General features: G+C 38.9%; 2 protein-coding genes across 5 annotated transcripts; both read right to left on the reverse strand.

Annotated features, from left to right (window-relative positions):
* Nucleotides 1-557: 557 nt before the first annotated feature.
* Nucleotides 558-29,690, reverse strand: ZNF354C (zinc finger protein 354C). Its single transcript, XM_036849056.1, is given in 15 exon segments — nt 558-2,242; nt 2,245-2,539; nt 2,541-2,596; nt 2,599-2,721; nt 2,724-2,867; nt 2,870-2,996; nt 2,998-3,087; nt 3,089-3,138; nt 3,141-3,215; nt 3,218-3,469; nt 3,472-3,536; nt 6,665-6,764; nt 7,202-7,328; nt 28,239-28,326; nt 29,619-29,690. Coding segments are annotated over 14 exon segments (1,620 nt in total). The 5' UTR covers nt 28,272-28,326; nt 29,619-29,690; the 3' UTR covers nt 558-2,159.
* Nucleotides 29,691-41,257: 11,567 nt separating this feature from the next.
* ZNF879 (zinc finger protein 879) lies at nt 41,258-53,199 on the reverse strand. 4 transcript variants are annotated; one of them, XM_036849049.1, is made up of 5 exons: nt 53,072-53,199; nt 51,941-52,007; nt 48,981-49,107; nt 48,431-48,526; nt 41,258-44,322 (listed from the first exon to the last, which is right to left on the reverse strand). In XM_036849049.1, the coding sequence occupies exons 2-5, from the start codon at nt 51,971-51,973 to the stop codon at nt 42,875-42,877; spliced, it is 1,704 nt and encodes a 567-aa protein (XP_036704944.1). In that variant the 5' UTR covers nt 51,974-52,007; nt 53,072-53,199; the 3' UTR covers nt 41,258-42,874. The 4 variants fall into 4 exon arrangements, with proteins under 4 accessions (XP_036704944.1, XP_036704945.1, XP_036704946.1 ...); XM_036849050.1 differs by having other exon boundaries at nt 53,085-53,167; XM_036849051.1 differs by having other exon boundaries at nt 52,965-53,075.
* Nucleotides 53,200-54,368: the final 1,169 nt, after the last annotated feature.

The following is a 54,368-nucleotide window of genomic DNA, read 5'->3' on the forward strand; positions in this document are numbered from 1 at the left end:
ATGATGACATTCTTCAAATAAATACATAAAGAGCTTTTCTTTTTTTTCTCTATTTTTTCATTATAGGCTCATTTTATTTTACTTAGCATGTTATAACCAATTACTGTGATTATTCTTTTTGATGTTTAAATTGTCCTAAATTTGACCTGTGGGAGCTCCTTTAAATTGTCCCTGAGGTCTTTCTGACATTATCCCATTAGTCTCTCAGTGCTTTGTTTCATTAAAAAATATTCCAGGCATACCTTACATTTTCCATGTTCCAAATATGGAATCAGCCATTTCTCCAAGAAGCCCTAGTTCCTTTTAGTGGGAAATGGCATTTAGAAACCAAAATCTTCGTACTAAGTTTGGTCACTGCTATTGGGTAATCAAATATGTTTTATCTGAATATCTTGCAAATGGCTCTGTATGATGTTAAAAACTGGGGTTTAAAATCTTCATTTTCCTTATAAATACACTTAAATATATAAGAAAACACTTTTTTTTGGCCGTGCCATGCAGCTTGCGGGATCTTAGTTCCCTGACCAGGGATGGAACCAGGGCCATGGCAGTGAAAGCACTGACTCCTAACCACTGGACCACCAGGGAATTCCCATGAAACACTTTCTAATGAGCTAAGACAAGTCAAATGCTGAAGGCTTGAGTTTAATTCTAAAAACCTTTCTCAGGTAGAGAGTTCTAGATAATTTTACTAGAACAATTTTTTTGAATGATACCAATTGTGAAAGTAAAATATAAAATTGGAGGAAGTAGGCCCAGGGGAAAATGAAATCTTTCTAAAAAACATGGAAAATGTTTGGAAAACCAGTTTAAACTGATTAGAATGTTTAATAATAAAATATTCATGTATCACTTTACACAAAAGAAGTCCTAAAAGATGTGTAACAAAAATAAACAAAAAGGCAATCTTGTATGTGAAACCCCCAAATGCAGTTTCACTATCTGGACCTCAGCTGGGTTTCAGGATTTATGTACAGTTACTAAAAAAGCAGGTATAATGAGGGACATATAATAAAAAGGAAAAACATGATTGTAAGTCAATTATTAGGATTAAAGTCAGGGGGAACCTGTCAAACAAAAATAAAACTGATTAAATTAATGCAATTGTGCCTAACCAGTTTACAAAACAAATAGCTTTGGGACTTGGACTCTTGGGATTTGAGGTTGGAAATGAACCTAAAATTACCACAGAAAACTGAAGACCTAGATTCTAGTCTTAACGCTACTCAATAAGCTAAATTTCTTCATTAGTAAAATGAAAGGCTATAAATAAACTAAATTAAAATCTCTCCTGGCTCTAATGAGCTACCAGGTGTATAATCAGATTCTGGAAATATATCCCTTCTGCAACCTACAAGAGAGTATTTGCATGACAGTCTCTCCACTTGTTTCAGTTTACTCCAACTTCTAAAGACTATTCAGCAATCATATCAAATTAAGAAATAACAGGAAAAGGAAGAGACGTCACTGGGCAAAATTTTAATTTTCAAAACTAAATTCTAAATTAATAAAACCACATTTTTCAATCATCAAAGACTTTTGGGAAAAATATACATATAATCCAAAATTCTGTGTATGTGTGTATATATACACATGCATACATACACATTTATGTGTATATATGTATAAGTATAAATTGCTGGTGAGGCAGTTCATAAAAAGTGAGCTTGATTATTTCCATGTGAAAATCTAAAGAATTCTTTTCTATCTTTAGCTTCTCTTTATGAAAGAAAGCATGTCCTACGTCTGTCTGCCATTTTAGAAAATAAGGCTCCATACTTATTCACGTTATTAATAACTCAATGATTGCTTTTAAAAGAAAATTCATATTGAAGCTTATGTTAGAAAGGGAATAAAGTCTAATGAAGGAAATAAAACTTATATTCCATTATTTTCATTTTTTTTGAACTTAGGCCTTTTACATTTTCTATGAATTTAAAATTTTTATGTTTTTAGAAACCTTAGAATTTACTGGTTCTTATAAAATTTGACAAGTCAGTGCTCTTAATATTCGTTGATTAATTTTACCATTACTTAATGGTAACTATTTTCTCTAGAAGGAAGATAAAAAAAGACTTGATCTATCAGAAGTCTGTGCCCTATTTATTATTCTCCTGATTATTCTCCAATGAGGAATCTTAAAGTATTTGAGAGATGAATTAAACCTCACAAGGCTTATCTCCTCTAAGAAATTCTCTGATCCCATATTCCTTCCATTTATAGAATTTTTCTTTATTGTGAACTTTTTGTGTCTACAAAGGTTTGATCTGTAACTGTAGGCTTTCCCACATTCCATACATTTATAGAGTTTCTCTCCAGTATGGATTCTCTCATGTTCAGTTAGGAATGAATACTGGCTGAAAGCTTTTCCACACTGATTACACTGATAGGGTTTCTCTCCAGTATGAATTCTCTGATGCCTATAAAGGTTAGATCTGCAACCAAGGGCTTTCCCACATTCTCCACATGTGTAAAGTTTTTCCCCAGTATGAATTTTCTGATGTTCATTAAAGGATGAATACTGGTTGAAGGCTTTCCCAACATTCATTACATTGATATGGTTTTTGTCCAGTATGAATCCGCTGATGTTCAATAGGGTTGAGATGCGAGTGAAGTTTCTCCCACATTCCAAGCATTTACACAGTTGTTCTCCAGTATGAAGCCTCTGATGTTCAGCCAGGGATGTAAACTGGCTGTAACTTTTCCCACATTCACTACATTATAGGGTTTCTCACCGGTATGGATTCTTTGATGTCTATGAAGTTTTGCTCTACAATTGAAGGCCTTCTCACATTCTCCACATTTATAGAGTTTCTCTCCAGTATGAATTCTCTGATGTACAGTGAGGGTTGAACACTGGCTAAAGGCTTACCACATTCCTTGCATTGATAGGGTTTCTCTCCAGTATGCACTCTCAGATGTTTGATTAGAGTTGAACTACTGCTAAATGCTTTCTCACATTCATTACATTTGTAAGGTTTCTCTCCAGTATGAATTCCTCTGATGGGCAAGAAGGGATGATCTGTGGCTGAAGGTTTTCTCACACTCATTACATTTGTAAGGTTTCTCACCAGTATGAATTCTCTGGCTGTTCAATAAGATGTAGACTCTGGTTGAAGCTTTTTCCACATTCATTTAAATATGAGCTTTTTCTCCTGGGTAAATCTGGAAACATCTCATTAGATCAAAATTCTGTTTAAAATCTTCCCCAAAGTATAATATATATTGGGTATCCTTTCTATAGGAGCACTTTGTTGTCTAACAAGAACTGTATTTATAAATAAGCCTTTCCCTAATTCAAGACTTGTCTGGTTTCCAGCTTCACTGATAGTATTTTTGTGTGAGGCCATCATTTGCCTGAGAGGTTTCTTCTGTTGCTCTTGCTGTCTCCTGCCCTCAAATTCAAAAGCTTCTCCAAAAGTGACATCCAAGTGACCAAACTTAATGGATTTTTTCTTTATTATTCCTGAGATGTTTCTTCTATAGAAATGTCCTCTTCGGGAGGCAGTGCTTCTATTTCAGGCCATGTCTTGAACCTGTAATAAATCAGAAGAATCAATGGCTCCTCTGTTGGAAGAGATAAACATGCATCAGTGGACAAAAAAATTGGCAATGATACATATAAAAGAGGTTTGATACCATCTGATCTCAATATAAACTGAATCTGGAGAAAAACAAAATGGAATGGAAGGAGAAGAAATAGGTTAAGGAATAATGTGGGAGAATATAGTGGACAAATTAACAGTGACAGTGAAGACACTGCCACTTGAGAGAAGTAAAGGTAGGAATCTTTTGAGACTAATGAAAGTCTACAAGAGATGTGAAGTTCTGAAGTATGCCCAAGCCCAAGCTCAGATCTGATTCTAAGTGAAAAGATTTAGCTTGAGCTGTTCTAAGAAACTCTGAGTTAACACTTAACTTACTTTAATCAATCCATGATTGAAAATAGATTATAAAATTAGATCACTGTAATTAGGTAAATGTATGTACTTAAATAAACTATACAACTTAAGTAAAATATAGGTTATTATGTTAATAAAATGCATCCAGCTTTAGTATTAAAATATATTTTATTGAAATTAAATAGGAACAAGAAATATAGGCTATAAATCTGTATACAAATATAGATTTTTCTTAATGATCCATGGGAAACCTAACAGTTTGGATTTTCAAGGATCAACCAAGGTACTTTCTCTTTTTATCCTTTCCCACAATATGACCTTCCCTGCCCATCTAGAAACTTACCCTACTACTCTAATCTCATTTACTTACAGAAACTCAATTATTTAAGCCTAAATAATCCACCTCTTTCTTAGAATTTCAAAACACATTTTCAAAATATTTAATTACTTAACTTATATATATAAAGTCTGTGAAAATAATTCAAGTATTTGTTCAAGGAGAGCAGTGGATATGTCTTATGATGATTTGTTAATTCCTTATTGTGTACAAGACAAGTACACAATTAGAATGTCTTAGATAAAAAAAAAAAATGAACGAGCACAGGGAGTGAGGTGCAAAAGTTATTCTGAAGGGCAGGTGACCTTGAAAATGAAGAGATTCTCTCTTCTCTTACTGGACTCCTGAGACTCAATCAGTCATATATTGAACAAATACTGAATAATCAGCAATGATAATATGAAATAATAAATGACCAAACAGTAATAGTTCATTTCTCCATGATGTGAGAAGCCTCAACTGCATAATTCAGGTTTGAGGTTCAGAGAATGAGGATACAAATATCAACAATATTAGTAAAGAATGGTTGTATGAAGGAAGATGGACAATAGAGATGGGTTGGATTTCAATAGAAAAAGAAAAGAGGACCCTGTGAGTCAGAAAGAAGGCCTGTCAAAGTCATCTGTGGGGAAAGTAAACCTATTTAGGGGAGGCTTATTGACGAAAGAAGGAAATCCAGGTTGGAATTAGTTAAAATTTTGGTTAAGCACAGTGAGGCCAAATATAGAGTTACTGAATAACTAGTAGAAGCAATTTAGAAAAATCTAGATAACAGAAGGTGTATAAGTTCTTAGACAGATAATAATAAGACAAAAGTGGTCATATTTGGTAAACTGAGCAGCTTGGATCAGAGGAAGGACAGAATTGAATCTGAAAAATAATGTAGCTGCAATGATCTGGCTGGACTGAGTACTTTGAGCCTCACTGGCACTGAGTTAATCACAGAGGCAACTCAATTCAATTAAAATTGAATTTGAAAAAATTTTTAAATATTACTAAAGCCAATATATTAGATGCTAGAGGTACAAAATTCAAAGACCTGGCCTCTCCCTTAAATATGCACAACCTTATTAGAAAAATAACTAATACTAATAAATATAAACACAACAACTATAATTCATCATGATAGATACCATAATGAATGTGCTCAAAGTATGTAGAAAGTGATATATGAACACAAATGATGGAAAAATTAATGCTGACTGGGAAGTAGGAAAGATAAGGAAAACTTACAGATAAGAGAGTCATTTTAGGTAGACAGATGGATCTTGAAGGATAAGTAGTCTTCCAGTGGATAAGATGGAAGAGGTGACTCAAGCTGAAGGAATAACACACAAATGATAATGAGTACGCAGATATGGCCAGAACACTGAGCTGAAGTGGAAGTGGCCATTGATGAGACCATAAAGAATCACAGATTAAAGGTTAAACCACAAAGACGGAAGCAAAATATTGGCAAATCTATGTCATATGGTGAATAGAAATGACATTGGTGATCTATTTAGGTTTCTTTCATCAGATTTCAGCTTTCTAGCTCTGTGACCAAAGTACTTTAAGATCTCTGATACTCTGTTTCTTCAGATATAAAAAGAAGTATATAAATTTGATCATCTTTAAGTGATCCTCCAATCCTGACAACCTACAGTTTTATGATAAAGACCAACTAAATTAGACTAGGCTAGAAGACTGGTCAGCAGACTATGGATCTCTGGACCAAATTCAGCTGCCACCTGTTTTTGTAAAGTCCTATTAGAATACAGCCACACCTATTCGTCTAAGTACTGTCTCTGGCTGCTTTTGCACTACAACCACAGAGTTAAATGGTTGCAACAGAGACCTTATGGCCCCCAAAGCCAAAATATTTACTATCTGGCCCTTTATAGGAAAAGTTTGCTGACCCCTGGACTAGAAAGGCTACAGTGGTTATGTTAATGACAGCTGATTGAATATAATGTGGGAGATGACAACCCAGTCTCCAAGAAAACAGAAGGGAAATGTTAAGAAATCAGAGACAAGGAATGTTGACAATACTTTGAAATATGTGGGTGGTAAAAGAAATGAAAAAAATTATAAAAAATTCAAAATATGGCAGAAGGTGTAAAGTATTTAATAATCTATCAGACATGAACATGTGTTAATGCAGATGGAAAGAAAACCACGAAGACCAAGAGGCCAAAGATGGTAGAAGAAAGTGAGTGAGGCTGCAAAAAAAGGGAAAAGGAAAGAGAATGCAGGGAGTGGTATGAGAAGGAAGATGTCAAGACAAGGACCTTCTTGATGCAAAGAAAACCATTACAACCAAGGAGCCTTGTCAAGGGGTCCTGAGCATTTCAATAAGGCTCAGAATTTCCAGGAAAGTTTTCAGAGCACTCCTCATGACCTGCTCATGTATAAAGACACTCGTGCCCACCCCCCGGTCACTTACTCACCTAGGCAGGTATCTTGAGGGATTTCTCTTTCCACCATACAGGGATCTTCTCCATGTTGCAGCTGGCAGATCAACTTTGGCATTGAAAATGGAATCCCTGCTCATGAGTAAGGAAATGGAGTTTGAACAAATGGCATGAAAAGCAACCCCAGAACTCACTAACTGGAGCCTACAGGGCAGAGAAGGCAGCATAAGCACTCCTGAGGGGGACTGAGGCCTTCAGGGGGATGGAGGAAACAATATAGGGCCCTGGCTATGAATCCCTCTAAGATGGGAGTCCTATATGTTTTTCAGAATCTAAACTGGGCTCTAGTCATTGGAGTAGGAGGGAACTGATCAGGAGGTGGGGTGGGAGGAAGGCAGAGGGTGAACAGTAGCATGAAGGGCATCACAACAAACAGGTACACTTTCAATTCTACAGAGATTTGTCCTTTCCCAGGGGCACACAGGATAGAAACCTGCAGACTCTGAACCCCAGAGGGAGCTCTAAAGTGCTCCCACGGCAGACTCTCCATGACAGGCAAGGCTCCTTACCCAGCGAGACCAGGGTGCTGTAGTTCTCCAGCATCACCTCCCGGTACAAGGTTCTCTGGGCAGAGTCCAGGTGCAACCACTCGTTCCGGCTGAAGAGCACAGCTATATCCCTAAACGTCACTGACTCCTGTAATGGCAAACCCATTCTTGTTTACCCAGGAACATCTTCTCCTCTGGAAGACTTGGTAAGAAGGTGACACTGGGATGTGTAGCAACCATTCTGAAAATGTCTCAGGATTCTAAATATTTCAAAGCAACTATTTACGTTATTTTTGGAACCACCTATCAACGATTAAACAAATATTTATTGAGTACCCACTTGGAGCAAAGACACATGGCATGTGCTGTGATATGGAAAAAAGGACAAATTTCCTGCCAAGAGGGAATTTATATCCCACCCTGGGATCTGTCAGAGTAACTGAACACATCCATTTACCTCCCTCCCACTCAAAATCCAAATAAATGAAAGGAAAAAATCAGAGAACATTTAGAGCAGTGCTGGAAAACTAGGGAAAATATCATTAGTAGAACAGAAATAAAAAGGAATTTCTGACACCTAAGCAAATACTAAAAATAATATTAGTTAATGTTTATTGAATACTTACATGTTAGGGACTATGATAGAAACTTTGTATACAGTAACCCATTTAAGTTTCACAGACATTCTATTAGGAAGATACTATAATTAAACCATTTTGCAGATAAAGAAACAGTTCAGAAAGGTTACAAAATCTTCCCAAGGTAATACTGTTAGAGTGATGGAGTTCCTAACTGAATTCAGATAGACAGATCTCTAAGATATATTGTCAGATGGGTTTCCATTGACTATGAAAATTAAAAGAACCAAAGTACCTGCAAGACTATAGAGGTGTAAAAGGGAACTGCTGAGAAGGTACGTTCTTCCAAGAGAATCCCAGTTAAACCCCAAAATGTAAGAAAGCAGAGTTGGACAGCCACCAATTCTTGTATGAAAGAGTCTAAGGGAGTAACAGTACCATGCTTAGTGGGTATTTTGTTGAGAATCTATCAAAATGTAAAAGGTATATTACTTTGACCTTGCATTTCTAAATACTTCTAGGATTCTACTACAAGGAATAATCACCACAACTGTATAGGGATATTTGTTTCAAGGATGTTAACTAAAACATTACTTTTAAGTTAATGGTTATGGCAGGCTGAATAATAAACCTGTAAACATTATACATATGACAAAGGGACTCTGAGGATCTGCTGAAGGGTTTTGAGAGGGGGCGATTATTCTGGATTATTATCCAGGGGGATCTATAACGGTCCTTATAAGAAGAACACAAAAGGAATCAGAGTCAGAAGAAGAGAAGGCTATATGATGATGGAAGCAGAGACTGAAGTGATATGCTTTGAAGATGGTTGAAAGGGCCATAAACCAAGGAACATAGGGGGCCACCAGAAGGTGAAAACAAGGCCAGGAAACAGATTTTCACCCAAGAGCCTCCAGAAAGAACCAGCCCTGCTGAGAACTGGACCTTAAGCCAGTGAAACTGATTTCACACTTCTGACCTCCACAACTGTAGGAGAATAAATTTATGTTGTTTTAAGCCATAGAGTTTGTGGTAATTTGTTACAGCAACAATGGGAAACTAATACAATGGTGAAAATTTGAAGACAACCTACGTTATCTATCAATAAGGGAATAGATAAGCAATTTATACTGCATCTAGTCCATGAAATGTTATATAGCCATTAAATAGAATGAGGTAGATTTGTATGCCTGACCTTGGAATTTGACAGTGATATATTACTGATTCATATGAAAAAGCAAGCTGCCAGTCTATATGTGTTGAAACATTCTTTATCTATATATGCATATGTGCATACAAAAATATCTGGAAGAATACAACAAGCTGTCCACCCAGATTATTCTTTGATGTTTTAGAAAGGAACAGAAAGGCAACCTTTCACTTATTATTCTATACCGTTCAATTAGGCTTACATTTTTTTACAGGGTGTATGTTTGTTTTGAAATTTTTTTAGATTCCACTTTAATTTACATGTTCACCTTTAGCTATACCTCTTTGCATTTTTTAGTGGTTGCTGAGAATTATAATATACATTCTTAGTTCTTTATAGTGTATTTAGAGCTAATATATGATTTCTCATAGAATGCAAGAACCTTGCAAATATATGGTTCTTCTTCATGCTACAGTTATTACAAAGATTTTTTCAGTTCAGGACTCATCAGACAGCTCTGAGACTACTCATGGAAGGCAAAGGGTACAATGCAGCAAAATAAAGACTGTGCAAGAAAGTCTTTATGGAAGTCAGAGATATTCCATGTGCAATCTCCCCTTATCTGCACGCACAGACTATGCTGTGTCTCTGGAGCTATATAAGAAATTTTGGTTTGGGGGAGCTCAAAGGAGAAACGCTCGGCAGGGGCCTTGTGTGTATCAAGCAAGGCTTGTCAAACCATATAGGCCAGCTGCAAACCAGCAGTGAAGAAGATGACCCTGGGGGTGGTCAGTGGCATTTAAAGACCACATCCACTTCCCTTATCTTGGCCAGGAATCAAAAACAGCCATCCAGGCATCCCTGGAGACAAAGATAGAGCTTTTCCAAAGATAAAGATAGAGATTTTCCAGTCCAGACATAAATGAATTCTATATCCACGGTAGTTATATGCACTTACATGATAAACTCCATAACACAGTATTATACTTTTGCTTTAAACAATTGTATCATCTTAAAAAAACTGAGAAGAAAAATTAGTTATACATTTTTATAATATAAATATATTTATATTTATCCAGACAAATATAAATATATATATTTATATTTATCTATTTCTAATACTCTTCATTTCCTTCTTAAGATTACATCTGGTATTATTTCCTTTTAACTTGAAGAACTTCTTTTAGAATATCTTGTAGTGCAGGCCTGCTAACAACGAATCAGCTTTGTTTTCTTTTACCTGAAAATGCCTTTATTTCATCTTCATTCTTGAAGAATATTTTCATTGGTTATAGAATTCTGGGTTGACAGTTTTTTTCTTTCAGCATATAAAAGGTCATTATTGTTTCTGGCCACTGTTGTTTCTCATGAGGAGCCATGGACATTCAAATATTGATTCTCCGTATGTAATGTGATTTTTTTTTCTGTCTGCTTTAAAATCTTTGGTTTTCAGTGATTTGTCTATGACTTCTCTGCCTAATATCATAGGCACTAGCCACATATGGATATTAAGTGCTTAAAATGTGGCTAGTCTGAATTGTGATGTGCTGTTATATATAAAAGACACACCAGAATATTTACTAGAAAATATTTATATATACACAAGTACATATATATACATATGATATTTCAATAATAATTTTGTACTCATTACATGTTGAAATAATAATATTTTGGGTATACTGGGTTAAGTAAAATATTAAAGTTTAATTTATCTGCTTCTGTTTATTTTTTAATGTGACTACTAGAAAGTTTTTTAAAAAATGTTTTAATTGAAGTATAGTTGATTTACAGTGTTGTGCCACTCTGTGCTGTACAGCAAAGTGACTCAGTTATACACATATAGACATTCTTTTTATATTATACACATATAGACATTCTTTTTTTATATTCTTTCCACTGTGGATATCACAGGATATTCAATATAGTTCCCTGCACTATACAGTAGGACCTTGTTGTTTCTCCATCCTATATATAATAGTTTACATCTGCTAATCCCAAACTCGCAGTCCTTCCCTCCCATACCCTCCTCCCCCTTGGCAACGACAAGTCTGTTCTCTATGTCTGTGAATCTGTTTGTTTTGTAGATAGGTTCATTTGTGCCATATTTTAGATTCCACATGTAAGTGATATCATGTGATATTTGTCTTTCTCTTTCTGACTTACTTCACTTAGTACGATAATCTCTAGTTGCACCCATGTTGCTGCAAATGGCATTATTTCGTTCTTTTTTAAGGCTGAGTAGTATTCCATTGTATATACATACCACATCTCCTTTATCCATTCATCCGTCAATTGACATGTTTCCATGTTTAGGCTATTGTGAAGAGTGCTGCTATGAACATAGGGGTGCATGTATCTTTTTGGATTATAGTTTTGTTTGGGTATATGCCCAGGAGTGGGACTGCTGGATCATATGGTAATTCTATTTCTAGTTTTCTGAGGAACCTCCACACTGTTTTTCACAGTGGCTGCACCAACTGACATCCCCACCAGCAGTGTAGGAGGGTTCCTTTTTCTCCACACCCTCTCCAGCATTTGTTATTTGTAGACTTTTTAATGTTGGCCATTCTGACTGGTGTGAGGTGGTACCTCATTGTAGTTTTGATTTGCATTTCTCTAATAACTAGTGACGTTGAGCATCTTTTCATGTGCCTACTGGCCATCTGTATGTCTCCTTTGGAGAAATGTCTATTAAGGTCTTCTGCTCATTTTTCAAGTGGGTTGTTTGTTTATTTTTGTTTTTATTTCTATTGCCTTGGGAGACTGACCTAAGAACACACTGGTACAATTTATGTCAGAGAATGTTTTTGCCTATGCTTTCTCCTAGGAGTTTTATGGTGTCACATCTTATGTTTATGTCTTTAAGCCATTTTAAGTTTATTTTTGTGCATGGTGTGAGAGTGTGTTCTAACTTCATTGATTTACATGCAGCTGTCTAACTTTCCCAGCACCACTTGCTGAAGAGACCGTCTTTTTTCCCATTTGTATTCTTGCTTTGTTGAAGATTAATTGACTGTGTGAGTTTATTTCTAGGTTCTCTATTCTGTTCCATTGATCCATATGTCTGTTTTTGTACCAATACCACACTGTTTTGATTACTGTAGCTCTGTAGTATTGTCTGAAGTCTGGGAGAGTTATGTCCCCTGCTTTTTTTTCCCCTCAGGATTGCTTTCGCAATTCTGGGTTTTATGGTTCCATATAAATTTTTGGATTATTTGTTCTAGTTCTGTGAAAAATGTCATGGGTATTTTGATAGGGATTGCATTAAATCTGTAGATTGCTTTTGGTAGTATGCCATTTTAACAATATTAATTCTTCTGATCCAAGAGCATGGGATATCTTTCCATTTCTTTGAATCCTCTTTAATTTCCTTTATTAATGTCTTATTGTTTTTAGCATACAGTATTTCACCTCCTTGGTCAGGTTTATTCCCAGGTATTTTATTTTTAGGGGTGCTACTTTAAAAGGTTTTTTTTTTTTTACATTCCCTTTCTGATATTTCATTTTCAGTGTACAGAAATGCAACCAAGGGACTTCCCTGGTGGTCCAGTGGTAAAGAATCTGCCTTCCAATGCAGGGGACGCAGGTTCGATCCACGGTCAGGGAACTAAGATCCCACATGCTGCGGGGCAACTAAGCCCGCGCACCACAACTACTGAGCCTGCTCCTCAACTAGAGAGCCTGCGTGTCTCAAACTACAGAGCCCACACACTCTGGAGTCCACACACCACAACTACAGAGCCCATGTGCCCTGGAGCCCACATGCCACAACCAGAGAGAGAAAACCTGCATGCCACAACACAAGAAGCCCATGCGCCGCAATGAAGAGCCCACACACAACAAAAGATCCCACATGCCACAATGAAGACCCGACACAGCCAAAAAAAAAAAAAGAAAAAAGAATGCAATGCAACTGATTTTTGAATGTTAATCTTGTATTCTGCTACTTTGCTGAATTCATTTATTAGATCTAGTAGTTTCTGTGTTGGGTCCTTAGGGTTTTTCTATATATAGTATCATGTCATCTGCATATGACAATTTACCTTTTCCCTTCCAATTTGGATATCTTTTATTTCTTTTCTTGTCCGATTGCTGTGGCTAGGACTTCCAATACTATGTTGAATAGAAGTGGTGAGAGTGTGCATCCTTGTCTTGTTCCAGATTTTAGTGGGAAGGCTTTTAGCTCTTCACCATTGAGTATTATATTGGCTGTGGGTTTGTCATAAATGGCTTTAAGTTCAATATGTTCCCTCTATTCCCACTTTTGTAAGAGTTTTTACCATGATGGATGTTGAATTTTGTCAAACGCTTTTTCTGCATCTATTGAGATGGTCTGTGGTTTTTTACTTTTCTTTTGTTAATGTGGTGTATTACATTGATTGATTTGCGAATGTAGAACCATCCTTGTGAAGCTGGGATGAATCCCACTTGGTCGTGGTGTATGATCTTTTTTATGTGTTGTTGGATTTGGTTTGCTAATATTTTGTTGAGTTTTTTGCATCTATATTCATCAAAGATATTGCCCTGTAATTTTCTTTTTTTGGTGGTGTCTTTGTCTGGTTTTGATATCAGGGTGATGATGGCTTCATAGAATGTCTTTGGGAGTATTCCCTCCTCTTCAATCTTTTGGAAGAGTTTGAGAAGAATCAGTTTAAGTTCTTCTTTGTATGTTTGGTAGAATTCGCCTGTGAAGCCTTCTGGTCCTGGACTTTTGTGTGTAGGGAGTTTTTTAAATTACAGATTCTATTTCACGTCTAGTGATTGGTCTGTTCAAATCAGCTATTTCTTCTCGATTCAATTTCAGTGGGCTGTATGTTTCTAGAAAGTTGTCCATTTCTTCTAGGTTGTCCAATTTGTTGGCATATAATTGTTCATAGTATTCTCTTATGGTTTTTTATATTTCTGCGGTATCAGTTGAGATTTCTCTTTTTTCATTTCTTATTTTGTTTATTTGGGTTCTCTCTCTTTTCTTCTTGGTGAGCCTGGCCAGAGGTTTTTCAATTTTGTTTATCCTTTCAAAGAACCAGCTCTTGGTTTTATTGATTTTTTTCTACTTTTAAAAAAATCTCTATTTTATTTATTTCCTCCCTGATCTTTATTATTTCCTTCCTTCTGCTGACTTTAGGTTTTGTTTGTTCTTCTTTTTCTAATTCTTTTAGGTGGTAGGTTTGGTTGTTTTACTAGAGATTTTTCTTGTTTTTTGATGATGGCCTGTATCACTGTGAATTTCCAGCTAAGAACCTGCTTTTGCTGCATCCCATAGGTTTTGTATGGTTGTGTTTTCATTTGCATTTGTTTCAAGGTATTTTTTAAATTTTCTTTTTGATTTCCTAGTTGATCCACTGGATTTTTAGTAGCATGTTGTTTAGTCTCTATGTAGTCGTTTTTTTTCTCATTTCTTTCTTGTGGTTGATTTCTAGTTTCATGCCATTGTGATCAGAGAAGATGCTTGAAATAATTTCTATACTCTTAAATTTGCTGAGGTTAGTTTTGTGCCCTAGTATGTGGTCAATCGTAGAGAATGTTCTGTGTGCGCTTGAAAAGAATGTGTACTCCGTTTTGTTTTGTTTTGTTTTGGATGTAACGTCCTGAAAATATCAATTAAGTCTAACTGTTCTATTGTATCATTTAGGATCTCTGTTGCCTTACTGATTCTGTCTGGAAGATCTGTCCATTGATGTGAGTGGGGTGTTAAAGTCTCGTACTATTATTGTATTCCCACTGATTTCTCCCTTTATGCCTGTAGGTATTTGTTTTATGTATTTGGGTGCTGCTATATTAAGTGCATATAAGTTGATGAGGTAATATCCTCTACTTGTATTGATCCTTTTATCATTATATAGTGTCCTTCTTTATCTTTCTTTAAAGTCTACTTTGTCTGATATGAGTATTGCAACTCCTGCTTTCTTGCCATTTCCGTTTGCCTGAAATATCTTTTTCCACCCCCTCACTTTCAATCTACGTGTGTCCTGGGACTTCCCTGGTGGCGCAGTGGTTAAGACTCCACACTCCCAATGCAGGGGGACTGGGTTCAATCCTTGGTCAGGGAACTAGATCCCACATGCATGCCGCAACTAAGAGTTTGCATGCCACAACTAAGGAGCCCGTGTGCTGCAACTAAGGAGCCTATGTGTCACAGCTAAGTAGCCAGTGAGCCGCAACTAAGGAGCCCTCGAGCCACAACTAAGGAGCCCACCTGCTGCAACTAAGGAGCTCACCTGCCGGAACTAAGACCCAGAACAACCAAATTAAAAAAAAAAAACTATGTGTGTCTTTTGCCCTAAAGTGGGTCTCCTGTAGGCAGCACACTGTAGGCTCTTGGTGTTTTTTATTCAGTCTAACACTCTGTGTCTTTTGATTGTGGAGTATTCAGTCCATTGACATTTAAGGTAATTATTGACACATATGTATTTATTGCCATTTCAAACCTTGTTTTCCAGTAGATTCTTTGTTTCTTCTTTGTTCCTTTCTGTTTTCTTTTTGTGATTTGATGATTTCCTTTTATTTTATGTTTGTGTTCTCTTCTTTTCAGTTTTTTGTGAGTCTATTGTATGTTTTGATTTGTGGGTTGTCCCATTTTTCAAGTATGTTAACCCCTTCCTATATCTGCTTGCTTTAGACTGATAGTCATACAGTCTCAAACATATTCAAAAAAAGAAAAAGAAAGAAAAGAATCTGCATTTTCTTACTCTCCTTCCCCACGTTTTATGATTTTGATGTCCCTTTTACATCTTCATGTTTATCCTTTTGCTGTTCCTTGTGTTTAAATCATTGCTTTCACAAATAGCTTTTTTTTTTTTTTGATCTGTATACTAGCTAATTTAAGTGACTTACTTTCCAATTGCGATTTCCTCCTTCCTATATCTTCTTGCTTCTTTTCTAGAGATGACCTTTCAGTATTTCTTTTAGGATAGGTTTAGTATTGCTGTATTCTTTTAGTTTTTGCTTGTCTGAGAACTTCTTTATTTCTCCTCCTATTGTAAATGATAATCTTGCTGGGCAGAGTATTCTAGGCTGGAAATTTTTCTCTTTCAAGCCTTTGAATACATTTTGTCACTTCCTGCTGGCCTGCATTTCTTCTGTAGAGAAATCAGCTGATAGCCTTATGGGGGTTCCCTTGTAATTAACTCTTTGTTTTCCTCTTCCTGCCTTTAGAATCCTTTCTTTAACTTTTGCCAATTTTATTATAATATGTCTTGGTGTAGGTCTGTTTGGGTTCATCTTATTTGGGACACTCTGTGCTTCCTGGATCTGGATATCTGTTTCCTTCTTTATGTTTGGGAGGTTTCAGCCATAATAGCTTCAAATACATTTTCAATCCCCTTTTCTCTTTCTTCTCCTTCTGGAATCCCTACTATGCGTAGATTGGCCTACTTTTTATTATCCCATATGTCTCATATTGTTTTCATTTTTTTTCATTTGGCTTTTGTCTGTTGTTTGATTGGGTAATTTCCATTATTCTATCTTCCAGGTCACTTATTCTTTCTTCTGCATTAATCATTCTTCTTCTTTGCCTTGAGCTCAGCTTTCATCTCAGCAAATGAATTTTCTAATTTTTCTTGGCTCCTCTTTATAGTTTCTAGTTCCTTTTCACAGTAATCTGCATTTCTGTCAATAGCCTTTCTTAATTACTTGAGTATTTTCATTGCCTCCTTTTTGAACTCTTTGTTAGACTGAAGAGGTCTGTTTCATGGTTTGTTCCTTCAGGGGAATCTCTTGGTCTTTAACTGAGAGTGGTTCCTCTGCTTCTTCCTTTTGCTTATATTTCTCTTACTCTGTGAGTTTAGGAGAAACAAATATCTACTGTAGTCTTGCAGGGCTATTTATATGTGGGAACTTCCCTGCATAGCATGTGTGGGTTTAATATTTTTTCAGTGTGAGGGCTGTTTTTGGTTTGGATGCTTGCCATCTCTTTCCTCAGCATGTGCTGGCCATTATCCCCTTGATAGGGGGTATGCAGGTGCATGGCCTGCACACACGATCCCAGGAAGGCAGGGGCAGCGGTTGGCTCCCGGTCACGGGTCCCTCAGCAGAGGCAGCTGGCTGCACATACTCCTGGGGAGGCAGGGGCAGTGGATGGCACTTGGCTGTGGGACTCTTGGCAGCTGCAGGAGGTTGCATGCACCCCTGGGGAGGTGGGGGCAGTGGTTGGCACCAGGTCACAGGACCCCTGGCATTGGTGGGCTGCACATACTCCCAGGAAGGTAGGGACAGTGACCTGCACCTGCTCATAGGACCCTTGGTGGTGGCAGCGGTCCATGCCCACCTCTGGAGTCTGAGATGGCAGCAGTGGCTTGTGCCTGCCCCTGTAGGTTGTGTAGGCGGTGCCCTGCTGCCTAAGAGCACTAGGAGAAAGAAGCTCCTATGGTGGGCCTCCCCCTCTCCTCATATGCCCCCCAACAATGGTGTCTTGCCTCTCTGGTGGGCCCAGGCTTCTTCCCGGACTCCCTTGGTTGTGGTGCACCACACCCTAGCCCCCTCAGGCTATCTTTGCTCAGCTAACCCTAGTCTTCTCCCCAGGGTCTGACCTCCAAAGCCCGAGTGTCAGCACACAGCCCCTGCCCACCCCAACAGACGAGCTTCTCAGGCTGGGGAGTGCTAGTCAACACCAATTGTCTGTGCAGGTCTGTCTCTCTGCTTTGCCCTCTGCAAACCTGCTGCTGTGCTCTCCTCTGAGGCTCCAAAGCTCCCCCTGTGTCCTGGCTGACCTCCCCACCAGTGAGGGGACTTCTCCATTTGTGGAAACCGTTCCTCTTTTACAGCTCTCTCCCAGTGGTGCAGGTCCTGTACCAATTTGCTTCTCTCTTTCTTTTTTTTTTTCTTTTGTCCTATCCAGTTATGTGGAGATTTTCTTGCCCTTTTGGAGGTCTAAGGTGTTCTGCCTGCATTCAGTAGATGTTCTGTGAGAGTCGTTCCACATGCAGATGTATTTTTGATATATCTGTGCGGAGAAGGTAAGGTCCACATCCTACTCCTCTGCCATCTGGATCCGCTCCCCAAAAAGTTTTAAATTACATATGTGGCTTGCATTCATGGTTCACATTATATTGCTATTGCACAGCATTGGTCAATGATGTGCCTAGCTGTGGTTTCCTTTGTATTTATTCTGCTTGAGGTTCAGTGAGTGTAGTCAATCTGTAAATATATGTTTTTGGTTTTTTTTAAACAAATTTGGGAAAATTTTGGCCATTATTTCCTTTCAATATATTTTCTGTCCCATTCTCTCTCTATCCTCTTCTTCTTGAATTCAACTACATGTATCTTAGACCTGTAACATTGTTTTACTGTAACTGAAGCTTTTTATCCCTATTCTTCAGTTAGGACATTTTCTGTTGATATACCTACAAGTTTACTAACATTTTCTTATGTTCGCTTCCAAAGGTTAAGCCTATTCAGTGATTCTTTTTATGTTTCAGATATTTTATTCTTCAGTTACAAAATTTCTATTACTTTTTCATAGTCTCTAGTTCTCTGCTTGGATTTCCTATTGACTTATTTATTGCACGCATATTTTCCTTTAAATCCCTGCACATAGTTATAACAGTGGTTTTAAAATCTGCTGGCTGCAGAGAAAGACAAATATCATATGATATTGCTTATATGTGGAGTCTAAAAAAAGGGTACAAAGTGAACTTATCTACAAAACAGAAATAGAGTTACAGACGTAGAAAAAAAACTTATGGTTACCAGGGGGCAAGGGGTGGGGGAGGGATAAATTTGAAGATTGGGATTGACATATACACACTACTATATATAAAATAGGTAACTAATAAGGACCTACTGTATAGCACAGGGAACTCTACTCAATACTCTGTAATGGCCTATATGGAAAGAATCTAAAAAGAGTGTATATATGTATATGTATAACTGATTCACTTTGCTATACAACTGAAACTAACAAAACATTGTAAATCAACTACACTTCAATAAAAATTTTAAAAATAAAAATAAAATAAATCTGCCCACTAATTCCAGCATCTGAGTCATCTTGGGTTTGGTCTCTGCTGATTGCCTTTCTCTTGAATATTGGTCACATTTTCCCATTTCTTCATATGTCTACCTTATCCTGGACATTGTATAGTTTATAATGTAGACTCTGGATTTTATTATGTTTCTTTAAGAAGTACTGATTTTTTTTTTAAGCAGGTAGTTAATTTGGCAGTGCTCAAATTTCAAACTCTGTCATCTCAGTAATAGGCAGCAGCAAAAATCTCTCTTCAGTTCTTTCTTGGGTTACTGTGAGTCTGTCCTGTGCATGGTGTGGTTCAGAGGTCAGCCAGAGATTTGGGCAGAGTTTATGCACAGAATACAGGGCTCCCCATCTCTGGCTCTCTCCTTTTTAAGGCCCCTCCACTTTCCATATGCTAAGGTTGCCCCAAACTCTACCTTGTGATTCTTCATGATAGTAAGACTACAGGTTTCTAATCAAGTTTTAACCATTCTGTTGGCACTGACTGTGGCCTGCCCCTAGGCAAAAGCTGTAAAAACTAGAATATTTACCCTGTGACAGTCTCTTCAGCCAAATGTAGACAGTTGTCCAGTATTTGTCTGCTTTTGGTTTCTCTTCAATGCCTTCAGGTGGTTGTTTCTCATATTTTGTCCAGAGTTTGGTTCTCATCCACAGATGAATTGGTCTGATAGGAGCTATTCTTCTATTGTCAGAAGCTGGAAGCCCATGTATTACTTTTTAAGTATAAAACAAAATATTCAGTGAGTCTAGGCAAGTTCATGAGATATTAAGAAATAACAAAATGATGGAATCCTAGAAATGCAGACCTGAAAGATATCAATCACCTAGACTTGTTGTTCTCATGAGTGTATGGTATCCTCCCCCTTCCCCAGGTTAAGTTTGGAGATGTGTGAGAGCCTTTTTGTTTCTCACAATGACTAAGGGAGGTGCTAGTGGCATTTAAGGAAGGGATCAAGGTTGCTAATCATTCAAATATGCTCAAGACAGTCCTGCACAATGAAAGATGGCTCCATCCAAAATGCTAAAAATGAGCCCATTTAGAAACACTGGTGGGACTTCCCTGGTGGCACAGTGGTTAAGAATCTGCCTGGGGGCTTCCCTGGTGGCGCAGTGGTTGAGAATCTGCCTGCCAATGCAGGGGATATGGGTTCGAGCCCTGGTCTGGGAAGATCCCACATGCCACGGAGCAGCTGGGCCCGTGAGCCACAACTACTGAGCCTGCGCGTCTGGAGCCTGTGCTCCGCAGCAAGAGAGGCCGCGATAGTGAGAGGCCCGCGCACCGCGATGAAGAGTGGCCCCCGCTTGCCACAACTAGAGAAAGCCCTCGCACAGAAACTAAGACCCAACACAGCAAAAATAAATAAATTAATTAATTAATTTAAAAAAATTTATTAAAAAAAAAAAGAATCTGCCTGCCAATGCAGGGGACAAGGGTTCGAGCCCTGGTCTGGGAAGATGCCACATGCTGCGGAGTAACTAAGCCTGTGCGCCACAACTACTGAGCCCAAGTGCCACAACTACTGAAGCCCTTGCGCCTAGAGCCCATGCTCCACAACAAGAGAAGCCCCCGCAACGAGAAGCCCGCGCACCGCAATGAAGAGTAGCCCCCACTCACCGTAACTAGAGAAAAGCCTGCGTGCAGCAATGAAGACCCAACGCAGCCAAAAATTAAGTAAGTAAGTAAGTAAGTAAGTAATTTTAAAAAAAAGAAACACTGGTAATCTAAGCTGTATTTTAAAGATGTAAAATAAAACTCTGGGTTTCAGCAGGTAGCTTCATAAGAAGTATATCTGTCAAGTTTCTTCGGTTTCAAGCAACAGAAATGGACTTTGGCTCATGTACAAAGAAAATGGACAGGGGAGCTACCAAAGCATTGATAGTTACAGAACTAGGCTTGGAAAATGAGCATAAACCACGGAGGCCAGGCAACATTCTGGACTACAGTCAGGATCACACTAGAAAACCAGACTTGTGAGAACACTATTGCTATTGAAAAGTGGATGGTACAGCCTTACCACCACTCCCACACCCAGTAGACAGACTCTACTTTTGCTGAGCTCCTCCTCCTCCTTCCTCTACAAACTCAATGTTAGTGCTGCCACCACAACCACCAGAGTGCACTCTACATTGTTCCTATTCCTTTACATTCCTAGCTTCTGACTCAAAGTCCAGGGTGAGTACAACTAAATGACCAAACTTGGATCACACACCTGTACTTGATGTATAAGGGAAGCTGGAAAATCAAGTATATGGTCATTTTAACCTCTCGAATGTGAAGTGGTCTCTCTTTCCTACTAAGACGGAAAAAGAGAAGAATTCTCCAAACACAGGAATATGGTTTAGATGTTATGCAGTCAAAAAATATCTGCTAGGGCTTCCCTGGTGGCGCAGTGGTTGAGAATCTGCCTGCCAATGCAGGGGACACGGGTTCGAGCCCTGGTCCGGGAAGATCCCACATGCCAAGGAGCAACTAAGCCCGTGAGCCACAACTACTGAGCCTGCGTGTCTGGAGCCTGTGCTCCACAATAAGAGAGGCCGTGAGCGATAGTGAGAGGACCGCGCACTGCGATGAAGAGTGGCCCCCGCTTGCCGCAACTAGAGAAGGACCTCGCACAGAAACAAAGACCCAACATGGCCAAAAATAAAATAAATTAATAAATTAATAAATTTTAAAAATATATATATCTGCTGTATGCTAACTCTCTATTTACTTACATTTCTAGTTCTGGGTCATGGCCTCCTTGAGAAGAGCTGCTTAGCTCTGCTGGGACTAGAACAGGTGACCTGGGTGTTTGGAACCACGGTCCGCCATGGGCTCAGAGATTCTGCCTCAGCCTAGCCTTTATTAGGCTTACGGACCATGCACTCTATAATCCAGAGATCACAGGAAAGGCCTTACAGAGAGAGGCCAGAGAACTATGTCAAATATGTTTGAATTGAAAGAATGAATGGGATGGTAGGAAAAGCAATCTTTCTATAGGACCCAATGAAAGGGCTTAATTATGAGCTGAATTATGTCCCTCCCACCCAATTCATATGTTTAAGTCCTAACCTCTAGTACCCTCAGAATATGGAGTTAAGGTCTTTAAAGAGGTAATTAAGTTAAAAGATGGTCTTTAGATTGGGCCCTAATTCAGTATGTCTGGTGTCCTTATAAGAGGAGATTAGGACACAGACAGGCACATGCACAGAGGTAAGACCATGTGAGGACACAGTGAGAATGCGGCCTTCTACAAGCCAAGCAGACACGCCTCAGAAGAAACCAAACCTGCCAACATCTTGATCTTAGACTTGTAGCCTCTAGGACTGTGAGAAAATAAATTTCTTTTGCTTAAGCCTGTGACATTTTGTTACAGCAGCCTAAGCAGGCTTCTTGCTGCTGTAAGCAAAATACTCATGGCAACCCCATATTCTATCTTTACTTCCAGTCCCATTTCCCCGGGCCTTAGAACACTCCCACCAAGATGTCATTCTTTTTCTTTTTAAATTTCATTAGCTTTTAAAAAAGTACACAGATTAAACATAAACACTTCAGAAAAATCTGAAAAAAAACTGAAAACAAAAAGAACAAAATATATATCACACTAAATCCTATTACAGACAGGTTGTATTCATGTTTTAAGAACATATTACAAAATTCATATCCAATTGCACATCCATGTGTTCTTTTGGCCATTTATTTAAACAAGAGGAAAACAGACACATGCTAAAGAATATGAAGAGCACAAAAGAGCACACAGTGATATGTTAGCAGCTCCATCCTATAGGTAACTGGTATCAAGTTTTTCTCCTTTCTTTCCAGAAATGTTTTGTGCAAATACACATATGTATTCTTATTTTTAATGGAAAAATTCTGAATGTTTAACTTGTATCTTACAGATCTTGCCACATCTGCATATACAAACCTTATTGTTTTTAACAACTACGTGATATATGCCATTGTACAGATACCAAAACTTTTTTACCATTTCCTTAATTGATGGGTATTTAGATGGTTTCTGTTTTTTGCTGTCACATACAATGCACAATGACCATTCTCATGCAGATATCTCTGGGTATGTGTACATCTATATTTATAAGATAAACTGGTAGAGGTTGAACTATTGGCTCAAAGTATATGTGCATTTTTAATTCTGACAGATGTGGCAGATTGTACTTTCCCAAGATGACCTCACCAATATACCTCCCATATCACATGTTTTTCTATAATGTGACACTGACACTTCTCCCACCAAGAAATGAGGTCTATGTTTCCTTCCTTTCAATCTGTGCAGGGGATTCTAGGTGCCGTGACCAGGAGAATCAGTGGAAGTAATGTTATGTGACTTCCGAGGAAAGAATATGCTTTCCACCTGGCTCACTTGATGTTCACCTTTGGAATCTGGCCACCATACTGTAAGCCCAAGACACACAAAGGGACTACAAGTGGATGTTTAATCCAACAGCCCTAGCTAAGATCTCAGCCAGGAGCTGGCATCAACTACTATACATGTGAGTGAAAGACACTTCAGATGATTCTAGCCTCTAACCTTTGAGTCTTTCAGCTGAGACCCCAGGCTTTGTACAGGAGAGATAAGTTGTCTCTGCTGCCTGTCTGCATTCCTGACCCAGGGAAACTGTGAAAAATAATAAATGATTATTGTTTCATGCCCTTAAGTTCCTTATTGATATATCATATATATCCTCCCATGTTAAAAATACATTTAAATTTGATCATTTAAAATTACTTGATTATTAGAATACCAGGAGGAGAAGAAAAAGAGAATAAAATAAAAGGAATATTTGAAATAATAATGGCTGAGAATTTTCCAAAATTAGTGACAGACACCAAACCACAGATCCAGGAAGTCCAGAGAATGCCAAAAAGGATAAATACCAAAAATGCACACCTAAGCATATCATATTCAAATGCCAAAAACCAAAGATAAGGAGAAAACACATGTTTACCCATACAGGAACAAGGATAAGAATTACAGTGGATTTTCTCATTAGAAACCACACAAATAAGAAGAGAAATATTTAAAATATTTAAAGAAAATGCCAATCTACAATTCCATATTCAAGGAATTCAAAAAGGATGAGAAATAAACTTTCTCAAACAAGCAAAAACTTCATTACCAGCAGACCTGCCATGCAAGAAAATGAAGAACCAAGTTCTTCAGGGAGAAAAGAAAATAATGCAGGTCAGAAATGTGAAGCTACATTAAGGAAGAGTGACAAAGAAGAAATAAGTCAAGGTATTTTCTTATTCTTAGTCGATCTAAAAGATAACTGTTTGCTTAAAGTAATAATAACAATGAATTGGGTGATTATAACATATGATGAGTAAAATGACTGATAGTAACGCCATAAGGGATGGGTGGGAGGAATTGGGATTACTCTATTACAAGGTATTTGTAATACCTAGGAAGTAATATAGTATTATTCAAAGGTAGACTTAGATTAGTGGTAATTTATATTGCAAACTGCAGGACAACCATTAATTTAAAATAAAAAAGAAGTATTACTGATATGTAGAGACAGTACGAAGATTTGCGGTTGCCAGAAGTTTGGAGTGGGGCAGGGGAAGATGGTTGAATAGGTGAAGCAAAGGGAAATTTTTAGTGAAACTATTCTGTATGATATTGTAATGATGGATACATGACACAAGGCATTTTTGAAAACTCATAGAAGTTTACAACACAAAGAGTTAAACTTAATGTATGCAAATTTAAAAAAATCATTTAGGATGTTGGGGGGTCCCAGAATGGAACACAGAATCTGACACAATGATCTAAATATAATACAAATGTATGACAAAAACCAATGAAGGAGATGGTGGAAAAGGTGCTGACCTTACTAACTTTGGAAATGAGTGGAGTCTGTAAGACAAAAGGAACTGCACATAAGTACTGTACTCTGGTTAATAAAGTAGTTTTCTGGGCAGTGTGGATTAACAATTCAGATACTACTACACATGCAGACTGGAACTGAATGGTTAAAGTCAAAGGATGGCAGATGGTGGGAGCTAGGTTTCTCACTGTTGTTGGAATGGCAGGTTATAGGTAAGGAAGGGGAGCAGGCTAGAAAGATCCGTGTGGTAATAAATTAGAGTTGGAGACATTAGTATGAACTAATATGTAGCTTAACACAGACACAAGTGGTTACATATAGAAATATACACACACACATACACACACACGGTTACATATAGAAATATCTATACACACACACAGAGGTTAGTATATACATATATTCCCTTGCTCTGTCAGCTGAGAGGATCTAAAAGCAAAGACACCCCAGTAGCAATGAGTAAACCTAAGGCCCAGATCTTGCTTTCTAATACGATTCTCCAAGAAAAGAAACCAAGGCTACTAGAGAAATAGATGATTCTAGTACTGGGCCAGGGAATACACAAAATAAGCCTAGAGCACCTTACAGTACCAAAAGTAAGGAAGTACTCCAAAACCAAAACAAAAAACTACACAGTGATAGGGGTATGTCCAAGGGACAGAGGAACAAACCGAAAGAGCTCCCACTGGCCAAAGACGGAACAATTTGAGCAACAAAATAAAGCAGTACTAGATTATAACCCAAAATATAAAATAAGCATCTGTGAGTTTATACTGATATAAATGGGGGAGAAGCAACAATCCTCCATTTAGAATTCCAAATAATTTATGTAGATTCTCTGCCCTCAAGGAGATGGAGCGTAACTCTCTACTCCCTACCTGTGGGCTGCACATAGTGACTTCTTTCCAAAGAGGACAGTGTGGGAAGATGGAAAAAGAGAGGAAGTTTACCGTGGAGAAACCTGGCAAACACACTTCAGTCAGGTGATCAGGTCAATATCAACAGTGATGAGTCATGTTATTTAATATGTAGCTTTGATGATCTGATGAGAATTACACTTTACCTCTGCGGTCTTCCTCCCCAAAACCTATCACTTCAGCCTAACATTTAGAAAAACATCAGACAAATCACAATAGAGGAACATTCTACAGAACATCTAACCAATACTCCTCAAAACTGTTATGGTCATCAAAAATGAGGAAAGGCTGAGAAACTGAGAGCCAGGAGGAGCCTAAGGAAACATGACAGCTAAACATAATATGGTATCCTGGATGGGATCCTGCAACAGAAAAAGGACTTTAGATAAAAACTAAAGAAATCTGAATAAAGTATGGACTTTAGTTAATGATAGTATATCAATACTGGCTCATTAATTACAACAAATGTTTCATAATAATGGAAGATGTTAGTAATAGGGAAAACTGGGTGCAGGGTATACAGTAATTATGGTACTATCTTTGCAATTTTTCTCTAAATCTAAAACTATCCTAAAAAAATAATTTAAAAAAAAATAGTGACAATCACAAAAACAAATACTGATTTACTGCAAAAAAAAAGTTAATTGACAAACTATGACTATAAATCAATAAACACCAAGTCCTATGTATCTTTTCCCCACAAGATAAATTATATGCTGCATGGAAATAGAAGAGTATAAGGAATATTTATAAAATCTGCAAATATCCTATTTTTTCCAAAAATTGTTTATTTGCTATTTGATTTTTCTAACAGACAGCAGAGAGAAATTCACCTCTGAGGACTGTTAATGAGGAAAGAAGTTGATATTGAATATTACCACTGAACTGATTCAAATGGGGTAATGAGACCTGTGATTGGGTCACCTCGGGGTCTCTAAGAGACTTAATCAAAAGGGTTAGATACTGAATTAGTGGTCCACAAAAACCGGCTCTGAGTTGCAAACATACTTCTCTACATCTTCCTTTAGCTAAAATCAAGTCAGTCTCTCCAGCTTGGGAGTATGGGAAAGCTCAGACAGTGAAAGCTGGGTTTTGCTTTGCACTGCATTTTGCTGGTTTTATATTTTGGTTTCCTGAAACACCCATCTTCTTGTAATTAAAGAATCAAAGTAAAGTCTAGCCTAGTGAGGAGATATGTACCAAATTTGGCAGGTCCTAAAATAATGCTGCTGCTGCTGTTACTAATGGTAGTGACAGCCAGCATTTACTGAGATTTAATATGTACTGTGAGCTGTTCTTAGCACCTTACATATACTTTCTTAGAGCATGTTAACTGTATAGACTGTTTTGTCAGGGTTCAAAAGCCAGCTGTACTACCTTGATTAAGTTACTTGCTTCTCTGTGCCTCAGTTTCCTCATGTGTAAAATGCAGATATTAGCAGTCCTCTTGTAAGGATTAAATGAGGCATGTGTATTACTAACCACACTTACAAATGAGGAAATGAGGCACAGGGGGAGAAAATAACTTGCCCAGTCACATCTCTAGCCTGAATGTGAACTCATAAAATCAACTTCCAGAGTCCACATTTTTAACCTGTGGGCTACCACTACGTTTTAGAAAAGCAGCCAGAGACAAACAGAAGGAAAGGAAGCTGGTATTGGGGGCAAGACGGGACTTCCATGTGGAAATATTGCATAAGAGCTTGGGAATGACAGACTGGATCTTTAGGAAAAAGTTCAGGCCTGGGGAGAGAGATTTGAGAAAGATCCTCAGAAAAGTGAGGGTTAAGTAATGAAAACAGATCTCAAAAGGGGAAGACCAAAAAAACAAGAGCCCAGGAGGGGAGTCTGCAATAGCAGGGAAAAAACAATCATAGAAGGAGATAGAGGCATCAGTCAGATAGACGAGAGGGACATTTGGACGGTTTAGCATCACGGTTGCACTAGACAGAGGAACCCCCAAGAAAGAGGGAGCCCTCTGTCCTCCCCAGTGCCAGTCTCAGAGCCCAGGCCACGTTGAACTCCTTCTGTGATGCCCATCAGGTATCAGTCCTGACCTTTAGTATTAGCTCAAAATAACTCCACTTCTTGAATCTCTTCCCTGAATCTTCTTGGACATTCATTCCTAAGATCAGGACCAAAAACTCCCTGAAGACAGAAATAACAACTTTCCTCTTTGTACCCCCAGTGCCCTACACAGTATCCTGTACGTTGTCATGCTCAATAAATATCTGTTGAGGGTGTCTCTTTTGGCCCTTCCATGGCTTTGCTCCAAGGGACACTATATCATCTGTGAAGATAAAGACTCCCTAATACTCCACACTCCTCACCAAGCACTTATCCTATCTGGAAGCCTATGTTCAGAGCTGACTCAGTCTTTGGTCATGAAGTGACTTTGGGGTGAATTAAGAGTGACCTCTGTCTGGGGACAGAGGATGCGCATTCCTCAGCAACCCCTTGATAAGGCCAGGACCATGGGAAAAACCTATCAGGCTCTGGATTCTCAATAGTTTTCACTGGAAAGCAAAGTACCTGGACAAAGAATGGAAATATGTCCACCATCTCTGAACACAGAAGGCAATTCATTAAAAAGACAAAATTTACTTACTGTCATCTGAGCAGGCAGCAAATCCACAGCCATTCTTTCCTTCTTAGTTTTCCTGTCAAGGGAGAGCAGAGTGCTTGACAAGGTAGGTCTGCAGAGAGAAAAAGGTCCTGTGAAGAACTCTGGTGTCAAGGGATGGCTTGGAGAAAGGAAGTTACAACCACCCATAATGTCCATCAGGTCCCTACAAAGCCACCCCACATAAATGATGCAGACCAAGTGTGTGCCTACTAAGCCAATGAAGTTCTAAGACAATTTGCCGACCTCCACCTCCTCCTTGTATTAACCATACTTCTAATTTCCATAAACTGATGCTTTAACATCCATCTGGGATCTATTAGCTACATCTGAGCAAATTGTGACTCACCACAGATTTCTGGAGTCCTTAAGATAGCTTTAAACTACACACTCAGACAGTCACAGCAAGCGTGAGATTCCTGGGCTCCCACTTTCAAACATAGCTAGCCAATCCTAAGCCCATTTGCCCTGCCTCACCCTTTCCTTCCTGAAGAAACCACAATAAAGGAACTTGCCCACATGTGCCCTCTCTTTCTCTGCGGAATGACCAACGCAGGCGCTCCTGAGTGGCTCCTTCCTGGAGTGCTGTGTTCTTCCTCGGGAACTCTCACACAATGCACGCCATATTGGTTGCCACTCCTAAACACAAATTCCACAGGTGCCACCTCTTGCAGCATCCACAGCTCCAAATAGTCCTTTGCTCTTCATATACAAACCCCAACAGGGAAAGCAAGGTAAGAGGAGCAGCCAGACAACTGTCAGAGAAGAGCCGTGGCCACAGCTGCCTACATTGGCCGCCTAAGTTTGCAGCGGGTTCTACAGGTATAGCACCTGGCATGAAAGCTCAACAAGCTGAGTATGCTGTGTAAACTCAGCCAGGGGATGGAAGCTGCTGTACAAGTATCATAGTTACTCTATGATGCACATCTTCTGCCCACCAGGAATCTTGCATGCTTTACATGTATTATTTAATCCTCACAACGGCTCTAAAAAGTATTGCTACTCCGTATTACGGATGTGAGGAAGACTGGGAACCAGGGAGTCTAGTGACTTGTCCAAAGAAACAAAACTGGTAAGTAGTAGAGGCAAAAAGTGATCATGGTCCGAGTCCAAGGCCCCAATTAAATGTAGCAAATTATCTGTTCACTCTGTGCCTCATTTTCTTCATCTGTAAAACGGGGACCTACCTGTTATCTGAGGATGAAATGAGTTAATTCATCCAAGGCGCCAGACTAGTGCCTGGCACACATAAAGTCTCCACAGGCATTAGCTATTGTTTTCATTGTCTGTTTCATTTATAAGTCTCAGAAAAGCCAGCCACAAAAGACCCCCACTGACAGCAGTCCCGGGCCCGCCCCAGCTCACCTGGAAGGGGCGCTCCCTCCCCGCGAGTCTGTGGGGTAGCGGGGTGGGGAGGGAGGGAGCGACGCCCTCGAAGCACCGTGGCTCGGGCCTTGTAGACAGCCTCCAGACCCACCCGCCCGTGGCGTCTCCCTGGTGCCCCCGCGCGCGTCCCCGCCCGGCCCGCACACTTGCCAGCCCAGACGGTCACAGGCGCTGGCTCCGACCGCCACCCGAAAGAGGCAACCGGGAGATTCTCAGTCCCAGGCACGGTGCCCTAGCAGTGCCGTGATCACCCGCCCCAAAAGCCCCAGAAAGGCCGCGAGCCGTCCCCACCGCCCCGCGAACCCAGGAGAACTACGACTCCCGGCATGCCTCTGGCCCCGCGCCGACTACACTTCCCAGGGGGCGCCGCTGGCGCCGGCCACTTCCGAGAGGTGAAAGTTCTCGGCTCTGGGGAGCTCTCGGTCCCACTCTGTCCGCAGGGGCCGCTTTGCGAGGGAGCGTTCACGGGACGAATGAGGGGGTTGGTCTCCTCCAAGTGCTCGTTGCCTAAATCAGCATGCTGACTTGTTTTGTTAGGCAGGCAAAAATTATTTGAATAAAAACCCTGAATTTTGACGCCTTTAAGATCAGTGCGTCGTAGCTCTCACCAGCTAGTTTTGATTATTTTAAATTATTTTAATGTGTACCCAGCGGATAGTGTATGTATAGGTACGTTTAAGAATAATAAAATTAACACCCACATACCCAACACTCTGCTTACAAAAGAGAACTTGATCAGAATTTTGGAAGACTTGTCCATGATGCTCCCCATTTTTCTAAATTTTGTTAAACATTCCCTTCATTAGCCTGATGAGTAGTAGGTCATATTGATACAAACCAGGGTTCTTGGCCTTCCCCAACCAATAGAAATTGACAAAAGGCCAGACAAGAAATTCAGGCAAGGCTTTATTGGGGCCCCTGCTGCAGCAGGGGAGAGCAAGAACAAGTAACAGGTTTCCTTGCTCACTTCCTGGGTGGGGGGAGGGGTAGCTTGTTCGTTATATGGGGTGAGGGTAGGGGTGTGTCCAGGGATCCAGCGGGAGGGGTGGCTTAGGTGGTTTGCCCACCCCTTAGATGGTGTTGTGTGCAGGGGACATGGGCAGTACCCTGCTTTTGCTCTGGGCTCTTCAAAAGTGGCAGTTGGGTTTTTTGGTCTCTTTATATCTTTTGTCCAGAATTTGTTCCAACTGCACATGCAAGCAGTTATTTTTAGTCCCATATAGTTTCTTTGTATTTTGTTGCTGGATGAGAGGTGTGTCCAGGTGCAAGCATTGCAGCGCTACAGCAAAAGGTCCCAGTCCCAGTCTGTCTCAATATGTATATGTCCCTAAAACAGTTAGTGTTTACTTTTGCAAGGTGTTTGATATTTATATAAACAGAATCTGCTATATGTTCCTCTGTGACTTACATGCTCAACATGAACACTTATTAGGTTCACCTATCTTGATGTATGAAAACTTCATTTTCACTGTTGTATGATTCCATTATTCATTCATTGAACAAAGAAAAGTATATTTAACACCTGTCTTGCGCCTGGCATTGTTGTAGGTGCTAGAAATAGACCAGTAAATAAACCTGGCAAAACCTCTGCATTCATGCAGCTTAAATTCTCATGGCAGAGAAAGAAGAAAAATAATAACAAAAATAACTCAGCCACAAAAAAGAATGAAATAATGCCATTTGCAGCAACATGGATAGACCTAGAGATTATTATACTAAGTGAAGTAAGTCAGGCAGAGAAAAACAAATACCATATGATATCATTTATATGTGGAATCTAAAAAATGATACAAATGAATTTATTTACAAAACAGAAAGAGATTCACAGACACAGAAAACAAATTTATGGTTACCAAAGGGAAAAGGGGTGGAGGAGGGATAAATTAGAAGTTTGGGATTAGCAGATACAAACTACTATATATAAAATAAACAACAAGGTCCTACTGTATAACACAGGGAACTATATTCAATATTGTGTAATAAACTATAAGGGAAAATAATCTGAAAAAGAATATGTATAGCTGCATAGCTGAATCACTTTGCTGTACACCAGAAACTAACACAACATTGTAAATCAACTATACGTCAATAAAGTAAATAAATAAATAAATAAATAGTATGTGTTTGGAAAGTGATGAGTACTAACAAGAACAAGAAAGGGGAATAGGAACCTTGGTGGGAGAGGAATTTTACAATTTTACACAAAGTGATTACGAAACATTTGACCAGCAAGGTGACATTTGAAGAAGGACCTGCAGAAGATGAGAAGTGAGCCAAGCTAAATATCTGGGGTAAGGCTTTCTGATAGACTAACAAGCAGATGCCCTGAGGTGGGAGCATGCCTGGCCTGTTCAAGGAACAATAAGGAAAACAGAAATAAGGAGGGAAAGAGAAATAGGGGATCAGCGGCAAGAGGACTAGAATTTACAGGCTCTTATTTGTCATTATGTCACTGGATTTTACTCTCAAGAGAATGCCCTGGGCACTGGAGAGACATACTCTTATGTCCATTTTTTTTAGTGATCATGCTGACTGCTGTGCTGAGAATAAACTAAAAGTTCAAAGGAAGAAGTAGAGAGACTAGGACTAGTTAGAAGGCTATTGTGGTAAATCTGTGAGAGAAAACAGCAGTTTGGACTGAGTAGAAGTTATGAGAAGTGGTTGGAAAAAGTAAAAATTCAAAATATGGAAAAGATGAGGATGTTAAGAACATTGGAATATAATGTTTTTCAACTATGAATTATATATATTCCTTTTAAATAGTCCTGGTAATATTACACTTTAAAAAAAATATTCTTTATGTTCTGTTTTTCTGGTTATAAAAATTAAGAATTAGCTTATCTCTTGACTTCCTTTTGTTGACCTAAAACAAATAGACTGCCAGTTTTTTCTCCAGCAAAAATGTGTTTATTCAGGATTAGCAAAGAATTGCAATTTGGGATCTGTAAACATGGTTGTGCAAGTCCACAGCAAAAATGGAGAGGAGAACTTTTTTATAGAGGGGAAAACGAAGTTGAGAGGGCTATAAAGAAAGAGTCCATGGCTTTTTCATTGGCTGAGTCCTGACAGACTCTCATTGGCTGAGTTCCTTCCAGGAAAGAAGGGGAAGTCTTTCCTTTTCCTGTTGGGCTCTTCCTGTTGTAGGGGTGAGAGCACCCCCTTCTAGTCTCCCATTTCTATTTAATTGAGGTTTCTGTTTATTAATTTCTTACACTTTATACTTTAAACCAAATGCAATTTTATTTTCTGTCACATTTAAAATTTTTAAAAATATGAGCTAACAGGCCTATCTAATTTTAGTACTTCCATATTCCATTTTCTCTCTCAACTATGAATTTTGGCAATTTCCTTGAGTTTTATAATTTATATTTATTTGTAATTAAATTTATATTTAATCTGTTTCTCTATTGACCATGTCTATACCATCACTTCCTCAATTTTCTCTTTTGGTCTTGACATTTCTGGGTTTTTTTCACATTGTCACAGCCTAGTTTTTTTTTTTTTTTTTTTTTAAAGATTTCTGCTGCAGGTATGAGAAAAATCCTATTCAACTGGCTGAAGAACTAAGAACTTTTTTTTTTTTTATTTTAATGATTTTTTTTTAAACTTTTTGGGTTTTATTTATTTATTTATTTATTTATGGCTGTGTTGGGTCTTCGTTTCTGTGCGAGGGCTTTCTCTAGTTGCGGCAAGTGGGGGCCACTCTTCATCGTGGTGCGCGGGCCTGTCATTATCGCGGCCTCTCTTGTTGCGGAGCACAGGCTCCAGACGCGCATGCTCAGTAATTGTGGCTAACGGGCCTAGTTGCTCCGTGGCATGTGGGATCTTCCCAGACCAGGGCTCGAACCCGTGTCCCCTGCATTGGCAGGCAGATTCTCAACCACTGCGCCACCAGGGAAGCCCACAGCCTAGTTTTTATCTGCGTCCTCTCAGTTATTCCATGGGCCTCTTTTACTTAGTTTTCTGGAGATATCTGAGGCCAATTTGATTTTTCTTCTCTTGTAGGTAATCTTCTTCTGTTTATTTATTTCTCTACATTGACTTTTATAAATCCCCCCCCCCTTTATTTCCTGTATCTTTAAGTATTTCTATTTTTTCCCCCTGTATCTAGCAATTGGTTTTTTCCATTATTATTGTCTGGGACACAAAGAAAGGATAAGATTCTGTTCTATTTTTTTCTGCTTTCTTCATTGGCAACATATTAAACTGTTATTCTTGATGTCTGGCTTTCATGACAGTGTGCAAACCTCACATTTAATTCTTTGTCCTTTCCTCCATTTTCTGGGAGGAATCTTCAAATTTATCTTCCAAGCTTACAGAATCCAATTTATAAAGTGACTATCCTTCCACTTTCTCTTTCTAATGTACTTTATTCTTTTAAAAGAAATGACCATCTACTTTGTTTGAAAAAATGTCTGCACTGCATACGATATCCATGAAATAGTAAGAAACCCAATATCCTGACCTAGCAGGTTCCTTGGGTCCATTGTGGTGTAACTGAAGGTGGACTATTTTTTCCCTTCCTTCCTCCCTCCCTTCCTCCCTTCTTCCCTTCCTTTTCTGTACAATGGGGAAATAAAAAGAATAATTTTAAAAAGGGAAAAATGGGAATTGTTCCCAACTATTCAAAATTTGAAAGGCTAAATTGAAGTATACGCATAGTGTTTAAAATTAAATTACAGCTCCTCTTCCATCTTATTCTCTTAATCAGCTGATGAGCTTAACAACATCCATCCCTGTGTACACGTGGAATTGAGGCTGATGGACTGGCTAGATTGGGGGGACACAAGGGTGTATATTGTTTAAAATGCCATCCAGATACTACTGCAAACCTGAGTGATAGAAACATGCAATAAGTTATTTATATCTTCCTGTCCTGTATGAACTCTTAGAAGTTTAAACGATTTTTGTACAAACACATTTAAGAATGATTGCAAATATTTATTTAGAAAAAATAATCCCACTGACCTAAGTGAAGAAATGTGCAGGCTGGATTGTATTGAAAAACAGGAATCCAAGGTGTAATTCTATCCTGGTCTTTCCATCACAACTTTTACGGGGTGAGTCATGAAAACCTACAATTTTTTATTGTGTATAATCTATTTGCTTGAAAGAAACTTAAGCTTTGCTAGCTTGTTTTCCTTTGCCCATATCTTGCTACTGAAGCAGAGATCACAAAGCAAATGTTGGAGCACTGGCAGCTTTTAGACTTCTTGCCACAGGCATGACAAGGGTTTGCTCTGTTACAGAAACACCAAACTTTTTTGGATATGGCACATAATAAGCACTTAAAGGATATTGTTGGAATAAAGAGAAATAAAAATCAGGTAGAAATTCTGTGGAAATTGGATAACAAAAATGTTTCTTCAGGTAATTCTTGGAGGTGAGGTAGCGATGGTGGCATAATCTAAAACTCCCATCATATCCTTTAAAAAAACAATAAAGGATATGCAACAGAAAAGAGAAGAGGTAGTGGTGTTCCTAAAATTGATATAAAACCACTACCAGAAAGAGAAAGTACAGCCTATGTGTGAAAATATGCAAAAGTTTACGGTATATAAGAGAACTACATATAAGTAAGTGCTTAAAAGTACATGCAGGATATATAAACAACTTCCATAGCTCAATAACAACAACAACAAAACAATGCAATTCAAAAATGGGCCGGGGACTTCCCTGGTGGTCCAGTGGGTAAGACTCTGCGCTCCTAATGCAGGGGGCCTGGGTTCCATCCCTGGTCAGGGAACTAGATCCCGCATGCATGCTGCAACTAAGAGTTTGCATGCCGCAACTAAGAAGACCACATGCTGCAACTAAAAAATATCCTGCATGCTGCAACGAAGATCCTGTGTGCCGCAACTAAGACCCAGCACAGTCATAATTAATTAATTAATTAATTTAAATAATTAAATGGTTAAAAAAACGAAAAAACAAAAATGGGCTAAGGTTTCAAATAGACAGCTCTCCACATAAGATATACAAATGGCCAATAAGCATATTAAAAGATGCTCAATATCCCTAGTCATTAGAGGAACACAAATCATAACCACAATGAGATACCACTTCACACCTGTTAGAATGGCTAGTATATAAAAAAAAAAAAAAAAATAGCAAGTGTTAACAAGTGTTGGTGAAGATGTAGAAGAATCCACATTCAAACTAGAACCCTTGTACATTGCTGATGAGAATGTAAAATGCTGCAGCCGCTGTGGAAAACAGTTTGACAGTGTCTTATAAAGGTTAATATCCACTTCTGAAATGACGATGCAATCCCACACTCTTAGGTATTTACCTGAGGAGAAACTTAATGTTCACACAAAAACCTGTATGCAATTGTTTGTAGCAGCTTTATTCATAACTTCCAAAAATCGGAAATAACCCAAATGTTCCTCAAGTGGAGAATGGATAAACAAACTGTGGTACATTCATATAATGGAATACCACCCAGCAATTAAAAGGTGCAAAATACTGATACAACAACATGGGGGAATCTCAAATGTACTAGCCTAAGAAAAAGCAGCCAGACATACGATACTCTATAAAGGCAAAACTATAGGGAAAGTAATTGAAAGCAAACAGAGTCAAACAGATACTTGTATGCCAGTGTTCATGGCAGCATTATTTACAATAGCCAAAAGGTGGAAGCAATTCAAATGTCCATTGACAGATGAATGGATAAACAAAATGTGGTCTATACATACAATGGAATTTTATTCAGCCTTAAAAAAAGGAAGGAAATTCTGATAACATGCTACAACGTGGATGAAACTTTAAGACATTACCCTAAGTGAAATAAGCCAAACACAAAAAGAAATATATTGTATGATTCCACTTATATGAACTAGCTAGAAAAGGCAAATTCTTGGAGACAGAACGTTGAATAGAGGTTACCAAGGGCTGGGGGAAGGGGAAAATGGAGAGTTACTCCTTAATGAGTACAGAGTTTCTGTTTGAGATGATGAAAAAGTTCTAGAAATAGATTTTGGTGATGGTTACACCCACATTGTGAACGCACTCAATGCTACTGTACACTTTAAAATGGTTAAATGATACATTTTAAGCTATAAATATTTTACAAAAAATTTTTCAAGTACATGCAGGATGCAAGGAGGCATTAGTGGGAAGGTAATGCTTCGGGGGAAGATTGTTAACAGAAAATAAAGGTGTGGAAACCATGTTTCAAGGGGGAAAGTAGCAAGAGGAGGAAATATAAGATACTGCAGAAGAAAAAGAGAAAATCCCCCCACTTATTTTTGACCCCACAATTCTTCTCCCCAACCCTCAAGTCATCTAGTTAATAAATCATACTTTGCTACACAGAAAGAAGTAGGTGTACTTGAATTACAAATCTTGTACACAATTCCAAGCTTGTTGTGACAGAAAGGACACAGATACCAGCTTGCAGGGAATCTCAGAGGCCAAGTCTGCGACAATTTCAGCCTCAAAATAAATAATGATATTAGCAGATTACAGGTCCATTGAATAAAATAAGAAACTGTGCTTCCAGAGTCATAGAAACAAATAGAAGATAAAACTCTTCCCTAAAGTAGAAAGCCAATTAATAAGTGTAGAAGGAATGATGGAATCAGAAAATTTCCATTTGGAAACCATTATAATAACAATTGATTACAGCAAGTGCCATCAATAGATGCTAAAACTAGTGAAGGGGAGTCTGACCAGTAAAAATATATATGCATACACTCTAGGATTTCCTCTCAAGATACTAAAGATTACGATGAGAAAAACGGTAACTTTACAGTGGGAAATTAGGCAGATACCACCTTAACCAACAGAGCAATGTTAAATTTCCCAGGAATAGGTTAACTCAACATCACAAGACTCCTAATGTGATAATATAATGTACTGAGACGAATACAATATTACTTTGGTGACTTTCTTACCAAAAAGCAAAATCTAATCATGAGGAAACATTTGACAAATTCAATGGAGCGACAGCTGAGAAATAAAATGATCTATTCATTTCACAGATTTCTTCATGAGAAAACATCTGTTTGATAATGCAACCCAAAGCGCTTGAAAAAATGAATGAATATTTTAAATAATTTAATCACTTTGAACACTGTAAATATATCAGGCATGTCAATTATCACAAAAATTAAAGTATATTTTGCTTTTTCAGGCTGCTTTGAAAATGTTCTATTAAGAAGCTATGAAAATGGACATTTTTCTTTTCTGCCTAGATTCTGAACAAGTCTCTGAGAGTAAGAGAAATTAGGCAAAGAAAAACCTATCGACAGCTTAATGATGATTGTTACTCCTTTGCCTTGTTCTCTTATGATGCACATGTTTTGGTTTACTACATTTCCTTACTTGTGATAGGAACCAATATTCTCTTCCTCTGGTGATCTAGGGAGATGAATGAGAAGGGGAAGGTGCAGACAGGAGGGAGATGTTGATGGTTCTGTTAATGAGACACATTTAAATTTAACAGTGGCCTGAAGAATGTTAATCACTTTGGGATAGCCCTTGGTACAACATCTGAGGTCATTACATCTTAAACTTTATCCTAAACTTTATCCTTAAACTATTTGTTCCTTAAACTTTATCTTAAACTACATGTTCACTTTATCCAGGGTGATCAGGCATGAAGATGTCTGCTTTATTCTCTCTCAAATCACCCAGTACAGTGTTGGACCAAAAATTTATACTTAATTTTTACGAACATACACACTGGCCATCATTCTAGCTGGCCTGGGCAGCCTCTTCTTGACAAGGGAGCCTCTTTCAGGCATCAAGCAAGCTGAGGAACTCTCTGCTCCTTCCCAAGTCATTTCCTTGCCTCACACCCTGAGGTAATTACCATCCAGAATTTTGTGTTTATGTGGTAGCTAGTCACGAAATATGGTCACCCAATGAACTATGCCCCCTGGTATTAATGCCCTTCTATAATCTTCTCCCCTTGAATCTGGGCCAAATCTGTGAATCATTTTTGATCAATAATATTCAGCAGAATTAATGTTGTGACTTCCAAAACTGAGTTATAATATTTGCCACTTCTACCTAGGTCTCTCAGAATGCTTGCTCTAGGGACACTCCCTCTCAGAAACAAGCCACCTTTCTGTGAGAAGCCCAAGCCACACAGAAGCCCAACCATGCTCCCACCTGGCAGTCATCAACAACGGCCCGCCACCTTGGGTATCAAGCCCAGTTGTGCCTTTAGCCCCAGCTGCCACTTGAACGCAAACACATTAGACACTCTAAGTAAGAATTGCCCAGCTGAGCCCAAACGTGGAACCAAGACAGATATTAATAACTTGTTTTTTAAGCCAGTAAATTTTGGGGAGAGTTGTTACACAGTAGTGGATAATGTGGACCATGAACAACGAAATGGAGTTACTTATGTCAAAGGGATCTAAAATGGAGCCAGGAGGCCATTAAGGAAGTAGAACTTACACACATCCACCCCCAGATGCAATATAAACTTTTGACACAGCCATCCTGAGACCATCTGGAACTTTTTTTTTTAATGGAACTTGTTTTCTTTTCTCCCTAGAGACCACAGCTTAGCAACCAATCTGCTGTTCCCAAGTGACTGAATGCCACCAATCGTAGTTCTGTAAAAATAACGTGTATATAATGCTACTGGGATGTTTTTGTCTGTTGCTTTTATAAACCCTAGCCATTTTTTATTTCCCTCGGAACATATTTGAGTTGCTGCTAGAATCTGTGCCTCTCGAGTTGCAATTCTTAGGACCTCAAACAAACTCTTTTTTCTTATTTGCAGTCTTCTGCATTGGGGGTTGACAATAACTAAAATACCATCTCATCCAATCACTTGCTGTTTTTTATGATCTTCACCACATGTACATATCACTTAGTATAAACTTAATTTTGCAAAAAATGATATACCACATGGTAGTTTCCTATGACTTTAGAATTCAGCATGTTTTACAATTCATCAAAGTTTTGTATATAGCTTTGGTTCATCAATTTTCATTGCTGTTTACTGTGTTAATACTCTAAAATGTATCCATTCTCCTACTAATGGACATTCAGACTACTTCCAAATATTTGCTATTATGATCAGTATAAATGTCTTTACACATAATTCTTGGTGCTCATCTGCAAACATTTATCTAGCATGTATAGGTGCCTGTGTATTACAACAAGCAGGTGTTCAACTTTGCAAGATGTCATGACCTGTATCAATCTATACTCCCACTAGTAAGAGTATGAATGACAGTTATTCCACATACATTCCAAAACTCAGTATTGTCATACATCTTATATTTGCTCATGTGTACTTTAAGATCATGCCTGTGGTCCTAATTTACATTTTTAAACTAATGAAGTTAAGCATCTTTTCATGTTTTTGGAAATTTGTATTTCCTCTTCTGTGAAATATGTAGTCATGTATTCAGATCACTTTTTTCTATTAAGTTTTTCTTTTTAATTGATCCATACAAATTATTCAAAATTTCCAGAAAACATATTGGGCATGCTGTGGAAAGATTTCCTTCTGTTTTGTGTCTGATTTTTCCTTTTTGGTATATTTTGATAAGCATAAGTTCCTTATTTCAATGTGAGCAAATAATATAAACATTTTATATAGCTTATTTGTATCCTATTTAAAAAATTCTTCCCTATCTTGTGGTCATAGTTATTCCTTACATATTTTTCCAAAATCATATAACTCTTGATATGGTGAGGGTAGGCATCCATTTTTTTTTTTCTATGTGCATGAACCATTTCTGCTTCTTAGAACCATTATTGGGTAGTTCATTCTTTCCCCATACTCGTCATGTCATGAATACTTCTAACCTTTTATCATTTTTTTCAGCAGGTTTTTTGGTAAATAGCTTTTTATCCGGTTAGAAAGTTCCTTTCTACTGCTGCTTGGCTAAAAGTTTTTATCATGAGTAGGTACTGAGAATTTTGGGTTTTTTCCTACATGTATTGAGATGAACATATGGACTTCTGTTAATATTAAGGTAGTGCACAGCATCTGTAAGTTTCCTAATGTTAAAATAACCCATGCATTCCCATGAAAAATCTGTATTTATCATGTGTTAACTATGTTTAGGTACTTTGGTTTACATTTGCTAACGCTTTGTTTAGGATTTTTACATTTCTGCTGATAGATGATATTGGCCTGCAATTTTTCTGTCTTGTATTTTCCTTGTCTGATTTTGGTGCTGGGTTATATTAGAATCATCATGCTTATAGATTATCTCCTCTGAAAGATCCTGCAAAAGACTTAATCTGTTACAGTCAAGTTTGATAGACCTCGCCTTAAAAATAACTAGGCTTAATATTTTGTGTGATTTTATTTAGATTTAATTTTTTGATGATTTTAGGACTATTGATACTTAGGGAATGCTGTGGTCTGAATGTTTGTGTCCCCTCAAAATTTATGTTGAAATTCAACCCCAAAGGTGATGATGGTATTAGGAATTGGGTCATTGGGTGATGATGATCATGAGGGTACCTCCCTCATGAATAGATCAATGACCTTATAAAAAAGGCCCCTGACAGCTCCCTCACCATGTGAGCACACAGTGAGAAGTCACCAGAAATGAACCAGGAAGAGGGTTAACGACAATACAGCCATGCTGGTGCCTTGATCTTGGACTTCCCAGCCATAATCACAAGAAATAAATTTCTGTTGTTTATAAGCTACCCAGTCTCTGGTATTTTGGTATAGCACTCCAAACTAAGATAGGGAAGTTATGTGTTTCCTAGGAATTTTCCTTAGGTAATTAGAGAATTTAAAAGAATGGTTGTTGGGAAAGAGACATTGCGGGTAGAGTACTAAATGACCCAGAAGAGTTTGTTCCTCACAAGTCTGAAACAGTGAGACTGATCAGTCCCAGGAGGCAAAGCTGAATTCACCGATTTTTGCTTTGCTTAATCTCCACTCCAAATAATAACATTTTGGAATTTTTGTTTTGTTTTGTTTTAGCACCTTGGCAAATAGAAAAAACTAACAGTTTTTAAAATGAAATGAGTATTCCTGTCCTTAACTGCTTGTCTACTCCTGATAAAATTGGCAACACTGGATGTTAACCTCTGAACTTCTGTGAAGCTCAACAATTTTAGTATGACTTGTTTTTAGCTTGCTCAAATTATTGTTCACATTTTAGAAATGCTTTACTGGGATAAATAACTTGTTAAGGGACATAGCCCATTTTTTGGAGGAAAAAGCATCTGAACTTAGAGCCTGAATTTTTGTCTAGTGGCCCTGAGACTGTGGGAGGGAGAGAGGATCATCTGATGGAGGTGAAGGTAGAATGTAAGAGTGAAAGTTATCCTGTTCACTTGACCTCCTAGGAGGACAACCCAAGTTCCATGTTGTTCCTGGGCCTTACTCGTGGCTGGTAACCAGAGTACTCAAGGAAGCAGGCACAACCTGGGGGCCAAGAGTCATACTCCCTATGGCTACATTGCAAGATGATTTTTAACAACATTTATCAGTAAATTAACTTGCAAAAGCAGTAGTTATCTAAACAACCTCTAATTCTCAACTTAATACAGCAAAGGTAATCACCTTATGAGAAAAACAAGTGAAATACCATGCCTTGTGTGATTTGAAATCATGTGACTTTAGATCTGATTCAGAGTTTGGAATAGTTGGGGAGAAAACTCACAGGACTTGCACCTGTGGTTTACAGAGTGATTCTATTTTCAGGTGAATGGCTTAGGAAGCAGGGGAGAAATAACTCAAAAGTTTTAACCACCACCAAGTACAGAAGTTGCTTTTAAACTCTTACAAAAACAAATTTTAGTGACAGTGAGGTAGCTCCAGGTCACCTGCTTACATTTCCTTTCCAACACATTCTTCTTAGTACAACTGGCTTGAGTAACACTCAATTACAGTTTCAAAAAAAATAGAATCCTAGATTAATCTGAAGTTTGGATTTTATGGCTGCACTTTTCCATAAATCAACATGCTTCCCAGTGATGCCTGTGAAAGCTGGTGGCTGTTTTCATACATCACTAGAAAGAAAATAAAATACTAACCCTTTGATCTGACAAATTTTCTATTTTATAGTCAGTAATAACTTAAGAATATATGAAAAAAACTTCTTATAGAAGCTTTCCTAATATTCCTAAGGTTATCTTGCATCATAAAGTCTCTGATGTTTGATGAGGTCTAAATTCTGAAGTTTAATGCACAATTAACTAATCTTCATGATTTTCTCCCCAAGATGAATTCTTTGATATTTCATGTGGAATTAACTTCAGTTGGAAGGTTTTTCCCCCATGCATTTAACTTATAGTTTTTCTCCAGTATGAGTCCTCTGATGATTTGTAAGGGATGAGCTCTGACTGAAAGCTTTCCCACATTCTTTACATTTATAAGGCTTTTCTCCTGTATGAATTCTCATATGTGTCATAAGGGATGAACTCTGTCTAAAGGCTTTCCCACATACTTTACAGTTATATGGTTTCTCTCCAGTATGAATTCTCTGGTGCTGAATGAGAGCTGAGCTTTGGTTGAAGGCTTTTTCACAGTCATTACATTTATAAGGTTTCTCTCCAGTATGAATTTTTCGATGAGTATTAACTGCTGAGTGGGAACTGAAGGCTTTTCCACATTCCTTACAGTTATATGGTTTCTCTCCAGTATGGATTCTGTTGTGTATATTAAGCCGTGAAATCCAGGAGAAAGCTTTCCCACATTCATTACATTTGTAAGGTTTTTCTCCAGTATGAATTCTTTGATGTTGTATAAGAGCTGAGCTTTGGCTGAAGGCTTTCCCACATTCTTTACAGGCGTAAGGTTTCTCACCAGTGTGAATTCTCTGATGTATAATAAGAGCTGAGTGGTAACTAAATACTTTTCCACACTCATTACAATTAAAGGGTTTCTCTCCAGTATGAATTCTATGGTGTCTACTTAGCCGCGATATTGAAGTAAAGGCTTTCCCACACTGACTACATTCATACGGTTTCTCTCCAGTATGAATTCTATGATGCTGAATAAGAGATGAGCACTGGCTAAAGGCTCTCCCACATTCATTACACTTATAGGGCTTTTCTCCAGTATGAATTCGCTGGTGATTATTAAGGGATGAACTACCTTTAAATGTTTTTCCACATTCATTACATTTATAGGGTCTCTCTCCAGTATGCATTCTCTGATGTCCAATGAGAGATGTAGTGAAACTGAAGGCTTTTCCACATTCACTACATATATAAGGCTTCTCTCCAGTATGAACTCTCAGGTGCTGAGTTAGAGATGAGCTTTGGCTAAAAGCTTTCCTACATTCCTTACATTTATAGAGCTTCTCTCCAGTATGGATTCTCTGATGTTTACTCAGAGAAGAACTGTGGAGGAAGATTTTCCCGCAGATACTACACTTGTAACACTTACGCACTGTGTTGATTCCCAGCTGTTTAAATAGAACTGAATACTGCTGTGAACAGGGTTTCCTTCCTCTGGAAACAATTCTGGGTTTTCTAATAAGTGATAATTTTAGATCAAAATTTTTCCCAAGGTCAATACCTGTAAAGTTCTTCTCCTTCATACAGGTTTTCTTGATGGTAACTAAGACTTCCCTCAAAGGTCTGTTCTTTTTGCCTTGTTGATTCTCTAGTTTTTCCTCATTTATGTAGATTTCTCCCAACTTGAAGTCAAAAGGACCATCACCTATGAGTTGATTCATTACTTCCTGATTTTCTTCTTCAGAAACTGTGGTTTCAAACAAGCTCTCCCATCCTAAAATAAATGAAACATGTAAGTCTCTTGTGCACTGAGAATAAAGAAAAATGACATCAACATATACAAGGATGGCTAACAAATGTATCCTGGGAGTCCTTAGAAAAGGATGAAAAAAGAAGAGCAAGAGAAAGAAGCAGGATGGAAGATGTGCCTGGGTGGGAAAGGGTCTTAAGAAACCTATGTGTGGGCAGGCTAAGGAACTGAGAGGGCAGCTCTTCCAGTAGAGACAGGCCTGATCTAGTAACAAAGCAGAGGTCAGCACGGTATACAGCATTTCTGTGTACAGCAGGTTGTACTGTTATTCAGCTTCATCTCCCAGGTCAGCCACCAGTGTACTCAAGCCAAATCCAAGAGAAAACTGCAGAGGGGCTACAAACAAAAAGTGGAAGAAGCACTGCCCTTAAAAGGCTCTTTGAAACACCAGACCTCAGCTACTGAACTTCTGGGACTCATTTGAGTGCTGTGCATAATGTTGTAATGAACTTCACTGACTCAATCAGACAGTATCTACTGAGTATCCACTATGTATTACCATGCAAAGGTCAAGACTCAGGGTTAACGGGGAACATGCCAGATAACAGTCCAATTTTCAGAAGGTTTACATTCTAGTAGCCAACACTGACAATAACCAAGTAACCAAATAAAGTATTGGGAGTAATGAGAACTGTAAGAAAATAAACAAAAACAAGGCAATGTGTAGTATGAGTGAACAACCTGATATTTTAAACTGGGTGATGAGGAAATAAAATTAAGCATGAGATCTAAATAACACACAAGAGCTGGCCATGAAAAAATGTGGGTATAAAGATGATTCCACCCAGAAAGAAGAGCCATTACAAAGGCACTAAGGCAGGAGTAAGCTTCGTGTGTTTGCAGATAAAGAACCAGTGTGGCCTAGGCAAGAAGGAACTGGGGGAGAGTGCTACAAGGGGAGGAAATGAGGTGGGCAGGGGCCACATCATGTGGCATCTTGTAAGATATAGGAATGTGTTTGGAATTTCTTCTAAGGATCACTGGGGGATGGTTGTGTGACAAATGGGCTGTAATTGGGGGCAGAGGAAAACAGAACAAAGGCAGGTATAGAGCAGCCAATTAGGAGGCTGCCGCAGTCTTCCTGGAGGAAGGTGATGGCAGTCTGCACTGGCACGGTCGTAGAATCAGGCACACTGGCATATTTTAAAGGCAGAGATGACAGGTATGTTCACCTATGAATAGGGGGTACAGAATAAGTGAGAAGACTCAAGAATGAGGACACCTAGCTTTTGGCTTGGGGAACCCAATGGAGATGGGTGCCATATAGGAAATACTGGGAGAAGACTACATTTTTGAAAATGATTTTCTGTCTACCTTTTTGATCACTTAGGATACAGTGCAAGAAATGGGATCACTGATTCAAAAGAAATGAATGTACCTTATGGAAGAGCTTTCATTTTCTTAACTAAAAAGGAAATATATAATCATTGTAAGAAAAATTAAGAAAATACAGAAAACTAAAAATGAAAATACAGTTCACCCATAAACACATCATACAAAATAATCACTGCTATATGTGGAATTCAGCTCACCAAAATTTTTCTGTATATAAAGAAAACATTTTTACTTAAAAAATTAGTGGTTAAAACATCCCCCTCCCCCACTTCACTTAAAAAAAAAATCATGAACTCTCTCCATGTCCATAAATGTAGGCTGACATCATCATTTTGATGGCTGCATAATATTCCAGTACATGAATATATCATATTTAATAAATCCCCTCTGGAGTCATTTAGCTTTAGTTACTCCTAGTAATGCCTCATGTTATAACAAACATTCTTTTACACTATCTTTGCAACTTTGCACAATTATGTAATTATTTTCTTAAGATAAATTTCTAAGCCTGGGATTGATTTTAATAAAGCCAGAAAGACTTCCAATCAAAATCCCACTAAAGATACTGCTTATTGCTCAGAACAGTAGCAAAACACTGGATGTGTATTTCTTAACCTTTGGTAATATTCCCTATTAAAGAGAAAAATGGTATCTCATTGCTTTAGTTTGAATTTCACTGATGTATAATAAAGTTGAGTAGTTTTTCAATAAATCTTTTTAATCATAATGCTCATGCCTTTGTGCTATAATTATTCAGACCTTCTCCACCTTATATTTACTTTTGTATTCCATAGCCATGACAGCAATATTAATAGGGAAAAATGGGAAACTAAAATTTCCAAAAGGAAGATCGTTTAATAAAATATGGCTTAACAATACACTAGAGTTCTTTCAATGAAGTAGACCTCTATTCAATGATGGCTAAATAACTGAATGACATTCATAATTAAAAACAGACTCAAGAACAATATGTATAATCAATCTGTTTCTCTGCGTGCTTGTGTCTTTCTCTCTCATGTACAAACACACTCAAACAAATATTCACAGTTTGAAAAGATAAATAGTAAAATATTAACAATGGCTCAGCACAGTTGGTAAAATGTCAAGTGAATCTCCTTTTTTTGCTCCTCTGTCTTTTTTTTACAATACCATGAACACCTTAAACAAATTTAAAATAATTAATTTTTTTTAATGCTTAAGAACACAGTCAATTTGAAACTAATGATTCCTTTGCCAACTAGAAAGCTCACAGCCAAATTTGAAACTCATCCTTGGCTACCATCCTGGTTCTTACAACAGATACATTTATTTTCTACAGTTCTGATTGAATTTTTATTTTATTATATTGTTATTCTTATAGTCAGGCTTCTCCAATTGTCCATGGAATATGGCAGAATATATTTTAGTATGTGGTAGAAAAAAGATCCCTGAACTGAAAAAAGACTTGGGTCTTCAAAGCAAAGGGCCCCGTGAATGCCGAATAATATTAAGAACAAAAACAAAAAAGCCAAACCTCCTTGATATAACTTAATGAAACTTCTGAATTCCAAAGACAAAGAGAATATCTTATAATATTCTAGACAGAAGACAAAAAAGGGGGAAAAGGTTTTCTATACAGGAAATAGAGGGGAAAAAAACTCCAGAGGACTTTTAATCAACAATACTCAGTGCCCCAACACAGTGGAGCAAAGTCTGAACAATTCTTGGGAATAAAAACTGATGCTAGAATTCTAGATCCCAAACATAATTCCCACAGGAGAGGTAAAAGAATTGGTATTAGACATGCACAAATACAGCACACATGAACCTTTCTGAAAACATTACTCAGTAAATATTCTAGTCAAACCAAAGCAAAAAATCTGAAGACAGAGTTCATGAATAGAAACACAAGACTGAACTGACATAGAAAGGCTATCTCTTGCTATCAAGAGAAATAAATTCTGGACAAGCAGCAAAACTCAAAAAGCAAGCCATCCTCTGGTGTCAGAAACAAAGACAAAATTCAAAGTAGAACAGAAAGCAAGAGCTTATGATTCAGCAACCCACAGGGATTTTAGAGACTGAGAGATATGTCTTAGCAGCCAGGGTCTGGAACATAATAAGTTTAAAATTTTTCACACAAAAGAATTAGGAAAAAGGCATGTTGAACATCTGCAAACCTTCTGCCCGAATTCAGTAATTGTTACCATTTTGCTAACCTTGCTTTCTCTCTCTTGCATAGTACATAAATATACATGCATCTTTTTGTTTTGTTTTGTTTTTTCTTTTTTTGTATTTTTTTTAGCTGAAACGTGTAAAAAGTTGCAGATAAGTCAAAGTAAAAACCCAAGATGGGACAATGAGGAATGCATTGCAGTGATAAAAGGTTTGTTCAGACCATAAAAAGAAAATAATTTAAGAAAATAATCAATCCAGTAAAAGCAAGAAAAAAGGGGGAAGATATGAATCACAAACCTTTACACATTACATACTGCATTACATATTCTGCATTCAAATTACAAAGGACATATGACAAAAGTGCAACCCATATTGGAAGAATTCAACTCTCCCTCTGAACCTGCTATACCAAGTACTCAAAAAGGTCAAGTAAGGATATGCCCTTCCCAGCATTTCTCACCTGGCCTGGCACATCAAGGAGGGCCTTGGTCAATATCTCCTGAGTGCAGCCTCCTCACTGATCAGCAAAGCCCAAGCAGTCAGAAAATGCTATACCCATTTCCCAATTACTGTCACTCACCTAGACATGTGCTTTGAGAAACTCCATTTTCCACCATCCAGGGGTCTTCCCCTTGCTCTAACTGGAGGATAACTTTTGGTTTGGAAAACAGAATCCCTGTTCATGAGCAAGAAAGAGAATGAATCCATGGTGCAGACATGAGTGGCCAGTCTGACACTCAGATCCAGCCCCAGAGTCTGGGGCAGAGGGACAGTTGAGAGGAAAGAGATTTGTTCTGAGAAGGGCTTAAAATTGGGCTCCCAGAGGATGGCCAGGAGGTGGTCTCAGGAAGAAAGTTAGGGCTCTGGCTGTGCACTCCTCTAAGCTGGAACCTCCTGTGAGGCCCAGAGGGACAGAGTTCAGGGGGCAGAAGACAGGAAAAGCACAGAGAGGATGCCCATCACCAACTCTACCAAGCCGAGACTTGTCCTGGCGGCCAAGGGTAATAGCAACCGCTACTTTCTGAGTCCACCTGTGGGCTGAACCTGGCCATGCCCTCCAAATGTCCTCCTTGGAGAGGGCACCAAGGTGCTCCCCCAGCAGATTCTACATCACAAGGAGAGGTCCTTACCCAGCGAGAACAGAGTGCTGTAGTTCTCCAGCATCACCTCCTGGTACAAGGTTCTCTGCGCAGAGTCCAGATGCAACCACTCATCCCGGCTGAAGAACACAGCCACATCCCTGAATGTCACAGACTCCTGGAACAGAAACCCATTCTTGCTCACCCAGGACCATGCCCTCTGTGGGATGACTGGGCAGCAACACTGTCACCACTCTAGGCGCTGAGCATCTCAGGCTGAATGCTTCCTGACCACCCCTCAATTACTGATCACATATATATTTGTCACCTGCCTACTGTCAGTGATGCACTGTGTTCCCAGAAAAATGAAACACAGCAGCCAAACAAGGTAAAGCACTTGAAATAATTAAATAAAATCAGAATGACGGAAACACTGAACTCTAGACATGGACGTGTACAATCACCTAGACCAAACTCATTTTACAGGTGAGACATGAGAACTGGGTTTTAGAAGGTTTTAGAGCCTCCAGTACACTCAGTCAAGGAGGAATAGGTGTGCTTGGATTCTGTCGTCACCGTGGGCCATCTGTGTCCCGGGCAAGAGGACACTGACAGTCACAGTAAGGGAGGCTCGGAGAATGCCCCAGGCGTGGCTTTCCCAGGAGCGGGCCCAGCGTGGTGGGCTGCACAATCTTTGAAGAGCCAGGTGAGAAGGCTGCAGTTGGGACTCTCTCTCCCCACCCCAGAAGTCTTTGTTCTACCTCTCTCTGATACCAAGCAGGACCCTGTGGGGCCCTCCTGTATACAAAGAGCCTTTCCATGTCCCCCATTTCTTGTTTGTAGGAAAAGGGCTTCAGCTTCCTAGACCTTCCTGAACACCAAAGAGCATATTCAAACAGTTGCTAATCAGGGAGGTGAGGGATGCAAAAACAAAGGAACAGACAAACAAAGGAAACTGTTTCTGTTGTCAAGAAACAACAGTGCAGCCAAAAAGCAGGGTCCTGGTTCCTGCTCAAGGGACATACATAACAATATATCTTTGAGTTCTTCTGCAGGAACTAAGGCCCCCATCCACGTAGAAAATGTTACTTAAGGCTGAGCGCAAGAGTCCTGGAACACTGCCCTGTTACCTCACCACCAACCAATCAGAAGAAAGTCACACACTCTGCAGCCCTCACCCCAAATTTTCCCTAAAAAAACTTATCCCTGAAAACAGTCAGGGAGTTCAAGTTTTTTTTAACACAAGCCATCCGTTCTCCGTGCTTGGCCCTGCAATAAACCTTTTCCACTCCAAACTCTGACGTTTTGGTTAGTTATGCCTCACTGTGCATCAAGGACACGAACTTGCCTTCAGTAACATCTCCCACTTCACTGCATCACAAGTCACCTCTTTTAAAGTAGTGGCCCCTTTCTTTTATTATTAAGAATCTTTTTTTTTAAAGCAAATTAGGAATAAGCAAAAGAAAAAGGAATGTTAATCTAACTTTCTACCACCAGAAACAAGGTTTATTAACTTCTTGCTGTATGTCCTTTCAGACTTTTACATGATAATATGGCTCTAAATTTAAACAAAAATAAAATGTTACACAGGTAACTTTATCCAGCAACATTTTTTATTTGCTGCCCAGCATCTCACTGTATAGATTACTTATAGATTATTAGATGGTTTACTTAACTAATCTACTGGTGGGCATTTAGGTAACTAATCTACTGGTGGGCATTTAGGTTGTTTCCATTTTTGTAACCCTAAATATTTTGGATTGAGCATCCCTGCACATCACAAAAAAGCGTGCAAAGCCTATTTCCTTAGGACACATTTCTAGAGGCAGAAATACTTCCACACTTTCTCTTTATCCCCAAAACCCAGAAAGGAGATCACAAGGCCAGGGATGTTCTCTGACTGATAAGGGCAAAAACAAATTAAAACTAAGAGGCTGCTGGAAATAAGTGAGAAGACTCCCACCGCAATCTCCATTTTCTTTCTGAATTTCTTTCTTCGTCCTTACCAAATGTATGTAAATCTTTTTAATAGCTAAATAAACCATCTGTCAGTCTCACAACTCAGGACTGTTTCCTCAAGGACCTGGTAACCATTTCTTTGAATGCGCCAACATTCCCAATTCCTGGGAGGAAATGGGCCTAACTTGTCACCTGACAAATTTCCAAATTGCAAAATCGGGTTATAGCACTTAGCTATGCAAGAGTGAGTTTTCTGTCTTTGCACTCTCTTTAGTGGATTGCCTGTGATGCACATTACATTCTGGCTTAATGTTTATTCAATAATAAAAGTGTTTTCTTTCTCTTCTACCTTTGTGGAAAGGTTTCCTGGGTTGGGAAGACATTATGTTTTTAATTATAGTTCCCCAAGTGAAAGGGCAAAGAAGGGAAAAAATCACTGTGAACCAGATGCTTCCCACCTCAGGGAAGGCTCACTTCCCGAATCTGTCCCCGCAAACCACTGCCCAAATTGCGACTTCTTTTCCTTTCACCATCTGTACAAGCCTAATCCTGCTTGCATGTGCAAAATTGCACAATAGGAGGGAGTATCCCTGACCACACCTGCTGACTCAGAGATCTTCTTTCTAGGATCTTCTTAGAAACTCACCTGGACCCTTACCAGGTATTACTGGAGTAGACTGGTTCTCAATACCTTGAGGATAGAGACCTTCCTCTTCGATTTCCTAGCGTTATGGAAAGATCTGACTCCCCCATGTCTCTGCCCTCCCCAAGGCAAAACAGACCTGGATCCCACACAAAACTCTGGGTGTGGCACTGGCACGGGACCTGTGAGCCCATTCATTTCCTAGTCAACAAGCACCAACTGTTACGTAGAAAATTCACAATGAGACTGGCCCTGCAGCAAGGGAAACACCTTCTTTCTGAAGTTCCTCAACTACCAGGCCTTCTGGTCCCTCAATGGGCTTCATTACCTAGAAAAGCTCAACAATGGATGAAGCACGTTCCCCACCTCTGAACCCAGAAGGCAGTTCAAGAAAGAAGCCTTCACATACCAGAGCCTGGGCTGGCAGCAATCTTGTGGCCATGTCTCCCTCCTGCTGCTCCTCTTGGAGAAGGCACCTGAAACGGAGAAAGAAACTGTGAGATCTCTCCATCCTGCCTGCACTCCCGTCCTCATCACGGTTAGACTAGGTTAAGAAGTCTCCACACACTGAGCACCCTGCCGAAGGAAACCAGAAGGAACCTGGAAGCCCAGGCATTCCTGAGTGGGAGGGGCCCTGTGCTTGACCACCAAAACCAGGAGTGGGCAGTAAGAAGACTGCCAGTCACTGGGCCTGCTACCTTTCAGCCAGTGGTTTATGAATAAAGAAGAATCAAACTAAGGGCTTAGAACCATCTGATATGCATTAACAGTGTAAAGGGCAGTCACACCGGGCTCACAGAAATGTTAAATCATTGAGAAATGACATAAATATTCCACACACCTGCATTTAGGTACTTTGAGCTATAGTAATTATGATATAATAATTCTTCAAAAATCATTTTAAGAATTGGTGTCCTTTTCAGAAATAGTCAACCAAAAATTAGTTGTGTTTTTGGAAATTGTGTTTCCTTTCGAAGAGTTATCAAAGCGCCTTAAACGTAAAAGGAAACATTACCTTTCCACCTTCCCTACTCCCACACCCCCAAAAATACAAGACTAAGAAGAAATAGCTTCGTTGGCTAGAAATGAATTTAAAATTTAGAGAAAAGGGAAGTAACTTTGCAAGCGGACAAAATTACTCTAAACAAAAAAGGAAACAGTTATATCACTTCGGATTCACTCTAGGAGAACAATGTCAAAATATAAGGTTGGCAAAAACGGATAAACATAAAGTTTAAACTCTAGTGGGGAAAAAACCAACCAACGGAAAAAGCCGAAAACCGCCCCAGGGTTCACGAACCCTGAAACAAGGCACAGCTTGCTGCAATCTGTTTTCGAGGGCCGTTTCTCCAGGAGCCTTGCCCCAGGCATAGGCCCCGCTGTCTGGCGGTGAGACCTCCCCGGGCAACGCCCCCTCCTCGGGCCGCGTTCACCTGCCAAGGCCGCCTGGGCTGGCACGCCCAGAGCTGGGACTCGCGCCGCGGCTGGCCTTCTGTCCTGGCCCCGCCGTAGGAGGCGCACACCCCGGGCCCGCTCTCACCGGCAGTCTGTACGTGGGCTCGCCGGGACGGGGACTCGAAGCGGCGGCCCTCACTGCAGGCAAGGGGAACACCTAGCGCAGAGATATTTGTTGTCGCCGCCGCCGCCAAGCCGCCGGACAAAAATGCGCGTGCGCACAGGAGAACCGCAGCGCTTTTCCTTTCGAACTATACTTCCCAGACGTCTGCACTGTACGGCGCTCTACGGGGTCTGAGAAGGGCCAACGGCGGGAAGGTTAGAGAAAGCAGTCTTGCTAGAAGGCAGAGGAAGTTGAAGCCTCTGCTGTAACCACGTGTCCTCTCATGAACCCTTTTTATTCATAATTATGATGACAATGATAGTAAGAGGGAAAAGTGAATATGTAATAGAAAATGTGGAAGACTAGCCGTTTGCTGCTCCTTATTGGTTATTGAGAAAACTGTTAGAATCTATTTAACAAATTTTTGAATTAAAAAAAATTGTCGAAATTTTGTAGCCTATGATAAAAGATATATATTTTAACTGACACACTGGGTAAAAACAAAAACATAGACCTAGTATTGCCCTTTTCATGACACTCATTACTTCTTTTAAAAGGGTTCCTTTAAATTGTAAAGCTTGTCTTCCAGTATTGACTGTACTTCCCTTCTTTACAACTGCATCCTCATTGTCTGGCACTGTACATACCAAATAATATGTATTCAATAAGTGTTGAATGAATGCTTTTTTAAATATCCACCATTACGGTTTACAAAAACAGACCTAAAATCAAAGGGCACCTTAAGGTAGAAAATAAAGAGATGAATTAAGATATACCTGGAAAAACAATATGAAAAAGAAATCTGGGATCACAATGTTACAAAGACAAAGATATTTCAAAGTAAAAATAGTTAAGTTGGACAAAATGGGTTGTTATGTATTGATAAAAGATAACAATACACATTACTAACCATTAGGGAAATGCAAATCAAAACCACAATGAGTTATCACTTTACACCCATTAGGATAGCTGCTATCAAAACAAACAAAGACAAAAACAAAATAATACAGAAAACGTGTTGGTGAGGACTTGTTGAAATTGAATCCTTGTGAATTGCTGGTGACAATGTAAAATGGTGCAGCTGCTGTGGAAAATAGTATGGCGTGTCGACTTAAAAAAAATGCACAACGTTCAAGTTGTGAATCAAGTTTTATTTGGGGCGAAATGAGGACTATAGCCTGGGAGACAGCATTTCAGATAGCTCCGAGAAACTGCTCCAGAGAGGTAGTGGGGGAGGTCAGTATATTTGTGATTTTGGTGAAGGGGGAGTACATGCAAT

The sequence above is a fragment of the Balaenoptera musculus genome, chromosome 3 (genome assembly GCF_009873245.2).
Source record: "Balaenoptera musculus isolate JJ_BM4_2016_0621 chromosome 3, mBalMus1.pri.v3, whole genome shotgun sequence".
Classification (NCBI taxonomy): domain Eukaryota; kingdom Metazoa; phylum Chordata; class Mammalia; order Artiodactyla; family Balaenopteridae; genus Balaenoptera; species Balaenoptera musculus.

Coding starts and splice junctions, on each gene's coding strand:
- ZNF879 (XM_036849049.1), bottom strand. CDS start 51,973: ATGGCCACAAGATTGCTGCCAGCCCAGGCTCTG. Junction 48,527..48,980: donor CAGCACTCTGTTCTCGCTGG/GTAAGGACCTCT, acceptor GCTCATGAACAG/GGATTCTGTTTTCCAAACCA. Junction 44,323..48,430: donor TTCTCAAAGCACATGTCTAG/GTGAGTGACAGT, acceptor CATTTATTTTAG/GATGGGAGAGCTTGTTTGAA.